Source organism: Leguminivora glycinivorella, chromosome 5, assembly GCF_023078275.1.
Source record: "Leguminivora glycinivorella isolate SPB_JAAS2020 chromosome 5, LegGlyc_1.1, whole genome shotgun sequence".
NCBI lineage: Eukaryota > Metazoa > Arthropoda > Insecta > Lepidoptera > Tortricidae > Leguminivora > Leguminivora glycinivorella.
The window spans coordinates 25,250,937-25,322,789 of record NC_062975.1 but is presented as its reverse complement, the minus strand read 5'-3'; the positions used below and the strand labels follow the sequence as shown (position 1 = coordinate 25,322,789).

The 71,853-nt window shown below is 38.4% G+C and overlaps 5 protein-coding genes across 9 annotated transcripts in view; 1 reads left to right on the top strand and 4 right to left on the bottom strand.

Moving 5' to 3' along the window:
• The window catches only part of LOC125226390 (protein Spindly), a 17,271-nt gene extending 175 nt beyond the window's left edge, over positions 1 to 17,096 (bottom strand). Inside the window, exons 1-6 of the mRNA XM_048130362.1 lie at positions 16,480 to 17,096; positions 15,585 to 15,742; positions 14,716 to 14,807; positions 13,473 to 13,587; positions 6,970 to 7,117; positions 1 to 378 (exon numbers count right to left, since the gene is read on the bottom strand). The exon at positions 1 to 378 is cut by the window's left edge and continues 175 nt beyond it. Coding sequence (XP_047986319.1) covers positions 135 to 378; positions 6,970 to 7,117; positions 13,473 to 13,587; positions 14,716 to 14,807; positions 15,585 to 15,742; positions 16,480 to 17,006 — 1,284 coding nt within the window. The 5' untranslated portion in view covers positions 17,007 to 17,096 and the 3' untranslated portion in view covers positions 1 to 134. The remainder of the gene's footprint in view (positions 379 to 6,969; positions 7,118 to 13,472; positions 13,588 to 14,715; positions 14,808 to 15,584; positions 15,743 to 16,479) is intronic.
• A 3,887-nt stretch (positions 17,097 to 20,983) lies between these two features.
• Positions 20,984 to 40,723, top strand: LOC125226172 (signal recognition particle subunit SRP72). Its single transcript, XM_048130085.1, has 13 exons — positions 20,984 to 21,140; positions 21,334 to 21,568; positions 22,262 to 22,406; positions 23,631 to 23,821; positions 25,966 to 26,103; positions 32,245 to 32,377; positions 33,337 to 33,516; positions 33,854 to 34,012; positions 34,859 to 35,074; positions 36,325 to 36,422; positions 38,324 to 38,425; positions 39,148 to 39,252; positions 40,559 to 40,723. The coding sequence occupies exons 1-13, from the start codon at positions 20,987 to 20,989 to the stop codon at positions 40,683 to 40,685; spliced, it is 1,983 nt and encodes a 660-aa protein (XP_047986042.1). The 5' UTR covers positions 20,984 to 20,986; the 3' UTR covers positions 40,686 to 40,723.
• A 2,183-nt stretch (positions 40,724 to 42,906) lies between these two features.
• LOC125226341 (probable rRNA-processing protein EBP2 homolog) lies at positions 42,907 to 48,098 on the bottom strand. Its single transcript, XM_048130301.1, has 5 exons — positions 47,940 to 48,098; positions 47,498 to 47,718; positions 45,882 to 46,040; positions 44,439 to 44,586; positions 42,907 to 43,297 (listed from the first exon to the last, which is right to left on the bottom strand). The coding sequence occupies exons 1-5, from the start codon at positions 47,991 to 47,993 to the stop codon at positions 42,938 to 42,940; spliced, it is 942 nt and encodes a 313-aa protein (XP_047986258.1). The 5' UTR covers positions 47,994 to 48,098; the 3' UTR covers positions 42,907 to 42,937.
• Positions 48,099 to 49,454: 1,356 nt separating this feature from the next.
• On the bottom strand, positions 49,455 to 57,516 carry LOC125226340 (esterase FE4-like). 2 transcript variants are annotated; one of them, XM_048130299.1, is made up of 4 exons: positions 57,481 to 57,516; positions 54,968 to 55,099; positions 50,336 to 51,633; positions 49,455 to 49,828 (listed from the first exon to the last, which is right to left on the bottom strand). In XM_048130299.1, the coding sequence occupies exons 1-4, from the start codon at positions 57,499 to 57,501 to the stop codon at positions 49,651 to 49,653; spliced, it is 1,629 nt and encodes a 542-aa protein (XP_047986256.1). In that variant the 5' UTR covers positions 57,502 to 57,516; the 3' UTR covers positions 49,455 to 49,650. The 2 variants fall into 2 exon arrangements, with proteins under 2 accessions (XP_047986256.1, XP_047986255.1); XM_048130298.1 differs by lacking the exon at positions 57,481 to 57,516 and adding an exon at positions 56,479 to 56,589.
• A 3,085-nt stretch (positions 57,517 to 60,601) lies between these two features.
• Positions 60,602 to 67,405, bottom strand: LOC125226561 (juvenile hormone esterase-like). 4 transcript variants are annotated; one of them, XM_048130560.1, is made up of 4 exons: positions 67,252 to 67,405; positions 65,963 to 66,097; positions 63,068 to 64,368; positions 60,602 to 60,847 (listed from the first exon to the last, which is right to left on the bottom strand). In XM_048130560.1, exons 1-4 carry the CDS (start codon positions 67,339 to 67,341, stop codon positions 60,664 to 60,666), a joined length of 1,710 nt encoding a protein of 569 aa, XP_047986517.1. In that variant the 5' UTR covers positions 67,342 to 67,405; the 3' UTR covers positions 60,602 to 60,663. The 4 variants fall into 4 exon arrangements, with proteins under 4 accessions (XP_047986517.1, XP_047986518.1, XP_047986515.1 ...); XM_048130561.1 differs by having other exon boundaries at positions 65,963 to 66,094; XM_048130558.1 differs by having other exon boundaries at positions 67,189 to 67,399.
• Positions 67,406 to 71,853: the final 4,448 nt, after the last annotated feature.

Below are 71,853 nucleotides of genomic sequence, written 5' to 3'. Positions count from 1 at the left end.
TGAGATTTTATGGAACATGTCATACTCATATGTAAGACGTTCATTGGAGTCAATAAGATATTACGAACTGAAAGTTAATGGAAGTCGTTACAACTCGCCTCTGTCATAACTCACCCCAAAACATAATTCTAACCTCAATTGAAGGATACTTTCTTCCTAACATCATCTGGCACCATTCTCTTCACCTGCACGGTCTTGTACACGGGAACGTCGCCCTTATCGCCGCCGTCAGCCGCCTCGGGGGACGGCCTGGCGAGGTTGGCGCCGGAAGCGGACAGAAGGGCGATCTTCCTGCGCAGGTCGCGCACCTGGGCGGCGCTGGCGAGCTGGCCGGCGCCGAGAGACAGCACTTCGGCGCGGAGGCGGTCGCATTCCGTTCTGGGGAAAGATTATGCTAAATTATAATAGTTATTTGTTTTACAAGGGGCAAAGTTGTTGTTTAACCGCACGTGTCAATATTTATTTATTTATTTAAACTTTATTGCACAAATAAAACAAAAATGTACAAATGGTGAACTTAATGCCTAATGGCATTCTCTACCAGTCAACCATCGGGCCAAACAGAGACATGTAAATATTGATACCCGAGCGAGCGAAAGATTCCAATATTGATCCGCGAGCGTGAGCGCGAGGGTTTCGAGGCGTGTAGGTAAAACAATTTCTTCCAAAGTCGAACACAAAAATTTTCACCACACTAACACGAGGAAAATATAAACTGTAAAGGCATCAAACTTAATCAAATTCGTCGATTTATTAATTGTTCATGACTCAAAATCATCAATAAAAATGTCAAACAAATGCGAACAAGGAGCACTCGACGAACTATTTATAGACAACTAGCTTTTTCCGGCGGCCTCGCTCGCGTTAGAAAGAGAAAGAAAGTAGCCTGTCACTCTCCATGCCTTCAACTATCTTCACTTAAAAATTCATGTCAATTCGTCACTCCGTTTTGCCGTGAAAGACGGACAAACAAACAGACACACACTTTCCCATTTATAATATTAGTATGGATTCTCTCCTAAGTCACAGCAGCATTCTTCTCAGTTTCAGTTTCATTACTTCTCTCTGAGTCAGTCTTACTTGAGATGGTCGAACAAGTAAATGCTTCACATAGAGATTTGAACCAGCCATTTGGAGCGCTGGTGGCCTAGTGGTAAGAGAGTGCGACTTTCGATTCGGAGGTCGCGGGTTCGAATCCCGGCTCGTACGTACCAATGAGTTTTTCGGAACTTATGATATTGATATTTGCCAGTCGCTTTTCAGTGAAGGAAACCGGACTAATTCCAATAAGGCCTAGTTACCCTTCGGGTTGGAAGGTCAGATGTCAGATGGCAGTCGCTTTCGTAAAACTAGTGCCTACGCCAAATCTTGGAATTAGTTATCAGAGCGGACCCCAGACTCCCATGAGCCGTGGCAAATGCCGGGATAACGCAAGGAGTATGATGATAGAGATTTGAACCAGCAGGACAACTCGCTTTGACGCACACATATCTCCTCTAGCTAAGTTATGTACTCCTAGTCTCTCTAAGGGCCAGTTGCATCAACCACATTTGACAGACACATCATCGTCACGCAGCAGACGTCTATGGAACTTCCCATACAGTAAAATTTAACGAACGCTTTAACGGTGACAGAGGGTTTGATGCAACCGGTCCTAAGTCTTATACTTTTAAACGAGCAATTCTTGTATATTTATTTATTTATTTATATATACCGACGATCTCGGAAACCGCTCTAACGATTTCGCTGAAATTTGTTGTGTGGGGGTTTTCGGGGGTGAAAAATCGATCTAGCGTAGCCTTAGATCCCGGAAAACGCGAATTTTCGAGTTTTCATGAGTTTTTCTTTTGCGGTAGTAAACGTAAAATATGGTCGTTAATTTCGCCGCACGCGCATCGATTCCGCTTAGTTCAGTCGTACAAGGTCGGTCTAATGTACGCAGAAATTAAATTTTTGTTTTTTGTCTTTTTTTTGTTTTTGTATTTATAAGAGTTTTTTTTATCTAAAGACGTGATATATTAATATACCCGTCACCTGTGTGGTGACGGGTTAAGAATTTCACCACCCCCTTTCTTCCCGTGGGTGTCGTAGAAGGCGACTATGGGATATGGGTTAAATTGTGGTGTAGGCGAGAGGCTGGCAACCTGTCACTGCAATGCCACAGTTTCGTTTTCTTTTAACCCCTTATTTGCCAAGAGTGGCACTGAAGCTTTAGTAGTTTCATGTGCTCTGCCTACCCCTTTATAGGATACAGGCGTGATTGTATGTATGTATTAAAATAGAACCGAGCGAAGCTCGGTCGCCCAGATATTAAGTCTTAAGTGTGTCTTACTTGAGATGGTCGAGCACAGCAGGTAGCCAGCCTGGCTCGGGGCGCGCGGGAGGCGAGGCTTCACGCAGGGACTTGAACCAGCGACATAACTCTCGACGTTGGCGCTCGCATAAGTCTTCTAGCTGAGTTATGTATTCCTAGTCTCTCTAAATAAGTCTTAAGTGTGTCTTACTTGAGATGGTCGAGCACAGCAGGCAGCCAGCCTGGCTCGGGGCGCGCGGGAGGCGAGGCTTCACGCAGGGACTTGAACCAGCGACATAACTCTCGACGTTGGCGCTCGCATAAGTCTTCTAGCTGAGTTATGTATTCCTAGTCTCTCTAAATAAGTCTTAAGTGTGTCTTACTTGAGATGGTCGAGCACAGCAGGCAGCCAGCCTGGCTCGGGGCGCGCGGGAGGCGAGGCTTCACGCAGGGACTTGAACCAGCGACATAACTCTCGTCGTTGGCGCTCGCATAAGTCTTCTAGCTGAGTTATGTATTCCTAGTCTCTCTAAATAAGTCTTAAGTCTGTCTTACTTGAGATGGTCGAGCACAGCAGGTAGCCAGCCTGGCTCGGGGCGCGCGGGAGGCGAGGCTTCACGCAGAGACTTGAACCAGCGACATAACTCTCGTCGTTGGCGCTCGCATAAGTCTTCTAGCTGAGTTATGTATTCCTAGTCTCTCTAAATAAGTCTTAAGTCTGTCTTACTTGAGATGGTCGAGCACAGCAGGTAGCCAGCCTGGCTCGGGGCGCGCGGGAGGCGAGGCTTCACGCAGAGACTTGAACCAGCGACATAACTCTCGACGTTGGCGCTCGCATAAGTCTTCTAGCTGAGTTATGTACTCCTAGTCTCTTGTAAAGGAGGAGCGTTGATGGAAACAACTTGTTGGTTGAATGTATGATATATTACTGATATATGATCCTTAACCTACGGAATATATAGAGAGATTACGTGAAGGTGTGTGTAACGTACAGTGCACACTACACCTCCCCCCTTTAAAAAAGAAAAAAAAATAGGTTACATGTTTTTTTTGAGTAGGTAATACATTTTTTAAACACATTTGACATAAGTAAGTATATCAGATAAGTATACATTTTTTTTAAACACATTTGACATAAGTAAGTATATCAGATTTTTTTTTTACATTAAATTTTCTAATTAATATTTTTCATTTCTAAACAACAACAAATTCGTCAAAATAGTAAGCCAAAATAATGTACACCATTTTTTTTTATATTAATTCAGTATTGTTACATGTAAAACGACATAGAAAGTTATATCCAATAGTGACAATGACAATGTCTGTGTACAAGTCAATTTTACATAATATCAATTATTATTTTTATTTAGGCATATTTCATAGTGAATAACAAATTTATGCACGCAATGATGACATAAAATTAAGACAAAAATAGAATTGTAAATAAAAAGAACAAGCATTTTTTTTCATTACACAAAAAAAAGCATTAAAACACAAATAAAACATTAAAACTACTCAAGATACATTGAATTAAATTTAAAAAAAAACATAATAAGTACCTATTACTTTCTTTCATATTCGTAGTGTACTCGTCAATACACTACCGTACGGTCTATGCGTCCTTTTAAGGGTCACTGTATTTTCATTAGGTACCTGTCATTTATCATTTGCATTAATACATTATTAATTAGGCACTTGCAAGCTTCTTTTTTAATTATTTAAGTACATAGTACATTTATTTCATTATGACGTCATTCCTTATTATTTATTTATATCTTTCACAAACATCAAGACTCAGTATTTATATAAGATCAAGGTAAGACCAAGGGTACGCAACGCTTTTACGCACGTGGTCGGCCGACCTTACAATATTTTTTTTTTTATTTGCTCAGGGTACAAGGATTTTTTTTTAAGCGCGCACACATACTATATATTTCTCATACAGGCAGTTCTTTTAACACTTCCTTACACAATAACCTTCCATGTGTCCAAGGAGTCTTCACGATTGGTACTCGACCGAATCATGATCAGATCTCCAAGGATTCCCTACCTGTCTTGTACCCTGGCGTACCCTTGCTAATCGCTGCCTCTTGGGCCAACGATTTGCGATAGTCACATAATTATATTTGTTATCAATTAATTACTTTCACTCATCTTTCACAAAATAAAACAACACTCAAAAATGCCATCACTAATCTCACACTCCATGAAAACTTTAACATGTAGGAAATTCGGCAACCCTCAGGTGATCAGGCCAAGAGTCCTTCGAAAAACTTACGTGTTTAAATTTTCCCATAAATCAATTCTGTCTACAATCATTTCACTTCTTTCACATTCATTGCCTCACTGAACTTTTCCACAAGCATTCGATGACCAATAATTTTACGAAACCTACATTCCTTTAAATCAAACTATAAAACTTTACAAAAAAAAACCTTACCTTCAAAACTATTCTCATTTACAATAAGTAAGTACCATTTTTATTTAAAAAGTCATATCTGTTATTTCTATACATTTCTCCATTCCTTTGTTTATTAAATAAGTCAGATCCATGAATTAATAGAAAGTCTCGTCCGATACAATTTTACTTCGTCATCATTAAAAATAAAACATAATATCTAATAAAAAGTAACGTTACAATAAATCTAATTAAGTTACATTAAACACACATATATGGTTAAAATTCGGTAGTTGTGTATGTAGTTTATATTGAAAGGTAAAAATTTAAATAAGTATTTGAAGTGTTGCACTGTAATTACAATTTAATTTCATTCTTATAATATTCAAGTGATGATGAGTGCACGAACTGTGAAATTGGAGATGAAATAACAGACGACACATGCCAATCCCTATAAGGAGTACACGCGCCGCCGTCATGTGCCATATTTGCTGGGTATAAAAGTATGCTGAGTAACTATTATATGAAATGTAGTACTTAATATGAAATTATCAAATGTATGTTAGAAAACAATAAGAAATGAATAAAATGAATCAGCGTTTTTATGCAATAAAATTAACTGGTGTAGTCATAACAATTTTTTTTTCTCGTCACAGATTAAAGACCAACTTTTTAACTTTATAAGTTTTTTTTTTTCATCAAACGGCATTTATAACATTATATAAGTAAATTAACTTAATAAACTAAACGAAAAATAAAGGAAACTACTTTACTAAGAACGAAAAAAAAGTTTGTATAATAATTCGTGTACACTTTTGCAAACCGCACATTCACTTTTGTTTTATCACAACCACAACCTTCACTTTCTTCTGCTGCTGTCCTTGGACCTCCAGACGCCATGCTCGACCAAGGACACCAACAACTCCCTGCTGCTCCATATTCTTAAAAATTTTGCTCTCGGCAGTAGATATTTCAATTTTAATTTAAGATGAAAATGGTGAAATTTAGAAAATCACTTTTTATATACGTGTCCGTTGTTGTAAAATTTATGACCTTCACTGTTATTTCACGTTCCAAGTCCTGACAAAACTGTTTATTTGTTATTTTTCCGCTCCACACAGTGTCACTTACACGCAAATTTATTAATGTCCGAAATGTTTTATTTAATTTACTTGTATTTATTTCACTTCACAACCTTGACTGGCAAGCGCAGCGCGCTGCCAGTGCAGCACAAGGCCGCACTGGCAGGATCGCCATGTAAAGGAGGAGCGTTGATGGAAACAACTTGTTGGTTGAATGTATGATATATTACTGATATATGATCCTTAACCTACGGAATATATAGAGAGATTACGTGAAGGTGTGTGTAACGTACAGTGCACACTACACTCTCTAAATAAGTCTTAAGTGTGTCTTACTTGAGATGGTCGAGCACAGCAGGCAGCCAGCCTGGCTCGGGGCGCGCGGGAGGCGAGGCTTCACGCAGAGACTTGAACCAGCGACATAACTCTCGACGTTGGCGCTCGCATAAGTCTTCTAGCTGAGTTATGTATTCCTAGTCTCTCTAAATAAGTCTTAAGTGTGTCTTAGTTGAGATGGTCGAGCACAGCAGGCAGCCAGCCTGGCTCGGGGCGCGCGGGAGGCGAGGCTTCACGCAGGGACTTGAACCAGCGACATAACTCTCGACGTTGGCGCTCGCATAAGTCTTCTAGCTGAGTTATGTATTCCTAGTCTCTCTAAATAAGTCTTAAGTGTGTCTTACTTGAGATGGTCGAGCACAGCAGGCAGCCAGCCTGGCTCGGGGCGCGCGGGAGGCGAGGCTTCACGCAGGGACTTGAACCAGCGACATAACTCTCGTCGTTGGCGCTCGCATAAGTCTTCTAGCTGAGTTATGTATTCCTAGTCTCTCTAAATAAGTCTTAAGTCTGTCTTACTTGAGATGGTCGAGCACAGCAGGTAGCCAGCCTGGCTCGGGGCGCGCGGGAGGCGAGGCTTCACGCAGAGACTTGAACCAGCGACATAACTCTCGTCGTTGGCGCTCGCATAAGTCTTCTAGCTGAGTTATGTATTCCTAGTCTCTCTAAATAAGTCTTAAGTCTGTCTTACTTGAGATGGTCGAGCACAGCAGGTAGCCAGCCTGGCTCGGGGCGCGCGGGAGGCGAGGCTTCACGCAGAGACTTGAACCAGCGACATAACTCTCGACGTTGGCGCTCGCATAAGTCTTCTAGCTGAGTTATGTACTCCTAGTCTCTCTAAATAAGTCTTAAGTGTGTCTTACTTGAGATGGTCGAGCACAGCAGGCAGCCAGCCTGGCTCGGGGCGCGCGGGAGGCGAGGCTTCACGCAGAGACTTGAACCAGCGACATAACTCTCGACGTTGGCGCTCGCATAAGTCTTCTAGCTGCGTTATGCGTTCCGAGTAACTTTCTGCGAAAGAAAATGTAAATGTTATTAGTAGTATATTGATTTAGACTAACACGATTTGCACTCATAATTTTAGAACAAAACGGGACTTAATCGCGTAAACACTTACATTTATATTAGGCCCGACGTTTCGAACATCACATTATGTTCGTGGTCACGGGTAGACTGGCGAGGAATTGCATCAACATCTTCTAGCCGCGCGAGTTTCTCGAACTACCCGCACTTGTTCTTGATTATTCACTTTTGCGCTAGGGTTGTCACTTTGCCTACACACAACACTCACGACATCAGCCGGTGTGTCCCTCGGTGTTTTTTCACGCTTACATTTGCTAATCACTGGATTCCACGAAGAAGAAATTCCCTGTCCCTCATTTTGGTTGAAATTTCGATGCTTCCTAATTTCAATCGCTTCACGTACTTTTCTGCTGTAGAACAGACGTTCCGTTGATAGAATTTTGGGACTATGGAGCTCGATCCAGTGGTTTGGTCCCGACTGTAGCAGATGTTCAGCTACCGCAGACTTATTAATTTGGCGGTTTTTGACAGCCGCGATATGCTCCTTGACCCTTACCGCTATTGTGCGTTTGGTTTCTCCAATATAGGAACTACCACAGCTGCAATCTATCTTGTACACACCTGGTGTCTGATACGGGATAACATCCTTTGCTGACCTAAGTTGCCCTGACACTTTGGACATCGGTAAGTACACGGTACGTATAGAATACTTCCCTAGTACCGTCCCGACCTTGTCCGTCACACCTCTGACGTAGGGCATAAAAGCTGGTCGCCTTGGAACATCTGGATGCTTCCCCTCGGCTTTCGTCTAGGCTGTCTACTGTGTAATCTGTACCCATTCTTTCTAAGAACCCCTGAACGTATGACAACTCACTCTCAAGAAATTCCGGGTCACACAAGTCACGCGCCCTGTTCTTTAAGGAGTTCACGACGGACAGCAGGTGACGGGGGTGGTGATGAGACAGAGCGTTAAGATATCTGTCTGTGTGTGTAGGCTTCCTGTAGACAGTGTACGCCAGAGTACCATCCATCCGACCTACCACTTTTACGTCCAGAAAAGGTAAACTGCGTTCCGATTCCAGTTCATATGTAAATTTTACCCTTGAATGAATGGAATTGAGATACTGGAGTAGTTGCTCAACTTCTTGTTTTCCACCTTTCATGATACAAAAGACATCATCGACATATCGCTTCCATAATTTCACTGCCCATGGTTGCAGGTCTATGTTAGTCTCAAAATGCTCCATCCAGATGTTCGCTAACACCGGCGCCACAGGGCTGCCCATAGCAACTCCGTCAATCTGGAGATAATGCCTATGCTGATATAAAAAGTAGCTACCTTCCAAACAGTTTCGTAGCAACACCATGACTGACCCCAGTATCTCATTGTCCGCAAGCCTCGTCCGAACCACCTCGAGACATTCTTTCACTGGAACATTGGTGAAAAGTGACTCAACATCAAAACTCACCATTATCTCGTCTGGTTCCAACGTGATGCCCTTTAGAATGTCTATAAAGTGACGTTAATAAGTCTGCGGTAGCTGAACATCTGCTACAGTCGGGACCAAACCACTGGATCGAGCTCCATAGTCCCAAAATTCTATCAACGGAACGTCTGTTCTACAGCAGAAAAGTACGTGAAGCGATTGAAATTAGGAAGCATCGAAATTTCAACCAAAATGAGGGACAGGGAATTTCTTCTTCGTGGAATCCAGTGATTAGCAAATGTAAGCGTGAAAAAACACCGAGGGACACACCGGCTGATGTCGTGAGTGTTGTGTGTAGGCAAAGTGACAACCCTAGCGCAAAAGTGAATAATCAAGAACAAGTGCGGGTAGTTCGAGAAACTCGCGCGGCTAGAAGATGTTGATGCAATTCCTCGCCAGTCTACCCGTGACCACGAACATAATGTGATGTTCGAAACGTCGGGCCTAATATAAATGTAAGTGTTTACGCGATTAAGTCCCGTTTTGTTCTAAAATTATGAGTGCAAATCGTGTTAGTCTAAATCAATATATTGTTGACCGGTACGGGCCGGAAATTGCAATAAAACTAAAACGTCTGGGATGGTTGCGGAAAAAACGAGTGCGTGAAACAACATCGTTGTCATTTTTAATAAAGTGTCGCGATTCGAACTTATTGCCTGCGTGTGTTAGAATAAAACCGCGTAGGGATATACCGTTTTCTGCGAACATTCTAAGGGCTGCCAGCATCCGTCTTTTAAAACAGCAAATAAGAAATCATTACGCGGAAATAGACAGAGTGCAGTGTGAATTATACGGGTTGCATAGTGAGTGTGGTGCGGTGTTATCTCGCAGTGATTTTGAATTGTGGGATCGGATAACCTTCGAACAAGCGGATCGTATTTTTTATTATCGTGTTAAAGCTCATGATAGGAAATATGAAAAGTTGAGTTTTCGATATGGAAATAACGAGACTGTGGGTGGAAATCAAGATGATAAACCTACTTCCACGGTAATTAATTTATCTACCACTCCTCTGGAAAAAGCGACCGTCAGTATATTAGAAAAAGGGTTGAATTTCGCTATGACACCTAAGCGAATTCCATATGAGGCCGTGATCTGTAGTGTTGAAGAAGCAATATCGCGAAACAAGGTTCCGTCTAGGGATGCGGAGGTGCTTAGACAGGATGTTGCGGTTATTTTGAGAAAGGCGACACTACCTAAGAGTAATGTGACTTCGGAGGAGCGTTCGGCTCTGAAGAACCTGAAAGCGAATGAGAACATACTGGTTCTAAAGGCGGATAAGGGGAACGCCACGGTAGTTATGGACTCATCGGATTACGATCGTAAAATAGGGCTTTTACTGAACGATACGAGTGTGTACAAGCCTGTCTCATATGACCCTACTGCCAGAGTTACGCGCCGGATTAGAGCAGTCATCAGAGACTACAGGGAGTTTTTCCAAGATGATGTTTTCGACAGTTTATACAAACCTAAGATAGTGCAGCCGCCGAAATTGTATGGACTGCCGAAGGTACACAAAGCAAATGTGCCTTTGCGTCCAATTGTAAGTCAAATTGCTTCACCTACTTACGATCTGGCAAAGCATGTTGCATCGGTGTTGCAGCCGCTTGTGGGTAAGACGTCATCATTTGTGAAGGATTCCCGTCACTTTATAGACATTCTAAAGGGCATCACGTTGGAACCAGACGAGATAATGGTGAGTTTTGATGTTGAGTCACTTTTCACCAATGTTCCAGTGAAAGAATGTCTCGAGGTGGTTCGGACGAGGCTTGCGGACAATGAGATACTGGGGTCAGTCATGGTGTTGCTACGAAACTGTTTGGAAGGTAGCTACTTTTTATATCAGCATAGGCATTATCTCCAGATTGACGGAGTTGCTATGGGCAGCCCTGTGGCGCCGGTGTTAGCGAACATCTGGATGGAGCATTTTGAGACTAACATAGACCTGCAACCATGGGCAGTGAAATTATGGAAGCGATATGTCGATGATGTCTTTTGTATCATGAAAGGTGGAAAACAAGAAGTTGAGCAACTACTCCAGTATCTCAATTCCATTCATTCAAGGGTAAAATTTACATATGAACTGGAATCGGAACGCAGTTTACCTTTTCTGGACGTAAAAGTGGTAGGTCGGATGGATGGTACTCTGGCGTACACTGTCTACAGGAAGCCTACACACACAGACAGATATCTTAACGCTCTGTCTCATCACCACCCCCGTCACCTGCTGTCCGTCGTGAACTCCTTAAAGAACAGGGCGCGTGACTTGTGTGACCCGGAATTTCTTGAGAGTGAGTTGTCATACGTTCAGGGGGTTCTTAGAAAGAATGGGTACAGATTACACAGTAGACAGCCTAGACGAAAGCCGAGGGGGAAGCATCCAGATGTTCCAAGGCGACCAGCTTTTATGCCCTACGTCAGAGGTGTGACGGACAAGGTCGGGACGGTACTAGGGAAGTATTCTATACGTACCGTGTACTTACCGATGTCCAAAGTGTCAGGGCAACTTAGGTCAGCAAAGGATGTTATCCCGTATCAGACACCAGGTGTGTACAAGATAGATTGCAGCTGTGGTAGTTCCTATATTGGAGAAACCAAACGCACAATAGCGGTAAGGGTCAAGGAGCATATCGCGGCTGTCAAAAACCGCCAAATTAATAAGTCTGCGGTAGCTGAACATCTGCTACAGTCGGGACCAAACCACTGGATCGAGCTCCATAGTCCCAAAATTCTATCAACGGAACGTCTGTTCTACAGCAGAAAAGTACGTGAAGCGATTGAAATTAGGAAGCATCGAAATTTCAACCAAAATGAGGGACAGGGAATTTCTTCTTCGTGGAATCCAGTGATTAGCAAATGTAAGCGTGAAAAACACCGAGGGACACACCGGCTGATGTCGTGAGTGTTGTGTGTAGGCAAAGTGACAACCCTAGCGCAAAAGTGAATAATCAAGAACAAGTGCGGGTAGTTCGAGAAACTCGCGCGGCTAGAAGATGTTGATGCAATTCCTCGCCAGTCTACCCGTGACCACGAACATAATGTGATGTTCGAAACGTCGGGCCTAATATAAATGTAAGTGTTTACGCGATTAAGTCCCGTTTTGTTCTAAAATTATTAGTAGTAAGTGAAAAAATTCGAAAACAAAAGGCGGTTTGTTTTTAACCCCCGACCAAACACGACAGGGTGTTATAAGTTTGACGCGTCTGTCTGTGTGTATGTCTGTCTGTCTGTTTGTCTGTCTGTCTGTGGCATCGTAGCTCTCGAACGGATGAACCGATTTTGATTTAGTTTTTTTTAGTGTCTGAAAACTGAGTTAGTCGGGAGTGTTCAGTTTGTGTTCTTTAAATAAGTTTGACGTGTCTGTCTGTGTGTTGTCTGTCTGTCTGTGTGTGTGTCTGTCTGTGGCATCGTAGCTCTCGAACGGATGAACCGATTTTGATTTAGTTTTTTTTTGTCTGAAAACTGAGTTAGTCGGAAGTGTTCTTAGCCATGTTTCATGAAAATTGGTCCACTATGTCGCGGTCGGGGGTTTTTTCACACTTTTAATTTTGTGGTTAGGTTATTATATGAATTTTTATTTGATATGATTTTTAAAATTTTATGAAGATGAAAATGTCTGTATTTACTGTGGACGAAAGGTAAAATTGATAGAAAGAAGAAATTGATAAAATTTGATAGATACAAAATCGCGAAAATCATCGTGAGGAAACCTGACTAATTTCAATAAAGTCTACTTACTAAATAGGTAGTTACCCTTCTGATTGGAAAGCTGAGTTTAGACGTGCAAGTTGCAGGCGTCCATAGGTTACGGTGACCGCTTTACATCAGGCGGGCCGTATGCTTGTTTGCCACCGACGTAGTATAAAAAAAAGTTATGCTGCAAGTTTTGAGACAGAAGTATAATTATGCAAGACAGAGATGCAGATATTTGCCACTCACTCTTACCTATAGTTGCGTCTCAAAACTTGCAGCAATGACTTGCTGGTCTAAACTCAGCTGAAGGCCAGATGGCAGTTGTTATCGTAAAACTAGTGCCTACGCCAAACTCTCAGGGTTAGTTGTCAAAGCGCACCCCAGGCAATAAGCCGAGGCAAATGGCTGAGATAACGCGCAAGGAGGAAGATTGTTGTTGTAGTCCTAAGGCACCCCAGAGGTGCAAAGGGCCTTCACAAACTCGCGCCACGCCTTCCTATCTTCAGCGACCCTCGTGGCCTCGCTCCAGCTCAAACCAGCCGCTCGTAGCTCATTTTCGACGGACCGCTTCCATGTGTGGACAGGGCGCCCGGGGCCACGGCTGGCATTCTGCGGTTTCCAGTCGAAAGCAATGCTCGCGTTATTTCTTTCCCCTCTCTGAAGAATGTGTCCAATCTATCTCCAGTTTCGTGTGGCGATTTTTTTTTTAATTTATTTATAACAAGAAACTTACAACTATTTTACAAGAAACAATTCCGCCAAACTGAGGACAGTTTGTTGGCGGATACAGCGCTAGTATATCGTATATTTCTTATTCTACGCACTTAACTAAATAACTTACATACTACCTAACTATAAGCGGACATTGCTGCGCACCCACTGCACCGGCCCGTTCTTTACGTGAGCGAGTTTGCACTCTAATTACATCGCGTACCGGTACGCGGTATCATAGTCACGCAGCCATTTATTTCTATGTAGGTATATCGTTTACTACTTACTGAATTTATTTTCTATGAGGATAAATTAATTTGTTCTAAGATTTACTTACTAATTGTTACAAATATATCATATAACTCATACACTATCATATATATATCATATACTATCATATTAGGAGCGTGATTAGGATTAGGGCGTGTAGGAGAGGATTGATGCAAACATACCAAGAAGCTCGCTATCATAGTGAGCGGCAACTCCAGCTTGTTGTTCCCAGATAGTCTGCTTTTCATGTAGCAATGCTTCAACCTCTGCTTGCTTGTTGGCTAAGTCTCTTCTAAGCTGAAAATAAACAGTGAATAAACAGTGAACAGTGGAGGTGCAAGCACAAATTGCTCGCCCTTAGAGTTGGTCAAAGGCGCCTAGCCTTCAGAGATAACATACACTAGAGAAATTTCGGCGGGTACCTAGGCGGTCGAGGTGGTGTAGCGGTTTATCACGTCAGCCGCGTTAGCTGGAGACCCGGGTTCGATTCCCGGCTTCGCCACCAGTGGGCTTGATCGCTTTTTCTTTAGTGTATGGTATCTATTTCAGTTTATAAGTGACTTATACAGTTTTATCATCAAATATATACTAAAGAATATGCAATGGTTTTTTCAGCCTGGGCAAAGCTATAATTAAGCTTTAGTTTAAGAATAACCACAAATTTAAAATTAAAAAAAAAAAACACTGACATAGTGGACCGATTTTCATGAAACATGGCTAAGAACACTCCCCACTAATTCAGCTTTCAAACAAAAACAACTAAATCTAATCCATTCGGGAGCTACAATGACACAGAGAGACAGACAGGTCAAACTTATAACACAGGTTAAAAATAAGTAAAACCGAGCATGTCTTGGGAATTCATTCCTTTAAGCTTTACCAATCTGATACTTTACATGACATCAATTTAAGTCAGCTTTCTTTGTTATAACCGTGGTGTTGTAAGTTTGACGTGTCTGTCTGTCTGTGTGTGTGTCTGTCTGTGGCATCGTAGCTCCAGAACGGATGAACCGATTACATGACATCAATTTAAGTCAGCTTTCTTTGTTATAACCGTGGTGTTGTAAGTTTGACGTGTCTGTCTGTCTGTCCGTCTGTCTGTCTGTCTGTGTGTGTGTCTGTCTGTGGCATCGTAGCTCCAGAACGGATGAACCGATTTAGATTTAGTGTTTTGAAAGCTGAGTTAGTCGGGAGTGTTGTTAGCCATGTTTCATGAAAATCGGTCCACTATGTCGCGGTCGGAGATTTTCAAAATTGTATTTTTTTACTGTTACATTTTCTACGGATTTTTAACCCACGACGCAAAAACCGGATGTTATAAGTTTGACGTGTCTGTCTGTCTGTCTGTCTGTGGCATCGTAGCTCCCGACCGGATGAACCGATTTCGATTTAGTTTTTTTTGTTTAAAAGCTGAGTTATACTTACTCTAGCGTTAGTCTGCTTCATTTGTATGAGATTCTTGGCCATCTCTTGTCTTTTGTCCTCCACTTCAGCAAAAATGGAGTTCCCTTTTGCAGCTGCAATCAAATACAATATTCATTTTTATATCTATCTTTGTGTGCTAATTAGAGATGGGCCGAGTATTCGGTAAATATTCGGCAAATTTTCAATGTTCGTATTCGGCCGAATGATTTGGTTGCATTGCCGAATATTTACCGAATAAACAAAGTAAATAACTTATGAATATCTTACGGATTCCATTGGATAATAAGCTCCTATTTTAATAGCTTTCTAAGGAACTACTAAAAGGAGATTTTTTTTAAATCTAGCCTATAATGGTGTCCCACAGCTGGGCAAAGGCCTCTCCCCTTAACCTCCATGACTCCCTGTTTAGTGCCTCTAGACTCAAGGGAGCATATGGCCTGCTTTGACAACTAATCCCAAGATTTGGCGTAGGCACAACTTTTTACGAAAGTGACTGCCATCTGACATTCCAACCCAAAGGGTAACCAGGTCATATTGGGATTAGTCTGGTTTCCTCACGATGTTTTCCTTCACTGAAAAGCGACTGCCAAATATCAAATGACATTCATTTGGGACCATTTCGTGGCAATTATTATGTATGTATGTACCTATCTTGTTGTGTTATGTGTAAATTTCTGTTGTCACTTGTCACAAATAAATGATTTTTATTTCTATTTACATTTAGCACCATAAGTTCCGACAAACTCATTGGTACAAGCCGGGGTTGGAACTCACTACCTCTGGATCGAAAGTCGCACGCTCTTACCGATAGGCCACCAGAGCTATTGTATTGCAGTGTATGTCATCTATACTTTGTAATGTACCCTCACCATGCTCAGGTCCTTCATCAGGCTGATGCAACATGGCCCGCGCCTCTGCAAGGTCAGCGAGCGCACCCGCCTCCCGCTCAGCTGCGGCACGGAGCTCTTCTCGCCTTAGTTCAGCAGCTTCACGCATCTGACCCATTTCTGCGACTAACTCTTCAGACCTAGGAAATAACAATAAATCATACAGTTCACAAGCAATCACTAAATATTTTTTCATCTATATCTATAACAATGTAACACACACTTACTATACAATAACTTCATAAGAGACATTTTCTAACTTAAACAGCAATAGTTGCAAAAATAATTCAGGTAAATATCATGTAATTTCCCTAGTTGAATATTTATTTAATTATTTAAACTTTATTGCACAATTGGAAAAAAAAGTACAAATGGCGGACTTAAGGCATTCTCTACCAGTCAACCATAGGGCCAAACAGAAATTCGCGAATGTGGGTGCAGTGAGAAAAATAAATTTAGAAAGCATGACAACTCTATTTCTCAGGTCTATTTGTATTACTTTAGTTTCTGGTACATTATGTACTACATATATGTATGATGTTTATTATGACTGTTTGTGTTCTAAATAAACTAAACTAAAAAAAAAAAAAAAAAACAACTCTTGACAAGTATAGCAATATTATTTTACAATCAATATAATATGTTCATATCATTAAACATATACTTATACACAAATATAAATACAAATATACATACAAATAATATATTATAAACATTATGCATATGGGCGAAGGAGAACTAATTAACTTGTGCCGCACTCAGCAGATACAGACATGATATTGACTTGACTTGATTGATTGACTTTCACAACATCCCAGACTTCTTAAAGTTAGCAAAAGTGCTCATTGATGTGAACATACAAGGGCAAGCAGCTTACCTCATCCTCCAGGACACTATCTCAGCCTTTGTCTCTTCTAGCGCGGCCTTCGCCGCCGCGGCCTCCTGTAGCGCCGCCGACAAAGCGGCCCGCGCCTCATCCAACTCCCCTGTATCCCTCTCTGGAGACTGCCTGTCTTCCTTAAACGCATTCTCCTCTTTCAAACGACGAATTTCGTCTTCAAACTTCTTCACCTCCTTAGCATGACTCTCAATAAGCTCCGTATGTTCCTCACGCAACGCTGAAATGTCCTCCTGAAGCTTAGTTACTTTAGTATTCACCTCATTCTTTCTTCGTGCCTCTTCAGCCTGTAGCGACTCCAGTTCTGCCGATAAGTACCTCTGCACGTCTAAAGCTGTGTTATAATTGCGTGTGGCTTCGTGTAACTCCTGTTTTGTAACATCGTAATTGCTGGATAAGTTGTCAAACTGCTTTTTGAGGGAGTAGTACTTCTCAGTCAAGTCACCGTTGGTTATGTCTACGAGATCTGTGCAACCCGTTTTGTTGCTGATGGTTGAGTAATCCATTGCCACTTTTTAGACTCAACGCCCAATATCGCAGAATAAAAACACTTAAATGGTTTAACTTTAATTTAGAAACACAAATTTTATACTCCGTATTTTTCAAACATTAAACGGTAACGGCGAAATGAAATACATACACAAAGGCTATGGAGATTAGAGGTAAGGAGCGAAAGCTTTAAGTATCAGAAGTGCACATATAAAATAAAACACAGGTAGCGCAGCATTCGCTGGTACATAAGGTTTTCACAATCTCTTAGCCTTCTCGGTAGTGACCCCGCCTACGGAGCAAGAGGTCCCGGGTTCAAATCCTGATGAGAGCTTTTTTATTTTTTTCTACTAATATTTTTTTCCGAATTATTTTATTTAAAAAAAATATATATATTTTGTTTTGTTACAACTTGTCGACATTTCATTCGCAAGACTTACAATATTAAAATGGGGCAAACAATGTAAAAGGGCTTAAGTTGACATATTTGTATAAATAAAACAATTAAAATATACAAAAAGAAAAGTAATGTCATGGGTGTTGTCGTGGGTGTCGTAGAAGGCGACTATGGGATATGGGTTAAATTGTGGTGTAGGCGAGAGGCTGGCAACCTTTCACTGCAATGCCACAGTTTCGTTTACTTCTAACCCCTTATTTGCCAAGAGTGGCCCTGAAGCTTTAGTGGTTTCATGTGCTCTGCCTACCCCTTTACGGGATACAGGCGTGATTGGGCGTCATCCATATATTACGTCACAGTGTAAGGGGGGGGGAGGGGTCATACTAAATGTGACAATCCCTGTTAAAGGGATACAAAAAAGCGTGACATAGGGGGGGGAGGGGTCCAAAAACCTGAAATTTGGTGTGACGTAATATGTGGATGATCCCTTGTATGTATGTATGTATGTATGTATGTAAAAAGAAAATTAAAATAAAAAAAAATCAAAAAACAAAAAGGTTCGCTCTGTCAGGATCGAACCTGAGAACATCTGCATACGAAGCCAGCGCACTACCACTGGACTACGTCTTGACTTGCTCAGTTCGACGAAATCAGCTTAGAAAAAAGAACGTCTAATGTCATGTCACGTCGGTGATCATTGAGCGAGACATGCGCTCCAAGCGGAGAGTTTTGTAACTGTAATTAAAATTAAAGGGCCTCAGCCGGTCATTTTTGCTACTTTTCTACTTCGACAGATTTTCCTCCTTACCTCTATTCTCCCTGACAAAGGCAACGACGAATGACATTACTTTTTTTTTTTTTTCTTCGTCCTTCTGGACAGGCTAGGACCATAGGCCATACCGCCTCGTCTTGAGTGAAGTATTTCTATTTTCCTTTATTCTTCTTCTTGTTTTAATACTTATAAGTTATAAAATATAATTTCATTAGTCTTCCTTTTAATATCATGTGTCAAATCCAGTAAGCATGTCTTCAGTTGTCTCAATAAAAAATTCGTCTCTTTCAGTTGTTTCGTCATAGCCTTTCTTATTCATCTTGTTTTGAATTTCATAAGTCTTCCTTCCAATATTATGTCAAATCCAGTAAGTACGATAATAAGTCAATAAAATGCATAATGCGTCTCTTCCAGGTATTTAGTCAAATCCGTTAAGAATATTAATTTAATTAAAGAGTACTTATTTACAACATATTTACAGTATTATATACAAATTTATACAAAGAAATATAAGTTTTAGTCTCCTTTAATAAATCCGTTACTGAAGACGGGATTAAATTAGGTGCCCCATAAATATTAAGTAGCTCATCCATCAGCACAAGGCTGTATGCCGAAGGACGGGCAAATAAAAATGATGTGGTCCAAAGACTGAGGTTCTTGCATTTGACAGCGATCACAAAAAGGAGAGGGAACTATATTTTTACGATGAAGATGGTAATTTAAACAATAATGGCCAATGCGCATTCGGGTTATTGTAGAGTAAAATTTTCTATGGACAAATTTTTTGAGTTTGCAAAACCAAGGTTTACTATTAACAGAGACATCTAGTAATGAATATGTATGTGCTTTATTTTCTACTTCTGTACAGTAGTACCAAAGTTTTCCCCAATGAGAATGACATTACTTTTTTTTAATTTACTGAAACCGTCTGTGTCTCAACCAATCAGCGTGCAGCTTTGGAACTTCAAATTTACGCTCCTTTCTATTCCAGTATCATCTGAGATTCGTAGGCAACAGATAACAACCTCAAAGGCAAAGTATTTATTACTGTGCTAATTATAATTACGTGTATGTTTATGTTTTATAAACATTTATTAATTGAAAAAAATTGGTTGTCTGTAAAGTCGGTTTACGGACGGTAGTTTAACGTGATAACGTCAAACATTACAGTAGTATAGACAGGGGCGGTCAGAGTATAGCAAAAGGGCCCGATTCTGGGACTTTTTTCACGTTTATTTATTTATTTATTAAAAATACACAAAAGTTAACAGTATTTCACCAAAGCACTTATGTGGTAATATAATTATGTACATGTTAAATTGACATAAATAAAAGCAAACACACTTAAAAGTTAAACTATGGTTATTACATTAATCACCTAAGGAGTGTAGAGTCTATGAACCTTAAGAGTTTTCTGTAAAACACACCAACACTATCAGCAAATATGTCAATATCGTCTGTCTCCAACATGATGCGGTTAAGAGCAGCTCGGGCTCGAGCGGTACGCCGGCCGCCGCGAACAGGCGCCGCCGCCGCCGCGCCGGCACCGCGCCCGGCATGCCAACCACCACATTCGCTCTTGGCACTTGCAGCCCCATTCTCTCAAGCACGGATGCGTCATCTACTCTATGGTGAAACAGTTGGCGGTAATGCATAATATGCAGCAGTTTCCGTCTGGTTTCTAGAGTTTGAAGACCAACCATTCCTGTTACGAATAGAGATGGATACATATAATATATGGGTAATATCCGTACAGTCGTTTGTAAATGTGCCTACAGAACTTCCTCTGCACTCTTTCTAGCATAGTGTTTTGTTCTTATTAGAAAGATTGCATTAAAATAAGCATCTTTTATAAATTAAAGTTTTTTTTAAAACCTACTAATTTAGGAGTTAGAGTGGTGCAAAGTTGCAAAATTTTCCCGTAGCATTACTAAGGCGCCAGAGACAGAAAGCGATATCGACGGAGCACCGCTTATTACAGAAACTGCACAGAATAGGAGCCTTCGGCCGTTTGAAGATACCTAACGAACCTAACCTATACCTATATAAAAGTCGTCATTTTGTATCCTAGACCATTTGCGAGACACGCGTTAATTTTATTAAAGTGCTAGTGCCATTTACTAATCTTAGAACCCTAATATCTCAGTAAATATTAATGGAGAAGAAAAAGTTTATATAACAAAACATCCTTATTTAAACGTGTTCTATATGATTTATCAATATTAACATAGGTTATATTGGTAAAAAAAATCATCGTAAATTTATTAAGTCTCTGGCGCAACATTCGCAACTTCGTACTGCTCTAACTCCTAAATAAGTAGGTTTTTCAAACAACTTCATTCTATAAAAGATGCTTATTTTAATGCAATCTTTCATGTTTTTAAATTACACTCAAAAATAATAAACACGGGCGCGCCATCTGTCGCAGCTGTGGTGCTTTACTCAGGCCACACGCTACAACCATACCGAGCGCATCGATCAGCCGCTTAGTTCCAACGCGCGCCAATAAATAAATGGCGCTTAAGCTATATTGGGAAATGGGACAATGACGTCATCTTTTTCGTGCATGCTGCCCGTAGTAACGAGTTATTAGACGTTATCACGTCAAAATGTTAAATATCGCCGTTTTAAATAAAAAAAAAAAAAAAAAAAAATATTTATTGCCACAACTAAGAGTATTGTACAACTTAATAACTTAATACTACATTTACATTAACATTTACATTTACTACATTTCATTTTGTAATTATATTGAATTAAAATAACCATTATTAGAGGCTATAAGTCGAAAGGTACAACAATAAAATTAATCGCGTGGAACGAAGCGAATGATCAGCAGAGATGGCAAAGTGACGTTTGCATGCCAAGTTGTCAAAAAAATGTCGGCCAACAAGGAAAATAACCTTGTTCAGGCCTATATTGAGTTAAATAAGTTTTGTCAAGGCGGAGATTATGATAGAGCATTAAAAGCTGCAGGAAAAAGTAAGTCTACATTCTTGTATTTCACCACACTTCTTGTTCCTAACCACAAAAATCTGGTCACCAATATTTTCGAAAGTTCGTCTCTTTTCGCCCTTTTTAATGTGTAATCTATTAGTTTATAATGAGATATGATAAATAATGTAGCTTTACAACCACTAAAGCCAATAATGAACCGTAAAATGTAATATTCCAGTCCTGCAAATAGCACCAAATGAACAAAAAGCGTTTCACTGTAAAGTGATATGCTTCATCCAATTGCACAACTTCAAGGAGGCTTTAGCCGTACTGACGAACCCTAAGAATGCTGCGCTGGCGGCCGATTTGCACTTCGAGAAGGCCTACGCGCAGTACCGGCTCAACTGCCCTAATGATGCATTGCAGACGGTGGATAATGCACCGGAATTGACTCTGGCTTTGAAAGAATTGAGGTCAGTACCTAAATATTGTGGGAGAATTACATACTCAATTCTCACATTCTTCAGTGACAATTTAGAAAACTTATTAGGTAGTAGAAATATGAAACTATCATGTGTCTGTAATTTTATAGAATGTTTTTATGATGATATTTAGTTCTAGCTGTAATTTAGTTTTAAGGAATACTTGCTGTGCCCTAACAGGGTTCATGTGTGAACTTACCTTATTGTAACACCTGCTTGTACCACATGATTATTATGCAATAAATTATGAATTATGAATTATGAATTATGAATTATGATAAAAGTATAGTATAGCATATGGTATGAGCCAGATGGTTGACCAACATCAAATAGATGGCAGGGCTGACCTGGCACAGAACACCACAAATAGAATAAATAAAATGGAATGGAAATCCATGAAAGAGGCTTGTTCAGCAGTGGAAGCGAATATGCTGAGATGAAGGTAGCATATGTTAAGAAATATTGCAAGCTAGTTCTATCCAACACTTTAAGTTCTCACGCTTTGTACACATGTTTAAAGTCACATACAGGTCAAACGTAATAATTCATAATTTATTGTGTGATAATCATGTGGTACAAAACAGGTGTTACAATAAGGTAGTAAGGTAGTAATAATTCATACTAAATAAACATATAACAAACAAACAAATATTACTTGTTAATAAATAAATCTTTATATTACAGGGCTCAAATTCTGTACCGCTTGGAGCAATACCAAGACTGCTATAACCTTTACCGAGACATTGTAAAGAACACCACTGATGACTATGAGGATGAGAGGAAGACTAACATGGCCGCCGTTGTTGCCAACTTAGGGGCTCTGAATCCTGTAAGTATATAGATTAATAGATTACTTTGTGAGTTAATATATTTCTTTAGACAATCCATAAGACAATCCATAAATATGATAATATCAAAGAATTATCATGCTACAATAAAATAATTCCATTTTTATAAGAATATTATTAACTTTATACCTAATATCAAAGACATAATAACTCTATCTAGACAGATAAAGTCTAAAAAAAATCGTACCTCAGTATCATTACCATACAGAAAAAGGTATGGTGGCCTAGATGGCATTACACCTTTGGGGTACGCTCAGCTAGACGGCGTTAATATTAATATTTGACATTTTAACACATATCAAGCTAAGAATATGGGCCAAATTGTCAAAACTGAGGTTCGAAAGTTTTAAGCCTTTGTCAAGAGATGGCAGTCTATGCACTGTGATTACACATTTTACTTCGACAGTGACTCTCTATTCTGTCATACTTTTTGGGGTCAAATTTCGACCCGTTTGCGATGTGACATTCATATTTTGCCAAGCATACAACCTCAGGGGATGCCATTTGCCAAGAACTGGAAGCTCTATTGAGATGAGATAAAAATCTAGGTAATAATCTTACAATAATATTGGAGACGTGGTCTCAGCACAAAATGTGAATCAGTTTAAAAATAGACTAGACAAACACATCACATCTACAACTCGGCTATGATTACTGTCATAATGATCACTGGCTATATCAGTTTTTTGACTGCCTGCCTGCTTATTATAGTATTTTATGCAACAGGCGTTTAAAGGAGGTCAAAAAAGACAAGTGGTAGGGTAACAATTTGAGGCGAAGCCGAAAATTGTTGATAAAGACGCCAGGAGTATTTTTTGACTCAATTAAACACCGTTGCATACAATACTTTTTCTACGACCATGCACTTAGTTTTTAATAGTTTTCTAGAATAACTTTCGTGAAATTCACACTGTTTCCTGTATTTTGCACTGCCAGCGCAGTGCAGTTTGCCCAAAGACATCCCCCGCCGGCTTGCCGCGCAAGCGCGCAGTATCGTTATAACAATGCGTTGCCAAGGCTACAGAGCCAAACAATGCGTTTTCAATTTTTTTCATTACTGCGCGCGTACGCGGAAGCCCGCGGGCGCTGGTTTTGGGGAATAGACTTTTATGTAGGGTTTTAGAGATCTATGCACGACCCTGTAAATCACGAATAACAGTTTGGGAGTGGAAAAAATTATAAATAGATAAAAATATTCTTTTCAGTCAGCAGACTTGCCCCAATTTGACGAGAACACGTATGAGCTAGCGTACAACGTTGGCAGCGCTCTAGCCATGCGTGGGAAGTACAACGAGGCTCTGCCAGTCCTGAAGCGCTCGGAGCAGGCCTGCTCGGAGAGCGTCCTGGAAGACGGTGGCACAGAGGAGGAGGCTAAGGAAGAGGCTGGTATCATCAGGTCAGTATTTTTTCTTGACATCAGAATAATACTCTAAGACCAAATTAAATTATTTCATAGGAAATATTTTAATTTGTGAATTCAAATTAAAATAATTCCTATGAAATAATTTAATTTGGTCTTAGAGTGAATATGGTGGCGCCATCTCTCTTCGCTAACTCGTAATCACATGGTTTGATTCAGTTAGGAGGTCGAACTAGTTCTGGTTCTACCATCAGAGATGGCAGGGGGCGCCTTAGCCTTCGGTAATTGTGTCATATACTTGAAAATTTCGACCCTTGCCGCCGTGACCGGTTGGCCGAGTGGTTTGAGGCATCCGTGGCTATAACGGAGTACGCTGGTTCGAATCCAGCATCGGACACTTGGAGGCCTTGGTCATTTTTTCTTTGTATATGACATTTATTTCAGTTTATAATCAGAATAATAGTTTATAAAACAAAGTACCATGTCTGTCTGTTTGTACGTTCGCGATAATAGCAAAAACTTCATAATGAATGTTGTGAAGCAAGCGAGATTATAACATACATATTGTAATTTGTATGGTTGTTCGTAATTTACATTTTGGTCGAAGCTACAAGTACCTAAAACCAAACTTCAGTAAAAGTTCGAGTTTCGTTTGGACACTAGGTTTAAACTTAAAGCTAATACAGTTTTTTTTTTTAATTTTAGTATAATATTGCCAATTTTAGTGTTATATTGCTAATGAAAATGAAATGAAATGAAAATGAAAATGAAATATTTATTTTTCAAGTAGGCATATTACAATGCGCATATGAACGTCAAATAAAGCTACGCCGGCTCTAACCCTACGCCTCAGCCTCGAGAAGATTTCAGTCCCCCCTCAGTTGGGAGGGGGGTATCCACTATGGGACCGGCAAGAAACTCGGCGGGCAACTTCTTTTCAAAACATTACATCTTATAATTAACATGCATTAAATAACAAGATACAATTTAACATGCAAAAGTATTCATCAAAGAATATGAACAGACTAGGTACTCTATGGAAATTAATTTCAATAAATTATATTATTGCTTAATAATACGTCGTTCTTCTTCAGAGAAAACATATCAAATTGTCACAGAAGAAAAAGATAATATGAATCTCAATATCATTAAATATGTAATTTACCTACACGACATAAAATATAAAATATTTGATGTGCTTTCTTATCTGAACTGTGTCCTCTATACATAATACAATTATTTTAATTGCTATTCGTTTTTTGTAGTTTCTGGTTCGGGCCATGCATGTTTGTCTGTCAAATAGTCCTCGACTCTGTAATAAGCCTTTAACATCAATGATTTTTTTTAATTAGTTCTTAAGAGCTGGGAGGGGTAATCTCAAAGCAGTGTCAGGGTGGCTAGCCGAATGGCACAATCGCTCACGAAACGCTCACGAAACGAAGCGCTAGTAGATATCTATCTCTATCGCGCTTGCGGATTGGCGCGACAGAGCCAGCGGCGTATCGCTTTCGTTTGGCGTCGGAGAAATGCCATTCGGCTACGGGGCCAGGTAACTTATTATAAAAATGAATGCATTGCCCAACAAATGACTTCTGTACTTTACGGACACGAAACTTAATTAATAATTTTAGTATAATATTTCTAATTTTAGTATGATGATGATGTGTTCCTGTTATCCCTCACTATGGACATAGGGCTCTTAGAAGAATCTTCCACTTTTCACGATCCTGGGCGACTGCTTCCAAATCCTTTACTGACAGTCATATATGCCAGCAATCGCTTGCTCGAATATCCCGTCTAATATGTATTTGTTTCACATTGTTATATCTCATGCAAGGGCCCAGCTTACCGACTTTCATGTAATAGACTTATATTGACCGGGATATAGACCGTGATTACCTTTTTGATTTTTGTCGAGCTCCCGATATTTCGACGCAGTTGCATGCATCATGATCACGGAAAACTGACAAAGGCGGGTGGATGTCAAAGCTGCGTAGACAGCGCGCGATCGTAATTCATAATAATTTATTGGTAATTTAAAATTACATGTCAATAGACTACCCTCCTTCGCGCTTCCTGATATCCCGGTCAATATAAGTCTAATGAAAATAACCGTGAATCATTCAAAACTGTTTTCATGTAATATTTATTCCCTATTTGATATGCTTGTTCTATTCTAGGGTCCAACAAGCGTACTGCCTGCAACAGATGGGCAGGGAGAAGGAAGCGGTGACCATCTACCAGCACGTGTTAAAGGACAAGCCGAGCGACCAGGCGCTGGTGGCCATCGCCAGCAACAATCTCGTGGTCATCAACAGGTCAGTGCAACAATTGGCTACTTGCCTCCTAGTCAAATCAGCTTCTTTTCAAGAACTGTCAAAACGAATTTCAACGTCTTCCTAATATGGGAATAGTATAAAATCGAATTGATTGACGTCACGGTTAGGGAATGCAACCGAGTAGTGAAAAAACCGAGTTTCGGTTAAAACCGTCCGGTTTTCACCGATTTGAAACTCGGTTTTCAACCGAGTTAAACTCGAGTTTTTTCGTTGAAGGATTTTTTTATAAAAATACTAAATACATTAGTTAAGATGCAAATTCTCACCTAGAAACTGACGTAAAGCCAATGTAGATTACTTTACTTGTTCAAATATTTCAAATTACAGTAATCACTTTACTTTTTAGGGTTCCGTACCTCAAAGAGGAAAAACGGAACCCTTATAGGATCACTCGCGTGTCTGTCTGTCCCTCTGTCACAGCCGATTTCTCCGAAACTACTGGACCGATTTACTTGAAATTTGGCACACGTATGTAAACCTGTGGCCCAAAGACGGACATGCAATATAATCAAATGAAATTAAACGAAATTTAATCATAAGGGGCACTTTTGGGGGGTAAAATTGAAAATTAAAAATTAAAGTTATTAGAACTATATTGTGATACATATCAAATGAAAGAGCATTTTATAAGCATTTCAAATATATTTTTTTTATAGTTTTTATTTTGGTAATTTAGAAGTTATTTAAGAAAAATTACCATTCCCCCCTTATCTCCGAAACTACTTAGCGTAAAATTTTCAAAAAAATACACTAGATAGCCCTCTACCTGTAGATTACAGGAAAACCTATTAGAAATCTACAGTCAAGCGTAAGTCGGACTTAAGAGAAAAAAACTCAAATTGAGATTTTCACTCACTGCCGCTGCAAGTACTTACTAAATGTTTTGAAATTTTGTGAGCGCCATGGACAGGTAGAAAGAAATTCAATTCTGTTTAGAAATTGTTAAAAATTTTAATCATTTGCCAAAATGACTTAAGTTCCTACTAAAAAAGAGGCGCTTAAGACTGTTTAGAACTGCACTGACCATAATATTGCCCTAATAGGTCCAAAAAATGGTGTATATATACGAAAACAAAAAAATTGTGCCACCGACAACCAAAATCTGAAGTCTATTTGCTCTATCTCTTATAGTTTCCAAAATATACGCAAAATATTTAAAGTACAAATCTAGTGTACGTTGCTATCACGTCGTCAGGCGCTCATGACCTTTTTGTATGGAAATGTCGAAATCCGACTCGCACTTTACCGATTTTCATAGAAAGTTGTGTTTTATTATAGTTTTGAAGGAGGTTTCTTGTTTTTAACCACCAACGCAAAAACGACGGAGTGTTATAATAATAATAGGTTTGACGCTTGACATGTCTGTCTGGCATCACAGCTCCCGAACGAATCAATCGATTTTGATTTAGTTTTTAATGTTTAAGGTGAATTCGTCGAGATTTTTTTTTGTACCACGTAGGTGGCAAACATGCATACGGTCCGCCTGATGGAAAGCGGTCACTGTTACATATGGACGCCTGCCACTCAAGGAGTGGCACATGTGCGTTGCCGAGTCGACTCATTAGAAACTTGTACAAACCTGTACTTAGAAGGGGCCTGGGTGCCGACGACTCAAAGGACCGAAGGAAGGAGGAGGAAGGAAGGAGGAAGGATCTATTGTCCTAATTACTTCCGTAGGTCTTCCAGTTGCGATACAGGCTGCCAACCTTTTAATTACACTTTGTGCATTTTAATCTTTCGGGTCGCATGACCACGCCGTTGATAGTTCATAATTAATGGGAAAATACTTGAACAGGCATCCACGACTACTTTCCTAGGTTTAAAGATTGATCAGGGCTTAAACTGGGACCAGCAAGTAGATAAACCGTGTGGTAGTCGGGGCAGTGCGTGCTTTGCCTTAGGTCGAGTTGCAAAGTCTGTGGCTCCAGAAGTAGCCCGGACATGCTATTTCGCCACTGTCCATTCATTAATACAGTACGTTGCGGAGGTCTGGTCTGGGGATGTTGTCCTGAATGGGAGAGGGTCTTTCGCTTTCAGAAACGAGCTGTCAGGATCGTTGCTCAGGTACCTGTAGACAGTAGACACTCCGGCCAAAGAACTCTTTAAAAAATAAGAATCCTTAAGCTAGGAACACACTACGCGGACGTCCGTCGTAAATCGACCGCGGACGGGGATCTGGACAATGAATATACACTTAACCGTGCAAACTATCGGTCGACGGACGTGGACGTGGCCTTGAGCGCATGGACGTCCGTTCGAAATCTGGCTCGCTGGATGTTTTGTTCCGTGCACACTGTTCGGTCGCGGTCGCGGTCGATTTACGACGGTACTAATGTTCCTAGCTTTACACTCATTACACTGCCTGCAATAGTTATCATGCAGGTAGCCATTTATGTAAGAGAGAACTTGGCAGCATACAAAACCAGGGGCGGCTCACTCCGCGATTCTATCGCCGCGCTACAAGTACATGTCAGCGGCCGCGAGTTCGCGGCCCATTCATTGGCGACGACCTTCGCGCGGCGCAATAATAGTTATTTGTATAATAGTTATTTGAAGAATCATGAACTTGCGAGTTATTTATAGAATCCTGAACTTGCGAGTTATTTATAGAATCCTGAACTTGCGAGTTTTTTAACACACGAGAAGTAAAATACATTTGGACCCGAGTGTAACACAAAACTTTTCCCCTCACTGTAGCGAGGAAACTACAACGCAAGAAATGTGTTTATCACTGCTTCCAGTAGTTCCACAGGTGGTAAATGATCTTTATTACTAGATTCACCTACTTTTATCAATTTTAAAGCAGTTCATTTGAATTTATTCAAGGTCAAATTACTTTACCCACTCACTAGTGGGTAAAATGCGTTTTTACCCGCTGGTATTGAAGGACAAAACACGTGTTTCCGAGCTAGTGAGGGGAGAAATTCAATGTTGGCTGCTCGCGTGCGGTCCGTTTGTTAATGTAGGTAAGAATTTAGAATGGCGTCATTTTGTGAACATCAAAGGAGCCTTCCGTACTTGTACTATTATACATAATATATTCTGTGACAAAACTAATAACATGTGTTCCAAGTACAACATTCGAAATGCCGGAAAGTTAGTAGGTATCGACCGTAAATTGGCGAAATCCAATTTACCGTCAAATTAGCACATGTGATGGACCCTGCCGTCTATAATAAATTGCCGCAATATGTGGTTGAAGCGCCTAGTGTGTCGAACTTTAAGTACCTATCGCTTAAAAAATTGGCTGGTCGAGCACCCGTTCTACACTAATGACAATTTTTTTATTACCTAATTAGAAAAATATTTTTGTGCATTTTTTATGTGAATATTGCCTAACTTTTTGTAATTTCAATCTTCTGTCTATTTATTCTCTAAGTATTATTGCTGTATAAATATTATTTTTTTAAATCAAATCTTGACGTGTAAAATGGCGTTACAAATATGAATAAATGAATATGAGTATAAGTAGTATGATTATTTTAACCATTGAAAGTTTGTACGGAACCCTCGGTGGGCGAGTCCAACTCGCACTTGGCCGGTTTTCAAATTACTTGTAGGTAATTGTTATTTGAACTTCTAACAACCATCATCGTCCTCCTTGCATTATCCCGGTATTTGCCGCGGCATTCATTGAAGCCTGGGGTCCGCTTTGACAACTAATCCCAAAATTTGGCACATGCACTAGCTTTATGAAAGCCTTTGCCGTCTCACCTTCCAACCGGAAGGATCCTATTGGAATTATTCCGGTTTCCTCGTGATGTTTTAATTCATCGAGAAGCGACTGGTAAATATCAAATGACATTTCGCACATATGAACTCATTGGTACGAACCGGGGTTCGCGTTCGCACTCTCTTACCACAAGGCCATCAGCGCTTTTTGAACTTCTAACGAACATTTTTTGTAGTATGTACTTAGTTGTTCAAGATTCACCTAATACGTCAAATATCTGATATTTTATAAAAGGCAACTGAACGGTGTTTAAGAGATATGTAATTGTAACATAATATTATGCTATTTTCACGCATTTGTAAGATGAAAGAAGAAATTTCGGGGCTTTTTTTTCTTTTGCGGAGACACTGAAGGTAAAATTAACTAAAAGTAAAGTTTTGTGGATGCGGTGTCGGGTCTGGGTTCAGGTCCAGGTCGGAGCCAATCGGGTAACTTGCTTAACAATCATATAAAAAAGTTTTGAAGGAGCTTATCTTTTCCACTTCATCAAAAGTGACTGTTTTATTTAATAAAAATACAAAAGACAATACCGTTAAGGTTTATGGAGTTCCCTGGATTCCTCATGAATCCCATTATTAGAACTCGAGCTTGACAAAATTACGTCTTGAAAACCCAACATGCTTAACAAACATAACGAAGAAAACAAATCAACTATCATATGCCATGCGTCTTTAAGAGTTTCTTTCTGATCATCATCAGCGATTCCACTTCATCAAATGCCATTCTTTTAAATGTTATTCCTTTTCTGATAAAGATACAAAAGTCACTATTGGTGTGCCGTTCAGATTTGAAGAGTTCCCTTGATTCTTAATGGAGCCCGCCACCAAAACACGAGCTTGACCAGAATGTGGCTTAAAATCCCAACGTTCTTAGCAAACGAAAATCAGTTTACCTTTAAGATTTGAAGAGTTTCCTTGAATTCTCCAGGATCCCATCATCAGAACTGGACACCACTTGATAAAAATAGGACCAAACTGTATATACATTCGATAAAAAAAAATCGGTTCAGAGTTGAGGGAGATATCGCATAACAAATATTTAAAAAAAATACAGATGAACTGATAACCTCCTCCATTGATCTCTTAGAATCAGCTTTGGACACTTGGAGGCCTTGGTATTTTTTTTCTTTTTATAGTATATTTATTTAATTTTACTCCTCCATTGATATTTGGAAATCGGTTAAAAACGAAAGAACTCACCAGGACACAAAAGATGCCATAACCTAACCACAAAATTAAAATTTTGAAAAAACCCCCGACCGCGACATAGTGGACCGATTTTCATGAAACATGGCTAAGAACACTCTCGACTAACTCAGCTTTCAAACAAAAAAAACTAAATCGAAATCGGTTCTGAACCCGTTCGGGAGCTACGGTGCCACAGACAGACACACACAGACAGACAAACAGACAGACAGACAGACACGTCAAACTTATAACATCCCGTCGTTTTTGCGTCGGGGGTTAAAAACGATTACTTTCATCATTTCAATAAAATTATAGATGAGATTCGTTCTCAGAGAGTTGAAAATAGGTCTTTTCATACCATTTTACATCGGAATATGCTGCGTCTAAAAAAAACGTAACATCACTTACGTTACATTCTTAAATTGTTCATGTCGATTGAACTTCAGATATACTTTTCAAAGCAATAATCTTCACCAATTCCTAAGAAAAACTGGTCCCAGCAGTCAACAAATCGTCCTATGAGATTTTTATTTATATACTGTGTTTACAAAGTCCATAAAAACACAATATAAGCGAAAAATCTGTTTTATTTAACAATTTACCTGAAGGTAACAAAAACTCGGTTATAAACCGAAATTCGAATCGGTTTCGAGTTTCACCGAAAAAAAACCGATACTCGGTTTTCGGTTCTAGCTGCATTCCCTAGTCACGGTCAAATCTGAATCAGTTGCTTTATATATTTCTACCTGACTTATTAAATAGAAATTGGATTTAAAAATAACTTCTGTCCCTGTTTTTCTTATATTTATCTGATGCTTTATTTCACGGTATAACATATTTTATTTCAAGTACAGTCAAGTTCCTTATTGTGTAGGTAAAGTTCTTTGAATAATTTTAGAACAAAACGGGACTTAATCGCGTAAACACTTACATTTATATTTGGCCCGACGTTTCGAACATCACATTATGTGAACATTATGGTCACGGGTAGACTGGCGAGGAATTGCATCGCGCTAGTTTTACGAACTACCCGTACTTGTTCTTGATTATTCACTTTTGCGCCAGGGTTGTCATTTTGCCTACACACAACACTCACGATATCAGCCGGTGTGTCCATGGGTGTTTTTTCACCCTTATGGTGCGACTGTCTGTCTGTCTGTTTCATCAACGGTTTAACTAATTTGCGTATTATATTGGCAGGGATACCAACGTGTTCGACTCTCGTAAGCGTATGAAGGCAGCAACAGCAGAAGGCTTAGAGCATAAGCTGAACTCACGCCAGCGCACCTCTATAACCTACAACCAAGCCATACTCGCCATATACTCCAACCAGGTAACTTATCAAAAAATTCTAAAAATATTTTCAAATTCATTAGTTGACAGCGCAGACTTCGAGGAGAATGCGACGCGTTGTTAATTTCGTCCTTCGTTTATACAATTAATAACATTTATTTCGTCCGTCGTCATTATCCCGTCCGATATCGGATGTCGGACCGATATCTCAAACATCCGTCCGGTATCGGATCGGATAATGTGAAAACGGCCTTACGCTAACATATGCAATAACTATAAGTACCTAATTGACTATTACCTTACTAGTTTTACCCGAGGACAGTTGAAACTCGTCAATTTTATGTTCTTTCCGACTGTCGACAACTTCCCCATAATAGTCTACTAGACTCATATCGAGTTTGGCACAATAAATGATTGTCTTCTGTAGTATTTGACATAAAAAACAATATTTATAGATTTTGGGTATTAAAAGTATATGATGACTACGTATTTTCGATTAAAAATGTGTGTAATTCTTTATTCATTTTTCATTTTGGCCACCGAAAACGCTGTCAGCGATGTGGTGACGTCATCGAATTCGAACCTTATTACATGTCAAAGCAATAACTGACATATTGAACTCTATTCCTTCAAACTTAAAAAGTCAGATGTGTTTGTTTTCGAATAGAATGACCTGATGCCCAGATAATCTATAGATTAACATGACTGTGTTGTTTTCGCCTGATTACGTAAAAGTATACTTTAAAAATATTGTTTGCTGGTTTTAAGTCATAATAAAATATGGCAATATTTTATTTCGGTTAATTGGACAGTACTTTATCATATAAGATAGACTTTAAAAAAGGCTCAAGTAGCCTATTTCTAGAAGTAGAAAGGATCGGAAGATATTTTGTCTTTGGAGTGAAAATAAAAATTTCTCTTAATGTTTTGCTAAATTCCTTTGTGCATCGATTTGAATAAGACACGTTGTAAATAATTCTTATGTCATGATTGTTTCAGCCCGACTTCTGCAAGCAATGCTGCGTGAAACTCACCAAGTCGCTCAAACAAGAGCAACGCGCGGCTTTAGTAGAAGCTTCCTCCCTTGTGAAAGACGGCAAGAAGAACCAGGCCGTTCAACTCCTGCTGAAGGAAGGTGGAACCCTGACACTAGCTGCGGCTCAGGTGTTGCTAGCAAGTGTAAGTTGAAGTCACCATAATTATCTCATGGAAAAAGATCCTACGGCCAATATTTTTACCTGTGACTATTCGTCGTGGTCACTTTATTATACAGGGATTATTTTATTATTACAGGGACACCACTTTTACTCTGATCTTATTAGTAAAAGGTAAAATGCCGTTGTAAAGTGTTTGTCTTTCATAGACTGTTAGATTTGGTATCAAAGTGGTTGGTAAAGATATTATTTAAACTGACCGTTAAGTGATATTTTTAATTTGATAAATGAAAGCCATGAAAACGCCCTCATTTTTATTTCAATACATTTTTTCATGTATGTCCGTTTCTCCAATCCACCAGGGTGACCGGAAAGCAGCCGTGAAACTTCTAGAAGAGAGCGAATACAAGTACCGTCCTGGCGTAATCGGCGTCTTGGTTACGTTGCTCTGCGCCGACAATGAACTGGATAAAGCTTCGAAACTCTTCAAAGATGTCTATGAGCATTATAAGAATGATGAGGTTAGTTACATTTTGGTGCCGTTGACCAGGATATCAAACAATTGTGAAACTTTTGACTGCTAATACAAGTACTTCCCTGGCGTAATTGGCGTCTTGGCTACGTTGCTCTGCGCCGACAATGAACTGGATAAAGCTTCGAAGCTCTTCAAAGATGTCTGTGAGCATTTTAAGAACGATGAGGTTAGTTACATTTTGGTGCCGTCGACCAGGATATCAAAGCTACTGTGAACTTTCTGATTGCGAATGTATACAAGTATCATTCTGATGTAATCGGCGCTTTGGCTATGTTGTTCTGCGCCGACAACGAACTGGATAAAGCTTCGAAGCTCTTCAAAGATGTCTGTGAGCATTATAAGAACGATGAAGTTAGTTACATTTTGATGCCGTTGACTAGGATATCAGAGCAATTGTGGAACTTCTGACTGCGAATACAAGTACCGACCTGGCGTCGATGGCATCCTGGTTTCGTTGCCCTATCCTGGAGTTGTGGCTCTGTGCCGACCAGCCTCTCTAGCACAACTTGCCTTGTCGCGCGCGAGTCCATACTTGAAGTCGCGCTTGATGTATGGACTCGCGCGCGACAAGGCAAGTTGTGCTAAAGGGCCAGGAGTCTGTTTTTGCAATAGTTTCTAGAGTATTTGATGTTTCGGCATCGTTTCTTTCATCGCAGTTCTTTAAGGATAACTACGACCGCGGTAAGAATGATGAGGTCGGTTACATTTCGGTGCGGTGACCGTGATTTCTAATATAGCTTACTCCGGTTTTCTCTTATTTTCTGTATCGTTTTGTCTTATTATTCCAAATACATATTTTAAAATGATTAGTGACGAAGGATTTCCTCCACAGCGCTTCGCCTCCCTCCGCGGGGTCTGGCAGGCGGCGGCCGGCGTGCACGCGCGCGCCGGCGCCGGCGCGGCCGCGGCCGCCGCGCACGAGGCGGTGGCGCGCGCCGCCCCGCACGACGCGCGGAGCCTGGCGCGCCTGGTGAAGGCGCTGGCCGTGGCCGACCCGGGCAGAGCCAGGCAGCTGGCGGAGAGGCTGCCGCCGCCGGCCACCGTAGAGGTGAGAGCTTTCAGGGGTAGGACGGGTGAGCGATTCCGACTCTTACACAGCTGAAAAGCTCCCAATATAACGCCCCTTCGTGCTCCCCAAAAAAGTGTACGATCATCCATTTTTATTAAACATATAAAATACATTGATTTAGACTAACACGATTTGCACTCATAATTTTAGAACAAAACGGGACTTAATCGCGTAAACACTTACATTTATATTTGGCCCGACTCTACGATTTGAGTCTACCCGTGACCACGAACATAATGTGATGTTCGAAACGTCGGGCCAAATATAAATGTAAGTCTTTACGCGATTAAGTCCCGTTTTGTTCTAAAATTATATAAAATACAGCAAGGCAACTCTCGACTGGGGGGCAACTCTAACTAATTGTTTTTTTTTCTTCATTATTTATTACACTATAATGTTGAGTTCTACATATATCCTTGCTAGCGATATGCTAAATTGAATCCATTTCGTGACGCGCACTTAATATTCATGCCATGGTTCATGAAAATCGGTCCACTATATCGCCGCCGGGGATTTTTCAAAATTTTAATTTTGTAGTTATATCTTTATCCACTGAACACGCCTACCATATTATTATAACCGGTAGACACTCTATTTAATAATGCAAACATTGTAAAACATGGAAAAAGTGCACCAGTTACATTTGCCCTCAGTCGAGAATTGCCTCACTGAACCTTATACATGATGAAAACAAGAGTACTAAAAATCAGAAAGACGTCAAGTGAAAAGCGTTTTATTTGTGTAATCAGACTAAAAATGCTAAAAATCTAAATAACATTAAGCGAAAAACAAATCAGTTGTTATTCACCTTAAAAACACCGCTAAAACAATGCCCAATCAAGTAAAAATCTAACCGAACCAGTCAAGACATTGCCTTATTACTCCTTCCTTCCACCTCCACCTTCAAGAAACCAATCAATTCCATTTGTTACAAAAATGACAAAAAGTTGGGTAATACGTGTACAACATAAATCCATACTAATATAAATGGGAAAATGTGTCTTTTTGTTTGTCCGTTTTTCACGGCAAAATGAAGTGACGAATACTACTAGAATAGGCTACTTCTGTCTCTTTGTCACCCCCCACTTCCCTAAAACGGGGGTTGGAAATTTGTATGCAACATTCCGCAATTTTCGAATTTAACGTGATCGAAGCCGCGGGCAAAAACTAGTAACCTATAAATATACCTAAATCTAGAAACAAAACTTAATTCTGACTGACAATTTCAGGGTAAAATCGACATCGAAGCCCTCGAGTCGTCGAAATGGATGATGGGAGCCAAGGTTGTGAAGAAGACTGTTCAGAGCAAACAGGAACAATCGCCTGGGTAAGACCAAAATGAGTATTCTTTATTGGTATTCAACTATTAAGAAAATATTAAATAATTCAATTTCTATTAACGCAACGTTATGAAAGGTTCGAAGGGTCGAGATTATAAATTCATTCATTTCTTTATTTTTTTTTATATCTTAATTGACATAATATATAGGATGTATTTTGATAGCGGGTCAGTGAGTGCAGTTACCAGATCCCGTGCTGCTACGCGAAAACGGTCTTAGGAGACCTTCCATCTATTTCACATTGATGAAGATTTGCGTAATTGTATGGGAAACTTTTTTCTCGATTTGTGGATACAAGCTTGACTCTTGATAGGCATGGGATTTATTGGCGTCAAAGAAAACAGTTTGTGAAAAATTACCTTTTTCTCGCACCCTGTATGTTTTTTCCAAAATCTGTAAAAATTTTGTTTCATAAATTAAAAGTCGAAGGAAGGTCTTCTAAGACCTTTTTTGAGTGGCAGCACGGGATCTGGTAGCTTCCCTTAGTGACTCGAAATCAAAATACACCCTGTACAAAGATTAAACTTTGAGCAAAGACATATCGTCACTACTTTTAAAAAATCTCGTATCTCACGCTGTTCCTCAAAGTTAAAACGCAGTAAGTCTATATGCATTCCATACATACTTACTACAATTTTCTTTTCATTTTCTTTCAATTTTCTTTCAATTTTGATTTCATTGACTGACGAAGATACAAGTTTTAAAATAAACAGATAAAGTCTAAAAAAAAAGAAAAAAACTTTTTAACAAAAAATAAAACCGCCTTCAAAAATAAGCGCGTTACAAAACACGGAGAAACTAAAAAGCCAAAAATAATAAACCTTTCAATTCAGATTTCTTATCGTATTGCAATAAGCTAAACATCCAAATTATAAACAAATCAATTATTTTTGTAGTCGGTACCAGACCTGTTCGTCGCCTTGCTATTGCCTGTTTTCCCCACCCAACCATACACAGGCTGGTACCGACTCCAAAAATAATTGATTTGTTTATAATTTGGATGTTTAGCTTATTGCAATACGATAAGAAATCTGAATTGAAAGGTTTATTATTTTTGGCTTTTTAGTTTCTCCGTGTTTTGTAACGCGCTTATTTTTGAAGGCGGTTTTATTTTTTGTTAAAAAGTTTATTTATTTGTTGATTTTTAGTGGTTCCTAGTGATATTATATGTATCCGTCCGAATACATGTACAGTAGTGAAAGAATTATCCTTTAACTCCTAACCATTGAGGAGTTGACCTTCCATCATCAGCTCAGCCACATAAAATTATTACCATTAGACGTAAATACTGGTGTACCTTTGAAAAATAGACTAAAAACATTACATGTGCCTATAACATTTGAAGAGTTCCCTCGATTTCTCCAGGATCCCATCATCAGACCCTGACTTGGTGCCAATGGGACCATCTCGGGGTTATACCAGTTCGATCAAAAAAAAATTTTGAAAATCGGTCCACGATTCTCGGAGATATCGAGTAACATACATACAAAAAAAAAACATTCAGTCGAATTGAGAACCTCCTCCTTTTTTGAAGTCGGTTAAAAAGTAAGAAGAAAACGTACCTCAGTATCATACAGAAAAAGGTACGGGGCCTAGATGGCATTACACCTTTGGGGAACGCTCGGCTAGATGGCGCTAACATTAATATTTGACATTTCAACACATATCAACCTAACAATATGGGCCAAATTGTCAAAACTGAGGTTCAAAAGTTTTAAGCCTGTGTCATGAGATGGCAGTCTATGCACTGTGATTACACATTTCACTTCGACAGTAACTCTCTATAATACTCGATCCTCTTTGCTATGAGCGATTTCTTCTAGACAACTCATAAGACTATCCGACCGCACGACGCATTAGGTCTGATTAATGTTTATTCTTATCACAGAACGCCAGGGTCGGAGCTGGGCTCGAAGCGCAAACAGAAGCGCAAGCGCAAGACTAAGCTGCCGCCCAATGCGGACCTGTCCCGTCCCCCGGACCCAGAGAGGTAACACCCTTAGTACCCTTACGAAGGCCTGAAGTGATAGTACACTATCATAATTAGGCTACTTGACCCTTCTTTAAAGTCTGTCTTATATGATTAAGTACTGTCCAATTACCCGAAATAAAATATTACCATATTTTATTATAACTTAAAAACAGCAAAATAGTACATTACGATACAAGTGCGTAAAAAAGGAAGTTCGAAAGGGAGTGTTTTAAATCGACACGGGTTACTCATTACCTTTTCGCACGTGTATCGTACGACGTTTTTCAGTACAGATGGCCCTCCGAAGTTTCGACCTGGCATATAATGAACCACTTCTCGCACTAGTGCGTAAAAAAAAGCACCATCTGTACTGAAAAATATTATTATTTAGGGCCAGTTGCATCAAACTGTCTGTCATCGTTAAAGCATTCATTAAATTTAATTGTATGGGAAGTTCCATAGACATCTGCTGCGTGACGATGGTCTGTCAAATGTGGTTGATGCAACTGGCCCTTAGTCTGCTAATTCTGACTGATGCAACTGGCCCTCATTTTTAACCCTTTAACGGGCAAGACTCAAAAATATCGTGAGTTCAAACCTTATCGCCATCCTGTAGTCTTAAAAATTCTGTAGAGAAAAAAACAATACAAAAAGATAGTCATACAGGATGGTCTTTTTTGAGACCAGTGCCCTATAAAGGGTTAAGTGTATAATTGACATGAATATGGTGTTCCCCGCAGATGGTTGCCGAAGTACGAGCGCACGGCGTACCGCAAGCGGCGCGGCGTGCGGCGTGACGTCATCAAGGGCAGCCAGGGCATGTCCACCACGGCCACCGACCAGTAGTAAGTACTATTATAATATTACTCACTAATGAGCCGTCTTGACCTCAAATGAAAATAACCGGGCAAGCTAAGAAGAAAAACAAATCTGCGTAGAAAACTGCATAAAATAATTGTATTCTACGAGGAAAAAAATCACATTTTAAAACCAGGTAAGCTGAGAAGAAAAAAAATCTTGATAGAAAATTGCAAAAAATAATGGTTTTCTAAGAGGAAAAAAAATCCCATTTCATAACCGGGTAAGCAAAGAAGAAAAAAAATTCTTCGTAGAAAACTGCAAAAAATAATGGTTATCTACGAAGAAATAAAAAATCCTCTTTCATACCCCAGTTAGCTAAGAAGAATTATTTTTCCTCATACAAAACCAGTTATCACACTTGGTTATCTACGAGGAACAAGGAGTTATTAACCCACATATGCCCAACACATATTTTTTCCCCTGTTTTTTGAGGTGACAACCTCACTCTCCTACTTATTTTAATGAGTAGTAGTGTGTTTTCAGCAGTGGGTCGAAAACGACCCTATGGGCATATATGGGTTAACTTGTTTTATCCATAAAGCTTCAATTTGAAATCAACAATCGACCAATGTTGTACAGATGTAGTGCGAAAAGATTATCCTTCCGTACTGACACTGTTTGAACTTGCATAACAAATACGAACGTTTCCGGAAAAATACGAAGGAAATGTTCCATAAACTGAAATAAATGTCATATACAAAAAGTGACCAAGGCCTCCAAGTGTTCAAAGCTGGATTCGAACCAGCGTCCTCCGTTATCGCGAGAAATGCTCCATATTGACCTTTTCTTGTGCCCCACTTCGGGGCTAAAGCCCAGTCGTGGAGGGGCGCCACACGCAATTGGGACCCAAAATTAGTGACAGTTGTTAACAAAAATTAACTCGATGTCAGTTTTGTGATGACAATTAAGAATAAAACTTGTCTAAAAACTGAAATAAATGAGGTTTTCTATGAGGATAATTTAATTTGTTCTAAGAACTTTTTTCATGTTCTAAATGTAGATTATTGCTTATAGTTTATGTAATTTAATTGTCGTCTCGACACGGCTCATGAGATCCCAGGGGGTCCGGTTTTGCTTTTACATTACAATCAAATTCCAAGAATCGGCCCTTAATTGTACTTTGGTCTTAATTTTTCCGTGGCGGTCCGTGGTACCACAATTTAGACAGAGTTTTTCCCCGTTTTATACAAATTTTATCGGCAGATACAGCAACTTATCTAACCCGGATGGGCCTTGAACTTAGTTTTTTGACGTATAAATATCAGTTCTACACCCTGTTTTTCATTACAGCGACATGAGCAAGCAGACGCCTACCGCCGCCTCGGCCGCCAAGAGTCCTCGCGTCGAGAAACAGCAGGACTCGGCCTGGCAACGCAAGCAACAGCAGAAGAAGAAGGGTAAAGGTCGCAAATGGTAGCTCTGTACCGATATATGCACAATATATGATCATTTATACTGAACGTCTTTCATTTTCCAAACTTTATCTATAAATTTACACAGAAATCTGATAAAAACCGTTATAAAATGTATACACTAAATAATAATAATAAATATTGGGGGACACCTTACACACATCAACCTAGCCACAAACTAAGCAAAGCTTGTACTATGGGTGCTAAGCGACGATATACTAACTTATATAGATAAATACATACTTATATACATAGAAAACATCCATGACTCAAGAATAAATATCTATGCTCATCACAAATAAATGAAATGAAATGAAATTGTTTATTTCGAGTAACTAATGACTCATATAATTTGTTAGTAAACTTACGTTTAACACTTTCGCTACCAAGAACCCGACTGTCGGGTACACCGCTCGTAGAAGCGTAGCCGATTACATGGGTTTCCCCGTATGTAGCGAAAATGTCGTAGCGCCGCGTAGAGCCCGGTTTCGAAAGTGTTAAAATGTTAGTACTTAAACCTATTTATGATTACTTATAATAATTACAATATATATTCACTGCTGGAAACATGCATTTCACAGCAGTGTCGCATATACGGACAGTCCAATCTATCCGCTAACATACACAGGATAGGGTTGGGGCTGGCCCGCACCCGAAATAAATGCCCTTACCGGGATTCGAACCCGGGACCGCGGCTTAACAGGCATGGTCACTACGCGCTAGGCCAGACCGGACGTCATTTTGATTCGAATCAGTATGCCTCGCACCGCCAAGTGCCTGCCGCCGTATCAGTATCAGAGTACTAAAAGGTTGAAATTAGTGTGTTAGGTCTGTGGCTGTCACGGGCTGTGGCGGAAATGGTCTGTGTGACAACGATGATTGTCAACTCGTCACAGTATATAACCTAACCACAAAATTGAAAATTTTGAAAAAACCCCCGACCGCGACTTAGTGACCAGATTTTTATAAAACCATGGCTAAAAACACTCCCGACTAACTCAGCTTTCAAACAAAAAAAACTAAATCGAAATCGGTTCATCCGTTCGGAAGCTACGATGCCAAAGACAGACGGACAAACCGACAGAGACGTCGGGGGTTAAAAACATAAATATAGTCATGAGAATTTAGGGCGAGTTAGTGGTATTGGTATGGTTCTATTATATCGATGAAATTCAGGCAGGCAATTATGGTCGTACGCACTTACAAATAGTGCGATAGGGACGGCCTGATGCTTTATCATTTATCGCGCGACCATGATTGCCCTGCAGGAGAGTGATTGCGTCAACAAATCCAGACTGATATTGTTCGAAGTACCCTCATATTTCACTATTACAGTCTCATATTTCACTGTCTATGTAAATCGTTTTGTTTAGACTATTTTGAAACTTTTCAATAAGAAACAGTATTGGTAGGTAGCGGATAAATGGCCATTGGCACTAGCAAATTATATAAATGGGAAAGTGTGTGTCTGTATTTGTCCGTCTTTCACGGCAAAACGGAGCGACGAATCGACGTGATTTTTGAAGTGGAGATAGTTGAAGGGATGGAGAGGGACATAGGCTACTTTGTGTCTCTTTCTAACCCCCCACTTCCCTAACGTGGGGGGTGGAAGTTTGTATGGAGCATTCCGTAATTTTCGAATAAAGCCGCGGGCAAAAGCTAGTACAGTCAAGTGTAAAAATATGGGTGCGTACAACTTATCAAAAATATGTCCCATAGCACTTTATGTCGGCGGAATAAGGTCTCGGTACATATTTTTGAGCGGATAAAATCGATACGTATTTTTGCACTTGACTGTACAGATATAAAACGTCGATACGAACTCTACTGGGTAAATCCATTCTGCTCTAAGGTTGAATTTATAAAAAATATAATATTTATCTAAAAGATAATCGACCTTATAGCATAATGGATTTACCCAGGTTTGAAGTTAACACATTCGTGGACACGTATGTTATAGCATACGCGTAGTCATTTGTTTCCTTTGGTCTATGACAGATGACGTCACTAGCCGTCCTTGAACGTGTTAAGCAACACAATTATGTTTACTTCTTGAGAAAATTAGGATGGTCTGGCGGCTCTGTGCCTTGTTGATCGTCCTAGGGCACCCCATAGGTGCATAGGGCCTCTACAAGATCCTTCCACGCCTTTCTATGGACTGAGCTGGAACGAAGCCAAGGCGGTGGCTCTGTGCCTTAGTCTTAGTCCACAAAAAAAACTACTAAATAGTCACTAAACAATTTATTTAAAAAATACATTATCTCTTAGCATTCTTCCTCTTAGACTTTCCGGGCCTCACATTTTTCTTTCCTTTAGGTTTAAACTGTTTATTCTTGGCATTCTTATAATCGAACGGTTTTTTCTTCGCTGAACTATTAAATCCGTCCATATTGCTTGAAGACTCCCTAGTATTCAGTTTAGATCCTTTCTTTTTGCCTCCGAAGCCGAATTTCTTGTCCTTCATGGCTCGCTTTCTGGATATCTTGTTCTGTGGGCCTTTGCCTTTATTTTTGTTGTCATCTAAGAAGTCTAGGTCAGTGGATTTGCCTTTGCGGACTCGTTTGAGCTGTTCGAGCATCTCTCGCTTTTCTGATGCCTGTTTCAATCGGGCATCGATCTGAAATAGAAGGCATTTTTAATAAGTCACCATAAGATTTTGATTCTAATGTTTTAACCTTAGAAGGACCAAAGACGTCAAACGACGTGGCTACGGCCCAATGTCAATAAGTTCCAAAAGCGTTAAAGTTCCAAAATGTAACCTTTAGTGCGTTTTCACACTATCCGATCCGATATCGGATGTCGGAAGGATTTTAATGAAAAAATTCCAAGATGGCGCCTGTAATTTATGGGATATCGATCCGACATCCGATATCGGACTGGATAATGTGAAAACGCACTTAGTGAACTAGACTTCATACTTATAGCTGTAACAAACTCTATAGCAACGTGTAGTAGCATCGCGTCCATAGGCAACTAGCCGCGCGAGCCTCTTCCCTTCTAACCAGCCTCGATAGTCTAATTTAATAATAATAAACCATCATAATACCTGAACTCTTCGGTTCGCGTACCTTCTGCTTATACTAACCGGCTTGGACAGAGTTATGTAATAAACTATCATCATACCTGCACCCTTTTGAAGATATTCTGCTAGTTGATTTTGCATATCGTCACTACTTTGAAAAAATCTCGTATCTCACGCTGCTCCTCAAAGTTAAAACGCAGTGTCTATATGCATTCCATACATACTTACTACAATTTTCTTTTCATTGACAGACGAAGATACAAGTTTTAAGTAGTGACGATATACCCATCCTAACCCGATTGGACGGCGTTATGTAACCATAATCGTACCTGCACTCGTTTGGCGATCTTCTTCTGGTCGCGTAGCTGGCGAACCTTCTCCGTGCGCGCTTGCGCTGCTTGGCGAGCAGGTTCTTGTGCACCTTCTGCATATACCAATCCTAACCCTCTTGGACGGTGTTATGTAATAAACCATCCTCATACCTGCACTCCTGCAGCAACCTTGTTCGCATAGCTTCTGCATATACCCATCCTAACCCACCTGGATGGTGTTACCTTCTGCATATACCCATTCTGACCCAGCTGGATGGTGTTACCTTCTGCATATACCCATCCTAACCCAGCTGGATGGTGTTACCTTCTGCATATAACCATCCTAACCCACCTGGATGGTGTTACCTTCTGCATCCTACCCGCCTGGACGGCGTTATGTAACCAAATGTAAACCATCATCGTACCTGCACTCGTTTGGCGATCTTCTTCTGGTCGCGTAGCTGGCGAACCTTCTCCGTTCGCGCTTGAGCCGCCTGCTTGGCGAGCAGGTTCTTGCGAACCTTCTGCATGTGCTCATCCGTCTTGGCCATCTCTGCGAAGTAGTCTTCGGGTCTGTGGGTGGCATGATTCATGTGTGAATAAAAAATAAAGGTATATTACATTACAATAGCGCGGAAAAGAGGGAATTCGAACTGAGTGGCTATAAATTAAAACAAGACCGAAGGGAGTGTTTTAAATCGACACGAGTTGCGAATCCCCTCTTTGCACGTGTATCATAAGTTAGACAGCAAATGCAGCTTGAATATGCGATCACTGATTAGGTGGCCCCAATATTTGGTTAATATTCGGTATTCGGCAAATTCCTCAAGTTTTTTATTCGTATTCGACCGAATAGTTCGATTCCATTGCCGAATATTTACCAAAGTCATAAAGTAAATAAATAGCGTAAGTTGTTTCGCAATTTATCTGATAAAATTCCTCTTTCAGCAATCCACGGACCTACCAGAACTAAATATGCATTAAAATATAAATGATTTAGAAATATTTTGTTACTCCTTCGGCCCATCTCTACACTGCATGAACACAGGCAGTGGCTGGCCCTACAAATCCATGATTTAATAGTGGAGATGGTCATAAAATTTCAACAGCATCCACAAACAAACATATACCTACTACATTCAAAAATAACTTGCATAACTATTTTATGCAATAAAGCTTAAAAAGTTACAGATAAACTTTACCAAGACAAGTTTAAAGGCTTGGTAAAGTTTATTGGCTCAGCCCAGAAACCGGGGACTGCTGCTGAAAATGCCCAGTTTAACAAGTGCCGTAAAATATGCATTTTTAAAAAACAACTACATATTTGCGGCACTTGCATTTCAAACATTTGGACCATGGTCATCAGACACCAAGCAGTTTTGTAAAGGAGGTTTCTACCTAACTTGTCTGGGTGTCTGGTGACCTACGCACGGCCAATTTCCTTGCGCAACGGCTGAGCCTAGCCATACAGCGAGGAAACGCGGAAAGCGTCCTAGGGACGATGCCCCTGGCAAACGTAGAATTTCTATAAGTTGTGTGTAGTACCTAATTCCACACACCTTGCATTTGTTCAGTTTATGCTATCCTGTCCGAAATGGCGTTAATGTTTTTACTGTTAGTTATTAGTTAGCTAGCTATAAATCTGGTGGTGGCAGAATAACAGCGTCCGTTGCTGGCAGTCCTTGTGGCCGCCGCGCCTCGAGGCCCTCTGGCACAGACATTAGCTGAGCCACCTACCTTTTCAATTAGTTTGTAAGCATGCCTGTGTACTTTTATAATGTACCTGTGTTCAAACTTTTGAATAAACGTCTTTATTATTATTATTATTTTCATAAGTCAATAAAAATTTAACTAGATTTAATAATTACCTTCTAGTAGGAATATTCAGTTCTTTAAGTTTCTTCAGGCCCTCCACGACGGCGGCTTGCGCCTGCCGGTGGATGAGGTTCTCTCGCTTGAACTCGTTCAGCACGGGGTCCTGCGACGGGTCGTACAAGTGGGTACCTTTGCTGTTTTCCTTTATGTTCCTGTAAGTTGAGAAAATTAATGCTAAGTAACATAATTATATTACACTGAAAGTGATAATTTGTTTCCCTTCAATCCTTGTATATTGTGAGTGGTGCATATCAGATTATTGACAGAATCAGGCCACATTTGAAAACTTTTTTCAGTAATAATGAAACTACCACTGCCACTGGTGGTATCCATAATTTTTTCTTTAATATATATGACATCTTATTTCGATTTTTACCGCAAACTTGTTGACATAATGAATATTTGAAGAGACTAGAAAATTTTGGGTTAATGTTATGATAATAGTACAAACAGCAAGTCATTAGAAACAAAATGAAATGCTCATAATTCATTATTGTAGTATTTCAAATCTTTAACCTTGTAACATTAATTGTTAGGCAAAGTTTTGACAACACAGTCAATCAGTTAAAACAGTTTTGACTGATTGTTATTTATGCATATACCTAGACAGCTGGAATATACCAGGCAAGCGGAAACCATGTCGCTCTAAAACGACTTGGCGTTGGTCTGTTCAGCAAGAGATCAGGGTGTTTAGGGATGGGGAGGAGGTTACCCAAACTGCCCAAGACTGGAGTAAATGGAGAAATATGATTTGAGCCCTACACCCCCGCAAAGGGCAATAGGATAAATAAATAAAAATAAATAAATAAATAAATATTATAGGACATTCTTACACAGATTGACTCAAGCCCACGGTAAGCTCAAGAAGGCTTGTGCTGTGGGTACTCAATATATATAATATATAAATACCTATATACATAGAAAACATCCATGACTCAGGAACAAATATCTGTGCTCATCACACTAATAAATGCCCTTACCGGGATTCAAACCCGGGATTGGATGTAAAGAAGAAGTAGTAAACAGCTTGTTGGTGCAGACAGCCTTGTATTGGTAATACCCACAAAAAAACATTTTTTTTTTTATACTATGTCCGTGGCAAAACAAGCATATGGTCCGCCTGATGGAAAGCAGTCACCGTAACCTATGGACGCTTGCAACTCAAGGAGTGTCACAAGTTGCCAACCCATTAAAACTTATACACTCCCTTTTGCTGAGTTAAATACACAACAAAAAGGAGTGTACAAGTCCTAAGCGGGTTCAGGTTGCCAATGACTCAAAGGACAATAGCCAGAACAAATTAGTTCCATAGGTCCTTCCGTCGCCAGCACACCGCACCCTTGTTGAGCTCATAGCCCTACTCACCAGCACACACAACACTATGAGTAGGGTCTAGTGCTATTTGGCTGCCATCTTCTGAAAGGCGGAGGTACTTCCCCAATTGGACTCTGTTATCCCAGGTGGGCTGTGCCCTACCACACAAGGCGGAATATCATTTGCTACGTCCGACCTCCTACAAGCAATCTAAGCCTAAAACTTCCATACAAGAAAAAATACAATATGATGTTACAGGCTGGTCTTTTGTAATCAGGCTTTAGAGATTGCTTACTTTCTCCTCTGCGCAGTTTCCTGTATTTGCATCGCAACATCCGGTGCCATCGGAGCAACTGCAGTCACCAAATCAAGTGTTTCGATCCATGGCAATTTTAGCTGAAACTCCTTCAATTTCAGCTTCAAGTCTGTTATATTATTTACATGCTTCTTCCCTTCTTTCTCAATCACTTCATTGAGACCTGGCTTGAGCAAGCCTTTCGCGAACGCTTCTTGCAACTACAATGAAAAAAACAAATATATTTTAACTATCATAAGTTACGCTAACATTAGAAGTAAATAAAACGACACATGCGTATCGAAATTATAGTTAGTACAAGATAAGAGTGCGTTGATCAGTCATTTTCAATTATTTTATAACAAAAATACTTGTTATGCCGTGTGGTAATTTAAGTATACAAAAATTTACGAACAGTTAGTAATGAATAGTAAATACTCACCTCGTCATCTGAATCTACTTCTGATTCACTGTTATTTAACACAAAGTCACCCATTTTATAGCTAAAATATAATTAAAACTGAGAGAATCACTGAATTACTGAATAAATCTAAGGAATAAACATAACCTCTTCGAAACGTGTACTTGACAGTTCAACAACTGTGTTGCCAGTTAAAGACATAACAGATGGGCTTACCGCACGGATCTTGTTTAAAAAAAATCTTGGATCGGATTAACGTCACACACCGGTACACCCGTTTGTTACAGATTTAAATTGCGATTTAGCATTGGACTATAATGCGGAGGCACATGGGAGGCACACAGACATTTTATCCCGCCAGATATCGGATCGGATGATGTGAAAACAGACTAAGACTTTTAAAAAAGGACTTTTAGAAAAAGGACTAAAGACATAGCAACTATGAGCCGGGAATTGAAGCCTGACCTCATGTGCCTCGTGTGCTCCAGCCAGCAACCCCACTTTTGGTTTTTGCGTTTTTGGTTTCTAGCCAAATTAATTTGGCTTTAACCCCTTAAAGGGGTACAAATTACAATATTTCAAGTAGATACCTAAGTACCAGTTCAGCACTTATTGTGTACTAAATTCTCGTATAATAAAAAAAAACAAAACGCAAAGTGGGGTTGCTGGAGAGCATCACAAGCCTGGTCTTCAGCTTACGCGGCTTACGTCATTACCGCTAGACCACCCGCCGACCCGGTTTGATAAAAATGAAATGAAAATAAAATATTTATTTTTCAAGTAGGCATATTACAATGCGCATAAATGAACGTAATGTAGGGTACTAAAAAAACATTTTTTTCCACTTTTTATTTTGGCACTTTGTCGGCGTGATTGATATACATATTGGTACCAAATTTCAGCTATCTAGTGCTAACGGTCACTGAGATTATCCGCGGACGGACGGACAGACAGACATGGCGAAACTATTATAAATAAACGAAGGGTTCCTAGTTGACTACGGAACCTTAAAAAGGACCGTTCAAACTTTTGCATAGTGTCTTTTGGGGTCATACATAATAAACAACTATTAATTATGGGACTAATGCTGAAATCGCGAATTTTTTAATTTTTTCATTAGGTATTTGAGTTTGAGACGAAGAGGGTAAAACCTGTAGGTTAAATTAAACGAAATGTAATATTTGATGATTTATTAATTACTTACTACTAATTTACTATTTACATGAGTACTTGGACATTGGGACAACCTATCATGCCCAGAAATCTACATTAATTGTAACAATATTTATATAGCGATGGAGCGCAGTATACTGGGTGTTCGCAGAACTGATCGAATCAGAAACACGGAACTGCGCTCCAGAACTCGAGTTGCAGATGTAGGTGTCAAGACCGCTACGCTTAAGTGGAACTGGGCTGGACATGTCTGCCGCATGCACCCTGAACGGTGGGCCAAAATGGTTACCGAGTGGGACCCACGGAACACCGTGGAGGGTGCAGGCCGGGGTTCAGGCAGACCGAAAAAGAGATGGCGGGACGACTTGAACGCATTTTATCCAAGCTGGCAAAATAACGCACATGACAGGGTTGAGTGGAAGAAGCGAGGGGAGGCCTTTGCCCAGCAGTGGGACACTATAGTAGGCTAAAAAAAAAAAAATTTGTATATTTAGATATTACTCACATTGTAAAGTGAATTTTTACGTATTCATGCAAACATAGAATACAAACTATAATATTAGTTGTTTTTAATGCAAGACACGCCAGCCTCACAATACAGGGTGTCCCAGAACTCGACGCTGGCTTTATCCGCGAATCTACCTGCCGTGGACTGCTCGTTGATGTCCAGGTACTCCTTGTTCACCGTCGTGTATGCCGGCCATTTTGGACCGGAGCAATTTTCTGGAGTTGGATTGCTGCAAATAAATAAGTTTCAAACATAAGTACTTAGACTATCATAATCTTTGATAACATATTTTGGATGAACTCTATCTAACACCTTAATCGGCGAGAAAAGAATAATTACAGGTTGTCATTTTTATAACAGAGAATATTTATGTATTAGGAGGTGAAATGGAAAATAACATCAAAATAATAATCAGAATATAAATAAAATAAAATAAAAAATATTGGGGGACACCTTACACAGACCAACTTAGCCCCAAACTAAGCAAAGCTTGTACTATGGGTGCTAAGCGACGATATACATACTTAAATAGATAAATACATATTTATATACATAGAAAACATCCATGACTCAGGAACAAATATCTGTGCTCATCACACAAATAGATGCCCTTACCGGGATTCAAACCCAGGACCGCGGCTTAGCACGCAGGTTCACTACCGGCTGAGCCAGACCGATCGCCAATATCACAATATCAATAAAATCCAAGTCTTTAGCCTCTAACAGTAATACTAACCTGGTTTTAGCAAAATCTGTCCACAATTTGGTCACTTTCGACACGTAATCCTTCAACTTTTGCTGCGATTCATAAGCATCTTTAGAATAATCACTAGTGAACATATAAAATAGTTCATCGGCATGACAGGCTCCTTTCAAATCCAAACCCATAGTACTGGCATTCTTGAAAACATTGAGGTCACTCTCAAAACTAAACCTGTACATATAAATGGGACTGTTGTGTTTAGAATACAGGTGAGTAAATCTATGCGTGTCGTACACGAAATGCACATCAGACAACATACTGACTATCTCCTTATAGTCATTCTTTGTATACTCTCTGTCACCGATATAGAATTTTCGAATACGTTTTCCCATGTCATTCATTTTCTCTTCGCTAATTTTTTCAGCGATCTCTCTAGGAACATCGTAAGATGGATTGTTATTGTAAATGTCCAACTTCCCTAAGCGATCTTCTATCATAATAATAGCTTCAGCAGAATTAAATCCCAAAATCAGTGGCACCTTCCGAACTGTTTTCGACTGAAGAATATCCAAAGGATTTTCGTTTAAAAACGCTTCGACGTTATTAAATTTCTTTTCGACAACCGGCAGGAATCGCTCAGGCAATCCTCTATATTTCTCATCCTCTGTACTGGTGGCAGCTGTCAATTTAGTTAGGTGAGCTGCTGGGAGGGACATTAAAAAATCAAGCAGCTCAGTAGTATTCTTCGTGTTTTTTCCTAAATAATTTCCAACTCGGAATGCTCTGCTTTTGCTGTCTTCACCTATCGCCCAATCATGGACACTGGTACCACTTTGCGCGATAACTTTATGGAACAGTCCTGTAGTCATCGGCGACAGAATATGATGAGTCACAGAGCAAGCCCCGGAACTCTCTCCGAAAATGGTGATGTTGTCTGGATCTCCTCCAAACTTAGCTATATTCTCCTTTACCCATTTCAGCGCAGCGACTTGGTCCTTCATGCCCGCATTGCCGGGGACCTCAGGGGTTTCCAAGCTTAAGAATCCGAGCACTTCAAGTCTGTAGTTCAAAGTGACCAGGACCACATCTTGTTGAACGATGAACTTCGGTCCGTAGAGCTCATCGTCTCCGGAGCCGGATAGATAGGATCCTCCGTGTATGAAGACCATGACAGGCGTGCGGCCGTGGAGGGATTTGGTGAAGACGTTGAGGAACAAACAATCCTCGCTGCCTTGGAAGACGGAGTCAGCTCCGTCCTCCGTTTGCGCGCAGCTGGAGCCATATTCGGTCGCTTTGCGGATGCCTGTCCAGGGTTGAGGGGGCAGGGGAGCCTGGGGAAATAATACATTTAAATTATTCACCCAAAATACTGATGGGCGCATAGAGTGGATTCAGACGTCCGTGAGCATGGCATGGGCGAAACTCATTTTGGGTTATCGCGCCAGCCGAGCACCTAAGTAAGTATTAGATTATATGAAAATAGGCTACTAGACTCATATCGAATTTGGCACAATAAATGATTGTCTTATGTAGTATTTGACATAAAATAAAAATATTTATAGATTTTCGGCATTAAAAGTGATGACTACGTACGTATTTTCTATTAAAAATGTGTGTAATTTGTTTACTTTGGCCACCGAAAACGCTGTCAGCGATGTAGTGACGTCATCGAATTCGAACTTACTTCATGTCAAAACAATAACTGACAGAATAAAGTTTATGCATCATACTCAAAAGTCAGAAAATGTTGGTTTCGAATAGAATGATCTGATGTACAGATAATGTATAGATTAGCATGACTGTGTTGTTTTCGCCCGATTACTTAAAAGTATACTTTAAAAATATTTTTTGCTATTTTCAGGTCATAACATAATAACATAATTATGGTAATATTTTATTTCGGTTAATTGGACAGTACTTAATCATATAAGACAGACTTTAAAAAGAGGGTCAAGTAGCCTATCGCGAACAATGTACACTAACCATTCATTGAAATAATGATATTCTAGCCCTATTTCATTGTTTTAATGATTAAGGTTAAGGACCACGACATGGATTATGTTTATCGATGAAAAAAAAACGTGGTTTTAGCCGTTATGGAAATTAACGACTTTTTGAATACAAAGGTTTACATTGTTCGCAAAATCTATTTGATGGCGACTTTAGTCAAGGTAAGTATTTTAACAGATGTTCTATTAGAAAGATGTTACTATGTAAATACTTTTCGGCAAATAAAAGATTTGTATTTGTATAACGTGTTGAACACTGTGTGTGTTGTAAAGATAAATTTGTTAGATACGTAGATATATACGTACGTACCTAATGAGGGATAACGCAAGAATGATAATAGGTACCTACTTATCTAGTACCTACTATTACTATTCCTCTGTGCCATAAAAAGCGCTATTTAATTATATTGTACATAGTATACACCGTGTTTCACTTAACACTAAAAACCTGAAAACCGTTTGTTCAGAATCGAGAGTAGAATCGATTGAGCTATATCTTAATGGGGGTAATATTTTTGTTTAAATTAGTATTATTAGGTATTTTTTATGTGCCTATTCTATTGTATTCGTAATACAACATTGTGTATATCGCATTGATAGAGGTTGTTTACCTTTTTCAGTATTTGGGGGTATTAATACTGGCTGGTTACTTGGGCGATTATTTTTTCCGCTACGAGTTTGACGTTGTTTGTCAGTTTAATCTTAATGTTTATCATAAGTCATAACAAATTGAAATCGTACCTAATTACAACCTTGTCATTTTGAATATTGGGTTTAAATTTGCTTACTGAGATTACCTGTCCAATTTGAAGTTTTCTTAGGTGTCTATTGGTAAACCTTATGTCGTTGCAGTAACGTACACAAATAATTAGTTTTATGGTTGATGATGGTAGTTAGCAATTATTTTATTGAGTGTAGAGCTAAAAGTCAAGTAGAGCTGTAAAGAAAATTAAAAATTCAATTTAAAAAAAAGTAACCATCAGATTAAAAGATGAATACTCTAGATGAGTTTAAAAAAATAAAAATCAGTTGGGGTGTCTGAGGTTTTGAGTGATACCGGAAACACGGTGTATAATTATCAATTATGTAACAATTACATATTTATTTAACACCTACAATAGTACATTACATCAGAGGCCGGGAAAATGAGGATTTCCGGCCAAGTGGGTGCGAGCGAGGCCGGATAGGGATACGAGGCCGGGAATCCGTTTTCACGCCGAGGCATGTATAGTGCTTTTCTCAAACATACAATGAAATAAAGAAAAATGCTCTAAAGAACAATATTTTATAAAAAAAAATTACTTTGCAGGCCTAGGCCTAAAAAATAATATGAAATCCCTTTATAGTCCTCTCGAGTTGTTGCGCCAAAAAAGCGATACTTCCCAGCCCATTTTAAGGAACGTAAAGACAATATATCATTGCATGTTTGAGAAAACCTACTTTTATTCTAATACTATCTAATGTCAATAGTTTTTTTATGAAGGTACAATCAGAATGTTTTATACGAGGTCAACATTATTAGTCGCTAGCTTATTAGCATTTGAATACCTAAGTAGAAAACAAAGAGGATCGAATATTAAAGAGAGTTACTGTCAAAGTAAAATGAGTTTTGACAATTTGGCCCATATTCTTAGCTTGATATGTTTTAAAATGTCAAATATTAATATTAGCGCCATCTACCCGAGCGTACCCCAAAGATGTATCGCCATCTAGCTCACCGTTCCTTTTTCTGTTTGGCTTTGAGGTACGTTTTTTTCTTAGACTTTATCGGTCTATACGAAGTTATATATAGGACTTTGGTAGAAAATAATTGATCAAATCGTTAGGGTTAGGTACATCTACGGTTTAATTCAAGCAAATTCCTGGAGAAATATGATTCGAGCCCTACACCTCAGCCACACCTCAGACACTGCGGATCAAATATTATGAAAGAGGCGCGTTCCTAGCACACAGCCTAAGCTCGTGTAGGTGAACGCGTACTTAGGCTTGTATGAGTGAAATATGACAGGTCGACTGTTCGCGTTTTTGACAGGCGGTAACTGTGAGGTAACCGAGAGGGGGTGGGCGGCACTTTCAGCGGGGAGCGGGAGTGGCCATACTGTACGATAGTACTCTTTATTATACTGTGCCCCAGCAGAGGGTAAGAGGATGCATAGGAAAGAAGAAATTCCTCTAAAGTAAAATTGCATTAGATGCATTAATGGGCTACTAGACTCATTTCGAATTTGGCACAATTAAAATGATTGTCTTCTGTAGTATTTGGCATTAAAAAAAATATTCATAGATGTTGGGTATTAAAAGTGTATGATGACATTGATGACTACGTATTTTCGATTAAAAATGTATGGATTGTTTTATTTATTTTGGTCACCGAAAACGCTGTCAGCGATGTAGTGACGTCATCTAATTCAAACCTTACTGCATGTCAAAACAATCACTGACAATATTGAACTTTATGCCTTCATACTTACAAAGTCGTAAAATGTTGTTTTCGATTAAAATGACCTAATGCGCAGATAATCTATAGATTAACATGACTGTGTTGTTTTCGTCTGATTACGTAAAACTATAGGTACTTTAAAAATCTTTTTTGCTGTTTTTAAGTCTATTATTCTATTAAGTCTTATTAAAATATTACTCTTTGAATATTACATACCCTGAATCGCAGCTGTCCCAAGGGTGGCTGGGCGTACGGGATGCCCCTGAAACTGTAGTAAGTCGACCCATCATACAACGTGTCTGTGCCACCCTGTAGTTTCCCTTGCTTCACTGTCACTACCGGCTCAATCTGTAAATGATTAAAATTATATAGGACTAGCTTCTGCCCGCTGCTTCGCCCGCGTTGGAAAGAGACAAAGTAGCCTATGTCATTGTTCATTCCTTCAACTATCTCCACCTAAAAAATCACGTCAATTCGTCGCTCCGTTTTGCCGCGATAAGACGGAAAAACATACAGACGCATTTTCCTATTTATAATATTAGTATGGATTAGATGTACTTAAAGAAGTACTTGACAAAAATTAAATTCTAAAATACAAATTTACTTACCTAAAATTCTCTACATATGTATCTTATGAATTGCTCAAAGAATTAAAAATGTGCTTTTCACCACACCAACTGGTAGGCTCTCTTTTTGAATAATAAAGTTGCTATTTTATTCACAAAGATTGGAAAGTAATTTTATACAAAATTTGACGCCCAAGGCTGGTAAAATTTACGTTTAAATGAGTAGATATTTTAATTCATAAAATATAAATTTGATCTACTTTGATCTTTTAAAGTTAATTTTTGTTGGTGTGGTGAAAAATATTGTTTAACTCGGTGGAAAAACTTGTTTAACCTACGTGTCTTAAAACCCTCGTCACGCTCAAGATTCCACATTTCGAACCACTCCCTACGCTAGTGGTTCAATATTGGCACGTGCGGTTAAACAACAACTTTGCCACCTTGTCCAACACATACGTTTATCGTTACAAATCAAAGACTTTGGAGATTATACAGGGTGAAATAAAAAGTACCGTTCAAACTAGGCATTGTGACTTTGAGGTCATAATGAACAACTTTTTGCCACCGAGTGAAACACAAAAATTTTCGCCACACCAACACGAACCAAATACTAACTATAAAACATCAAATTAAATCAAATCTAATAATTTATTCAATGTTTATGATTCAAAATCATCATTTGTAGGTAAATTCTACCAGCCAGCTTAAGACATCAAGTTAAAATTTGTATGAAATTACTTTGCACTCTTGTGGATACAATGCAATTTTGCTATCTGTTTTCGAATAGCAAAGTAAGCCATTACCAGTTGGTGTGGTGAAAAAAACTTGTATCTTCGTCTGTCAATGAAAAGAAAATTGTAGTAAGTATGTATGGAATGCATATAGACTTACTGCGTTTTAACTTTGAGGAGAAGCATGAGATACGAGATTTTTTTAAAGTAGTGACGATATGTTTTAAGATTGCTGCCTTCCATTCGGTCCAGCGATTTCTCAGATATTTTTATGTTAAAAGGTTACAAAAATAGTGATAACTGATAAAACATCTGTGGAGGCTACATAAAGTTAAATACTTAATTTTTTGCTGAATTTACAAATCAATTGGATAGATATTTATTTTAAATGTATGCCTACCATTTGTAACTAAAAAAAATTAAAACTCACCTTTATACAAACTGTGCATTCTAAATAAAGTAAATGCACACAAAATAAAACCAACAAATTACAATACGTATACATTCTCACAGCAGGCCAAGTCTACCAATGAGTTATAAACTTACGAGAGGTATTATATATAGTCATGGTACCTATTGTTGGACAAAGTGCCAAGAACATATCCACAACCTTAACGCATAAGCAGTAAAGTCGTTTATACATATTTTAGGCACTTTGTCCCTACCACGAGGTATGTATCATCGTTCAAACATCATATTTGACTATCGAGAGCCCTAATTGCAAATATAATTTTATTATGAGGCTCAAAAAAGAGTGTGTCTAATACAGGGTGATATGAAAAGGACCGTTCAAACTTTGCATACCTGACTTTTGAGGTCATAATGAACAACTTTTATAATGGGACCAATGCTGAAATCGCGAAAAAAATTGGCTGTTTCATAGAAATGAGCGGCATCATGACAGTGGAAATGTATTGTATTGTATTCGTTTATTTCAGACAGAACAGTCCATATTGTTACATTACGTTACACTTTTATTTAAAATTAAAGCTATAAAATTCAATAATTAATTTAAAATGGAAACTACAATTAAAACGAAATTAAATACGAATTGAATTAAATTATATCTAATTAAATTTTCAAAAATTTCAAATTTCAATTTAAAAATTAAATTAAATTCAAAATTAAAATTATTTGTGAATATTAATATTATAATATAATAAATTAAATATTAAATTAAATTCATTCAATAAAATAAAGTAAATAAAAAGAAATGTCCGTGTGCCTGAAACAGCCAATTTTTTTGCGATTTCATCATTGGTCCCATAATAAAAGTTGTTCATTATGACATTTATGACCTCAAAAGTCACTATGCAAAGTTTGATCGATCCTTATTATTTCACCCTGTATATTATGTACAGTCAAGGTATACATATACATAGATGCGGACAATGTGTCAAAATATATATACACGGCTTTATCACCTACTTACACGTTTATGTTGTGGATACATTATTCTTGGCACTTTGTACACATCTATACACGGTGTACCATGACGAAACAGAATAATTGTAACAGCGTATTCCTCACGCAAGACGCGGCGTTAGAATAGTAAAATGTCATATAAACTTCTGTATTTCGCCTACTTTCTGAGTTGTAAGCATTTAAAAAAAATATGATGCCGTTATCGGACATAATCTACCTATCCTCGTTAATAGATATCAAAAAGTAACCAGAGACTCGTTGTAAAAAGCTATTTTTAAGAAATAAAATGTGAATCTTTATTTAAAGAGCCAGTTTTACGAATAACATTTACTTTTTATGTGAAAATACATCCAAAAAAAAAATGCCCAAAATTGCTTGACGTCGTATAACATTTTATCTTTATTTTGCCCTCAAAAATGCAAGTAGTTAAAATCTTCGGTTCCCTCAGGTTACACGGTGTATTTAATACCTTACTAGGTTTAGAATAAACAATATTTATCGGTCTAGTTTTCCTCGTTGAGTCATTTTGTTATTCGTCAAAGCATATGTAGCCGGCATAGGTAATGAGCATGAAGGGTTGCCGGCCGAGCGTGAGCGAGGTTGTTTACAACGACAGGCAGGCAACCCTGTTTCTAGTAACAAGTAACCGAAGTCCCACTGCTGGGCACAGGCCTCCTCTCATACATGGGAGGGCGGGCTATAGTCCCCGCGTCGACACGGCGTCAGGCTTTGCCATACAGTTGGCCCGACGCGATGCTACGCTCGGGAGATGCTAGATTGGTGGTACACCGAGCGTATGTTGCCCTTGCTCGTGACGCTCGTGTCACAGGACGCACGCAGAGGCAGCACCCGCCAGGGGATAAGAAGGACTATTTGAGAGTTAATGGGATCTAAAATGAACTGGGCTATTGAATGAAAGTGATAGACTAAATACTGGGCTGTTATGTTATTAATATATTTTTCATCACAGGAAGCGCTGGTAGCCTAGCGGTAAGTGCGTGCGACTTTCGTTCTGGCTGGAGGTCGCGGGTTCGGACCCCGGCTCGCACCAATGAGTTTTTCACTTATGTGCGAAATGTCGTTTCATATTTTGCCAGTCGCTTTTCGGTGAAGGAAAACATCGTGAGGAAACCGGACTAATTCCAATAATAGGTCTAGTTAACCTTCGGGTTGAAGGTCAGTCAGAGATGGCAGTCGCTTTCGTAAAACTAGTGCCTACGCCAAATCTTGGGATTAGTTGTCAAAGCGGGCCCCAGACTACCATGAGCCGTGACAAATGCCGGGATTACGCAAGGAGAATGATGATATTTTTCATCACACCCGCACTTTAAATGTGCTATTGCACGCAGGCGGAGCGTGAGTTATAGAAAAATCGTTCTCCCAAAGGAATATGAAATTTCTTGTACCATACTTAACTTTTTTACATCTATTTACATATTTTTTACACTGCGAGTGTGATGAAAAACATTGTAACTCGGGGAGTATGAATATTACTAACTCGAGTCTTTAAATCGCTTCAACTTCCTCTCCTTGTTGCACAATGTACCTACTAATAATTATTAATAACATAGCTGAACATTATTAGATAATAAGTGACATATACCTATTCAGCCATGTGCAGTTTATATTGTTTACATTTGATTAAATTACTTGATAATAGGCGTATCTAGTCTACTAATAACCAGGTTTTAATACAGGTCATCATGCAACAAATAATTGAAATAATTACACTTATGATTTGGAAGAAAATATATTATATTTTAGATTTATATATTAATACAACTGTGTAGATGTTTTAAAAATATATGAATTTGTTCATTGTTGATTTTATCATTCAGTCTTTTTAAATATTAAAATGTGTGCATAATATTTAATAGTATTATTCAAAATAATATGAATTTGTGGACTATCCTTTTTAAATAATATTCTTATACTTATCTTAAAATCCACTAAACTGTCAACAACCTTCAACCCTTAAAAGCATAGTGATGTATATGTCGCAGTAAGATAGATAAAGCCGTTATATAGTTATAACCCTAGGGATATAATTATACGTCGTAACATAGTTAAACGAAAGCGATTAATTGCTATCTTACTAGGAATATAACTATAATACGTTACTAGTTTAGTCATATAGTTATATGACTGGATTCAGTTTAGTGAAATGATTGTAGGCAGGAGTGCGGCAGTGCGGCGGAGGTATAGTTATAACCCTAGGGATATAATTATATGCCGTAACATAGCTAAACGAAAGCGATTCCTTACCATCTTACTAGGAATATAATTATAATACGTTACTAGTTTAGTTATATAATTATATCACTGGATTAAACTTAGTCTAGGGATATAATTATAATACGTCTCTAGTTAAGTAATATAGTTACATTACTGGATTAAGTTCAGTAGTATAATTGTAGCAGTGTAGTGCGTGGGTGCAGTGGAGACGGGGGCGGGGCTTACCCGCTACCACAAGGCAGTCGTTCGGCATCGGTTGTCGTTCACGTCACGGTTGCGTTTTCGTGCATAATTATTTATTGAATTTTCGCCACTTTTTCTGTGATATTTATGTTACGGCATATAATTATATCCCTAGGGTTATAACTATTCCTCCGCCGCACCGCCGCACTCCTGCCTACAATCATTTCACTAAACTGAATCCAGTCATATAACTACATGACTAAACTAGTAACGTATTATAGTTATATTCCTAGTAAGATAGCAATTAATCGTTTTCGTTTAACTATGTTACGACATATAATTATATTCCTAGGGTTATAACTATATAACGGCTTTATCTATCTTACTGCGACATATATATTATGCATCATGCATTTTTGACTCTATTGACAGCGTGTCAAAATTCAAATTTGAATAAATCTTTGTCAAAGTCATGCATTTAAGGGTTAAATTAAATACATTTCATCACTTTTTTTTCTACATGATCTGCATTTTATTTTTATTTTAGTAAATTTTTTTTTTTATACTACGTCGGTGGCAAACAAGCATACGGCCCGCCTGATGTAAAGCGGTCACCGTAACCTATGGACGCCTGCAACTCAAACAGTGTCACAAGCGCGTTGCCACCCTATTAGAAACTTGTACACTCCCTTTTGCTGTGTTAAGTACAATCAATCAACAATCTAGTTTAAACACTTTGATCATCATCATCATATCGAAACATTTCATAACATCACAAATTACTCTTACTAATACAAGGCAAGCCCGCCTCGCAGTACAACTTGTTCCAGAACTCGACGCTCGCTCGGTCGGCAAACTTGCTCGCGGTGAGTGTTTCATCTATTTGTAAGTACTCCTTGTTAGCGACGGTGTATTGCGGCCATTTCACTCCTAGAGTACTGTCTGGGGTTGGATTGCTGGAAAAAAGGAAATAGAGTTATTTTTATTATTGCTAGTACTTAAAAAAAAACACACACACACACATACATACAATTACGCCTGTATCCCGTAAAGGGGTAGGCAGAGCACATGAAACCACTAAAGCTTGGCAAATAAGGGGTTAAAAGAAAACGAAACTGTGGCATTGCAGTGAAAGGTTGCCAGCCTCTCGCCTACACCACAATTTAACCCATATCCCATAGTCGCCTTCTACGACACCCACGGGAAGAAAGGGGGTGGTGAAATTCTTAACCCGTCACCACACAGGCAAAAATAAAAATATTTGGGGAAAATAGAATTTTGGCCCAACGCCATCTAGTTTTAAGCCTAAAAGGCCCATATACGAGTATTTCAGGGATACGCTTTTTTATATGGGCTTTGTTTGTTCCGGTATTATATCGTCCTTTACTACAAAGACAGACAGATAAAGTCTAAGAAAAAAAAACGTACCTCAGTACCATACAGAAAAAGGCTGTACCTAGATGGCATTACATCTTAGGGGTACGCTCAGCTAGATGGCGCTAATATAAATATTAACATAGTCTTAGTTTTAGTTTTCTTTAGCTAGTTTGTAGTTATACTAACATAGTCGGTAAGGATTTTTGTGTAATTGTATCTACTAACCTATTATGGATCGTACTATGGTCTGAAATAAAGAATTTATTTATTTATTATTATTTATTAATATTTGACATTTTAAAACATACTAAGCTAAGAATATGGGCCAAATTGTTAAAACTGAGGTTCAAAAGTTTTAAGCCTGTGTCAAGAGATGGCAGTCTATGCACTGTGATTACACATTTTTCTTCGACAGTAACTCTCTATAATACTCGATCCTCTTTGCTATACTATTATAGTGTCATGGCATGACTAAGTTTCAGATAGTGAGTACGAGTAGGTAGACAATGAAAGAGGAAAACAATACCTGTGAAGTTTGGATTGCGTCAAGTTCTTAGGAAATAGATACTTATGCAAAAAACTGGACTTTCCATTATTTCTATGACTAAGACTGGAGCCCAGAGCCACCAGTCCTTCCTCATTTTCTCAAGGATGAAACTTTGGGATTAAATGTAGATTTCGTATCGACATTTAATGTCCGCATTCCGCATATTATCTAGTTCGGCCCGTAGGCCAATTTTTAGGGTTCCGTAGTCAAATAGGAACCCTTATAGTTTCGCCATGTCTGTCTGTCCGTCCGTCCGCGGATAATCTCAGTAACCGTAAGCACTAGAAAGCTGAAATTTGGTACTAATATGTTTATCAATCACGCCAACAAAGTGCAAAAATAAAAAATGGAAAAAAATGTTTTATTAGGGTATCCCCCCTACATGTAAAGTGGGGGCTGATTTTTTTTTTCATTCCAAGCCCAACGTGTGATATATTGTTGGATAGGTATTCAAAAACGAATAAGGGTTTACTAATATCGTTTTTTGATAATATCAATATTTTAGGAAATAATCGCTCCTAAAGGAAAAAAAACTGCGTCCCCCCCCTCTAACTTTTGAACCATATGTTTAAAAAATTTGAAAAAAATCACAAAAGTAGAACTTTATAAAGACTTTCTAGGAAAATTGTTTTGAACTTGATAGGTTCAGTAGTTTTTGAGAAAAATACGGAAAACTACGGAACCCTACACTGAGCGTGGCCCGACACGCTCTTGGCCGGTTTTTTGCTATAAAGCGACGACATACATACTTAAATAGATAAATAGTATAAATACATACATATATACATAGAAAACATCCATGACTCAGGAACAAATATCTGTGCTCATCACACAAATAAATGCCCTTACCGGGATTCGAACCCAGGACCGCGGCTTAGCAGGCAGGGTCACTACCGACTGAGCCAGACCGGTCGTCACTATTGACCAAAGAGGATCGAGTATTATAGAGTTACTGTCGAAGTAAAATGTGTAATCACAGTGCATAGACTGCCATCTCTTGACACAGGCTTGAAACTTTTGAACCTCAGTTTTGAAAATTTGGCCCATATTCTTAGCTTGATATGTTTTAAAATGTCCAATATTAATAATAGCGCCATCTAGCTGAGCGTACTATCTAGGTCACCGTACCTTTTTCTATGTGGTACTGAGGTATGTTTTTTTCTTAAGACTTTATCTGTCTATACGGAGTTATATATGTCTTTGCTATTGACTATACAATGTATGTACATAACAAAATTAAAAGCATATTTACCCGGTTTTAGCAAAGTCCGTCCACATCTTAGTAACTCTCCACACATAGTCCCTGATTTTCTCCTGCGATTCGTAATCTTCTTTAGTCATGTTTGTCGAAAAAATATAAAACAATTCATCGGCATGGCTCACTCCTGCCACATCCACTCCGCTCATGTTCTTAATGATATTCAAATCAGTTTCTATATTAAATCTGTACATGTATATTGCACTGTTATGTCTAGAATATAAGTAAGCAAATCTATGCGTGTTGTAAACGAAATGTAAATCTGATAATAGTTGAACCATCTCCTTCAAATCTTCACTCGAATAATCTCTATTACCGACATAAAATTGCTTTATTCTATCCCCCATTTCAATCAACTTTTCCTGATTTATTTTATCCACAATTTCTCTAGGCACATCAAAAGATGGTGTTTTGTTATAAATGGGCTGTTTTTTTAGTCTATCTTGAACCATTATTATGCTTTCTGCAGAATTATATCCAAGCATTAAGGGAATACTGCATATTTTATTTGACAGAATGAGATTTAATGGATTTTCGCTAAGGAACGCCTCGACATTCGGAAATTTCTTTTCTTGTACTGGTGCAAAATGAATTGGCAACCCTCTGTATTTTTCATCAGGAGTTAAAGTAACATTAGTTAATCTAACTAATTTTGAGACTGGTAAACTTCTTAAAAAATCCAATAACTCTTGGGGATCTTTTGTATCTCTACCTAAATGTTTACCGATTTTAAATGCCCTCTCTTTGCCATTCACACCTTGAGCCCAGTCATTTATACTAGTCCCACTTTGGGTAATAGCTTTATGGAAAAGTCCTTGAGACATCGGTGACAGCATATGGTAGATGACTGATGATGCACCAGCGCTTTCTCCAAAGAGTGTAATATTGTCTGGGTCTCCTCCAAACTGAGCTATATTTTCTTTTACCCATTTCATTGCAGCTACTTGGTCTTTCATGCCAGCATTGCCTGGAACTTCTGGAGTGTCTAAGCATAAGAAGCCTAGTACTTCGAGTCGGTAGTTAAGAGTGACTAGGACAACATTGTGTTGTAGTAGGAACTGTGGTCCGTACATGTCATCGTTTCCTGAGCCGGAGAGATAGGCTCCTCCGTGGATGTAGACCATGACAGGGGTCTTCGCTGAGGGTTGGAGCGACTTGGAGTAGACGTTGAGGAACAGGCAGTCCTCGCTGCCCTCAGCGGCGCTGGCGCGGGCCAGGAGGTTAAACTGGGCACAGACGTTTCGGTGTTCTGTCGCGTTCAGGATGCCTTCCCATGGCTGCGGTGGCTGTGGTGCCTGTGAGAAAAAGGTGTGACTTAGAGTCTCCCCAAACCTATCGACGCAGAATAGGCTTTCGTCGACCAAAAATCGCTCGTTAGTATGAACATTCGTACGCATGCGTTCAGCGTCGACGACGCGTAAGATTCTTCATAGTAACTAGCGATTTTTGGTCGGCTGGAGCTGATTCCTGGTCGATATAGGTTTGGGAAAACCCTTAGTAAATGTACCTATGTTTTTTTTCTCTATATGTTTTTTGCTAAATATTGTTAAGATTAAATTATGTTTAAACTGAAATAAATAATTAGATCTAATTCTACAGAAATACAGTTTTAAAGTCTTTTTCTCTTTTTTAAACTCTATGTGTACTGTTTTTGATCTCAATTTGTCCTTATTTACATAATATTTGGAACAAAGGAAGATTAAACTGTCCAAGTTTCCTCAAAATAATTCAAATACTTATAATTTATTCAGCGACTATAATTAACTAATTAGATTTGTATAAATTCTCTAAATTTATTAGAACTAAAACCCAAAAATAAAATGTGTTGCTTAACTGATTATATATAAAATATAATATAGATCTGAAAGATAATTATGGTCATAATCATATAGTAGAATGGATTTACCCCGGTTTGAAGTTAAGCGACACAAATGTACTACAAAATAAAATTAAAAAAAAAAAAACAGAAATGAAAACCTAATTTAGACTTGTAAATGAGTCGAACGAAAAATGGAAATCCCTTCTGTGTGTGTAGCCGAATGCACAAATGCTCACTATAGTATCTCTATACATATACAACGCCAGATTACATTACTGGCGTTTTGCGTCGCAGAAATGCCATTCGGCTACAGGGCCTGAGAGCCCTATGTTATGTCTCTGATGACGGATAACAGGATATCATCAATTTATCAGCATAAAATGACTCAAAATGTCACAGTAAGGTTAACCTCAAGAGTTGTGGAGGTTCTGTAAGAGTAAAATTTCTATATACCTACTTAATTAAAAGTCTTGAAACATCAATCAAATAACAAAATATTCTTAATTATTTTAGAGATCTAAAAGGTCTCAAAGTGTCCAAAACTAAGATTAACCAAAAATTAGTTTTCCCTGTTTTACTGTCGCTATTGACATGGTTTGCTACTTACTTGATGATGATGATGATGATGATGATATCCTGTTATCCCTCATCAGGGACATAGGGCTCTCAGAAGGGATTTCCATTGTTCGCGGTCCAGCGCGGCCTCCTCCAGCTCCGCCCAGCCGAGGCCAACTGATGCCGCCTCTTTCTCCACTGTGCTTCTCCAGGTGGTACGTGGGTGACCTTGCCCTCTTTTTCCGGGAATTTTCCAGGTCAACCCTTGCTTGGATAGGTGGTTGTTTGGCCTTCGTAAAAACATGACCTATCCAGCGCCATTTCCGCAGCAGAATTACTTAATTATTACTTACTTAATTAAAATATTAAATAAAAGTCTTGAAACATCAATCAAATAACAAAATATTCTTAATTATTTTAGAGATATAAAAGGTCTCTAAGTGGCCAAAACTAAGATTAACCAAAAATTAGTTTTCCCTGATTTACTGTCACTATTGACATGGTTTGCTACTTACTCTAAACCGTAACGGTCCAACGGGAGGCTGAGCATACGGAATACCCTTGAAGCTGTAGTAAGAAGATCCATCGTGCAATGTGGCCACTGCACCTTGGAGTTTCCCCTGCTTCACTGTCACTATCGGCTCATTCTGCTGAATTGGACAAAAAATTATAAATATTAGAATGTATATAGATTAATTTGATTCATCGATAGTGCACAACAACTATGTTAAGAATATAATTATAATGAATTGATTCTTATGTTTCCAATTCATGATTAAACATTGAAATGTGTGATTATATCCTATTTACTTTATCCACTTCCCAGTTTTCTATTGGAGTAACAACTTTTGTAAACGGGCATGTACATCTTGGAAATAGCAAAATTAGTAAAGGCTAATATGTCTCTATTTAAGCCAAACGATAACCTTAACCGAAGAGCTGAAACACAGGTTAATATAACAATGCCCGCTCCAAGACTAAAATTGTACCGCAAAAATTGCTACTACATGGCATGTTTAATTTATAACTCTTTACCAAAAGAAATAACGGACATGGATTATATACAATTTTGTAAAAAACTGAATTTATGGTTGAAAGAACAGTGCTTTTATTCGGTTAAGGAATTCTTAAAAGAAACTAACTGTAGATTTAATAACTATGCACAATAAAATTATTGACATCACAATCGAATGAATATAATGTAAAAAAATTCTATAGGACACTTATAAATTTAAAGTAGGTACATATTCAACAAATCCATGATTGTAAATATTTATAGAATAGATGCATGTTAGAATATAAGTAATTATTGTAAAATTTGCACGCCACAAGTCGGCAGAATTGTGCTGGACCTAATAATTTTATATACACAAAATCTGTAATAGCTGTACCATGATTCTAGCAAATAAAGAATACATACATACATAAACGTTATTATAACATTTGATCAAAAATTAAATTTTCTTGTTTGGTTCTCATTATTATTTTATCAAAAAATGTCCGACTTATATATTTAGGTAATTTTTGGTATAAATTGAAAAATAATTTAAATACATTTCATTGAGAACACGCCTGAGAGTCTAACACATGTAATTTTAGTAAGAAGATAAATAATAAAATTAAAATAACTACTAAATATTGTTAAGCAGATATTTTAAACAAAATAGCAATTAATTTATATACCAATCTAAGACCTCAAAAGTAAACAATAAACTTTTTTATCTTTGAACTTTGTACATACTTTCAAACCAGTTGAACAGATAATATGAACACACAAAACAAAAATCGCACACAACTTATTCACCATTGTTTCTGTAGCCAGAGACAAGCTCCGAATAAGCTTCTTGGGAGCCCGGACCAGGATACTTATAATGCTTGTTGTAAATTTAAACATTTTCCTTAATTTCCTAGTTTTCCTTGTTTTGAAGCTCAGTCATTGCAATGCAACTAGTTTTTGACGTTTAGTTTAGCAGCTGACGTAAGCATGACATTGACAGCTGTCATGTCTGTAGAGTTGTTCGTTTCACGCACGGAAGGGTAGCATCGATATCGATTATCGATATTGTTTCATTTGTTTGGCAATATATAATATTTAGTATTTACAGCATATCTTAAAAATTCCTAATTAATAAAAGGTATTCTGTTTTCAAATATCATCATTATCCTCCTTGCTTTATCCCGGCATTTGCCGCGGCTCATGGGAGCCTGGGGTCCGCTGTGACAATTCTGTTTTCAAATAATTCAGTGCAATTATTTAGATAAATATTCACTAAATTAAACGAGATGGAGCATTATGAGCGTACAATTTTTTGTAAGCTTTTTTGTACATGTTGATAAATATAAAATGCTACGTCTAAATAAAGTATATTGGAATTTATAAGTTGATTAGATTAGATCAGTACCTATAAAATATAGCGTTAAATCACTATGCTACTCGTTGGGTAAATCAACCATTTTTCAACATTTGGCTTCCATATCAGTACAATACATAGTACTTCAATGTCCATATCACTCTCTCTCATAGCCGCATGAATTTAGAATTGTACGGAGATGGGCTGCTTATAAAAGTTAAATATTTAAAGATTGGTAATTAGAAGATACAGAACAGAAAGATAGCTTTTTTATGACAATTATGAGTGAACGTGAAATTGCACTTCTCCAGAGTCGTATATTTCTACACACAAAAAAAATGCTGATATTGCTCTTGCTTGATGATTACATGCAAGTATGCTCAGTAGAAAAAACTAGGCACTGTTGTTTACCGTCTTTAATCGTCCTCTTTATTTTTTTTCCTGTAGGTATCTTGTATGTACCCATAGCCGTCTTATACCATCACAGTGTATGATTTTCTAGTTTAAAATAATGATTGCAAACATAAAAACACCTAATACTTTGTATTTAGTATGAAATGAGATTAGATTATATTTTATAATATAAAAGTGCTTATAAGTTTTGTTTTTAATGTAATTTAACTCAGTAAACCATTAGGTACGTAAACTATAATAGGGAACTTGACTGTATTTAAAATAAAATGTTTTATACCATGCACGAAATAAAGCATCTGATAATTATAAGAAAAACATGGACAGAAGTTATTTTTAAATCCAATTTCTATTTAATAAGTCAGGCAGAAATAATATATTAAAGTAACTGAGTTGACCGTGACGTCACTCAATTCGATTTCATATAAATTCCATATTAGCAAGTTGTTCAATTTCGTTTTGACAGTTCTTAAAAAGAAAGCTGATTTGACTAGGAGGCAAGTAGCCTATTACATTACCACGACTTTAGTATTACTAATAACGGAATAGCGGATCGACAAAGTTATTGCCAAAGTGGACAAAAATGGTACTAATCAACGCGCATACTAATAATCCCTCGGACGTATACCAGTGGCGCCACTATTAACTGTATTGATAAGTAGGCAACGCAGTACCGCGCGCGTATGAAATTTCGCACGTGGGTGCAAATATACACAAAATCGGTACAAAAAATAATATAATCACATTTATAAAAAGACATTCTGTTATTGTTACAGGTGTCTCACTGTTTGATAATAAATTGATCCCTCGTCGTTTATATTAGTATCGCAGGTTTGTTTCCAACTTGGCGATATGAAGTCAAAAACCCACCAATAGAAATAGCTGATTTAGTCTACCTGTGGCCTTATCTAACCACTTCACAAACATTCAGTGTAAATAAGGATTAGTGGTTTTATCAATACTGATTCCAGGAATTATTTTAATTCGCCCATTACCTTTGCAAAATGAAACAATTGTGCAAATATGAAGACTTGTTTGATATTTTTTATTTATTTATGGTTTATTTTATTTTTGTAGTATTATGGGGGTTGCACGTGTTTTTGTGGGTTTTTAGAATGGCGTAGGCACTTCTACGAAACGCGTAGATAGGCTACGCGCAGCGCGGCGCGTGCGCAAACTGTACGCTCCTGCGTTGTGGTGTTTCGAACACCGTCTTTGGTTCACGTTGTTTACTTTATCGTAATAATATGAAAAACTGTTGTATAGGTAATGTTAATTTGTAAATAAGTTCAGAAAAAAGCAAAAAAATAGGTACCTACTCATACATAGCTAACAATTTTGATAAATTCACTAAGATACTCTCGACATAGCCAGTTATCAATAACTTGAAAGAATGAAAACATCTCTAAAAAGGATTTAGACGAGCGAGTAATAAGCTAAATCCATTTATTTGGTACTACTCATCTGAGCTGATACCAAACGTGTTTTCTATGTTTTATTTTATCACAAAAAAATTGCCTTACACCTAAACTTATATTGACCGGGATTTAGACCGTTGATTTTTGTCGAGCTCCCAATATTGCAGTTGCATGCATCATGATCACAGAAGACAGAAGAAGGCGGGTGGATGTCAAAAATAAAAATCAAAAAGGTAATCATGGTCTATGTCCCGGTTAACATAAGTCTAATGAAAATAACCGTGAATCATTCAAAACTCTTAGCCGTTAACTTAAACAACTTCTAAATACATAGTAATTTATAGAAATGCTTTATAATTTATTAAAAGCTTTTATATGTAGGTAATATAATATAACTCATGCATATTATGTAGGTACAGTTTGAACTAAAACTATTTCTGTTATCCTGTAAGTAGCTGAAGATGAATGTACCTAATTTAAATATGTATGTTAGTAGGTAATTGGGTTTTGGTGTTATCTTTAATACGAGTTTTTTGTGAATTTGCCAGGTTTTTGCAGTATTTATAAAAGGATGCAAAGTATAAAATTTATTCCCAAGATTACGCGAGGAGGATGATGATGAAAGTATAAAAATTTCAGAAAATTTATAATACCTATGAACCACATGACCACACGTATTGATAATTGTTCGCAACCGAAATCGTTTAGTTTACAATCCTGATTGTGAATAGTAAAACCAAATCCAAACAGTAAGTATACCTATATTATCTAGGTATTAAAATATTTATACTTGATTGCAATACGACCTTTATTAATATTTACTTTGCAATACAAACGCGAAATTGTAATTACAAATCACTGCCCGGCCAAACGCATATATCAAAGTTTCAACAAACATATTGCAAAAATTGATGAAACTACTATCTTTCACACACCTGTAGCTACTAGAATCTTCCCACGGCTTTATCTGCATACTGTGATTTACCCATATATTAATATTCTTAATCCGAATGAAAAACTACTAGATAATGACAGAATATATCACATGAACATGTTTTACAAATGTTTTGGATGTAATAAAATTCATAAACTTGTCAGGTTTTGACAAGTTGTCAATGCATGTCAAGATAAGAGTGTATTAATGCAACGGAGTGCATCGGTGTTATCACGGGCGCATACAAAAATAGAAAATGCAAGCAAGGAAGATAGCTAACTGCACGATCATTTTTTGTGTCCCAATTTTTTTAATACACTTTTTGTCCCCAAAGGTTTACACGTCATGATAAAAAGATTTTCGGTTATATAAAAACTGACCTTAGGTTATATATATATATATAAAAAAAACATTTATTCGAATTTATTTACTTGGTAGGTACATATTTATTAGACAGAGAATTCAGTTGCTGTAAAATAAAATCAGCGCAAATGGTACCAATTTTTTAAGCATTTTTTTTTTAAATGCGTTTGAACCACAGTGCAGAATAACAATAAAAATTCTACCATCAAAAAACATTTTGCACTCACATTCACCCTTTCTTTAACCGTTTAGTGCACAGTGGGTCCGCTTGGAGTTGCTGGGTCATTATTTACAACCCTTTGGATAAGCCCTTAACAACAAACCTTTTTAACATTTTAAAACGTCATCCAACAATGGATGATGTATGTTTTTTTCTAACCTGCCAGGATTAACTGTACTTTGTAAATGTTTTAATATTTAAAAGATTAGCGTCATGTACCGTATTTGAGTACAAGTAAATATTGTTGTTAGAATATTTGTTTGCCAAAAAGATTCAAATATTTAATAGTTTATTAAAGAACTGTCCATGAACATAATTTTACATTTACACTTATTTAAATACCTACATTAAAGTACGAATTTTGCTATTTTTTTTTAAATATTACACAATATAACATTGGAACTATGTAATACAAAAATGCGAAATTATATAGATTTCATGTTATAGGGGTAATATAGGCAGGTATGTAGCTTAAACTCACGTATACATATAATAAAACTGTTACCTTGGCACGTATGAACACTAGACCATGCATTAGGTTATCAGAGGTACCCAATCATCTTTGTCTGAAACAAGTTCTTGTAACAACTAAAATATTAGCTACGTTTAGAATCTAGTCATAAGTTTATTTTGAACAAGTGGAAACGTCCGCTAACGATACTTTATGTTCTTATTAAATTAAATTAAATTTTATATCGTTTAATTCAAA

Coding starts and splice junctions, on each gene's coding strand:
- LOC125226341 (XM_048130301.1), bottom strand. CDS start 47,993: ATGGGTGACTTTGTGTTAAATAACAGTGAATCAGAAGTAGATTCAGAT. Junction 47,719..47,939: donor AAGTAGATTCAGATGACGAG/GTGAGTATTTAC, acceptor TTTTCATTGTAG/TTGCAAGAAGCGTTCGCGAA. Junction 44,587..45,881: donor CTGAATATTCCTACTAGAAG/GTAATTATTAAA, acceptor TGCCACCCACAG/ACCCGAAGACTACTTCGCAG.
- LOC125226561 (XM_048130558.1), bottom strand. CDS start 67,341: ATGTTTAAATTTACAACAAGCATTATAAGTATCCTGGTCCGGGCTCCC. Junction 66,098..67,188: donor TCTGTTCAACTGGTTTGAAA/GTATGTACAAAG, acceptor TGTCCAATTCAG/CAGAATGAGCCGATAGTGAC. Junction 60,848..63,067: donor ACGGACTTTGCTAAAACCGG/GTAAATATGCTT, acceptor CCTTTTTTCCAG/CAATCCAACCCCAGACAGTA.
- LOC125226172 (XM_048130085.1), top strand. CDS start 20,987: ATGATCAGCAGAGATGGCAAAGTGACGTTTGCATGCCAAGTTGTCAAA. Junction 23,822..25,965: donor GAAGAGGCTGGTATCATCAG/GTCAGTATTTTT, acceptor GTTCTATTCTAG/GGTCCAACAAGCGTACTGCC. Junction 35,075..36,324: donor CGCCGCCGGCCACCGTAGAG/GTGAGAGCTTTC, acceptor TGACAATTTCAG/GGTAAAATCGACATCGAAGC.
- LOC125226340 (XM_048130298.1), bottom strand. CDS start 56,553: ATGTATACGTATTGTAATTTGTTGGTTTTATTTTGTGTGCATTTACTT. Junction 55,100..56,478: donor AATGCACAGTTTGTATAAAG/GTGAGTTTTAAT, acceptor AATCATTTACAG/ATTGAGCCGGTAGTGACAGT. Junction 49,829..50,335: donor ACAGATTTTGCTAAAACCAG/GTTAGTATTACT, acceptor ATTTATTTGCAG/CAATCCAACTCCAGAAAATT.